Genomic DNA, 72089 nt, shown 5'->3' with positions numbered 1-72089 from the left:
AATCAGATTCTACTTCTCATTTATCTGCAGTAGCACCTTTTAGAAGATAAAGTAATACCTGGAATCTGATTGGTTGCTATGGGCAACATCACTTCTTAATAGAACTCCCATCTTAGTACATTTACCCCCTAATATATAAAATGTACTAAGTTTAGTAAGGGTTGGATAACAATACTGAACAAAAGTAGCGAAGTCTTTAAAAAAAAAAAAACGCTACATGGGTATACTGTAGATCAGGTCATGCGCCTGAGATACGATGATGTACAGTATTGTAGGAAACACTGAAGCCAGGTGCAACCTTGGTATTGCAGGCGGCTGTAGTGTAATGGTAAATAATCAAACCAATACATTATGCTGCCTGTACAACCCTTTTGCGGGTTCAAAACTTGAAAGGTTACACTTTTTATTTTTTATTATTATTACACAGACAAGGTTACACCTTTTTGTCATAAAGTACTGTGGCATAGAAATACCAGAATTTCTGGATAATGTATTAGTGAAGATTTAAAACAAAATAAAATTACCGTATACAGTATACTGTAAAGGTCTCGAACCAGTGGGACAAGAAAATGGTAGATGCAGTAGGGCTAGGCATTAGCCCCCTAGACTACTGCATCTACTGTACTGTAGTTCCTAGAGTCATGGAATCACTACAATGTCTACCATATTGTACTTTCTATAATACAGACAACTGGGCATGTGCAGTGCTATGAGACTCAATTCGCCACAGTGTAGCGCGCAACTAGCAATGCGGTTTACTATATGGCGTACCGTATGGAGCAACAAACTACAGTACTGTAGCTGGGCACATCTACAGTACAATATATTGATTTTTGTAAGGGTTGGATAACAAGACTGAACTACAGTACTATAGTGAACATTAAAAAAATAAATTAAATTATCAAGGTCTCGAACAGAGAAGTGTAAGCAAGACGGATCACCTAACCCCTTGCTCACAAGTCTCTCCTAGTAAGAATTGCATCTGTCCTCTACAGTACTTTATGTGACATCTACAGTACCATACGATGAAGTACTCAGGCTTCTGTAGCGTAGCGGTAAGAAATCGAACTTCTACATTGCAGACGTCTGTACAACCCGGTTCTGGGTTCGAAACCTGGAAGGTTAATTTTTTTTTTATTATTATTAGACAGTCAAGGTTACACTATTTATTTTTAATATTATTATTACACAGTCAGTGTAATAATAATATTAACACACTTTCACTGTGTGTGAATCATGACCCGCTACTGTACAGTCCGATCTTCCATACTGTACGCCATGGCATAGCGCTACAAGGGTATGGCTATGGCGCAGCACCACTCGCAATGCATTGCAACCCTGCCACTGGGCATGTGCCAGAGATCCTATTTGTACCGTAACCCATCAGAACTGGCTATAAGTCACCACAGCGCCAACTGTGCAGACATTGATGCAATTTTGCGGTTTAAATGCAGAGTCAGTTTGTACTACAGGGACCTCTCTCTTAAACAGAGTCAAATATCAGTTATTGAACACATTACATTTCTAAAGTTTCCAAGTCTGGGACAGCATTGTCATTGACGCAAGTTTGCGCTCTACATCACAGTCAGTATGTAATACACAGCCTTCCCTCCAAACTACTGTAAGTCCACTACTGTAGCACTTTCTGAAGTCATGAATTTACTATTGTGTATACTGTACGGTAAGTCTCGGACACTGCAGAATGGCACAAGTGTGAAAATTCAACAGTACTGTAGCAATACAGACAACTGGGCATGCGCCATGGCATAGCGCTACTTGGTGTATGGCTTGGCTCCACTGGACATGTGGCACACATTCCATTGTGATTGAAACCCGACCACTGGGCATGCACAGACATTGACGCAATTTTGCGGTTTAAACGCGCAGTTTGTTATACAGAGACCAGTCTCTTTAACAGGGCCCATTGCCACTTGATGGTCATAAAAAAATCACTATAATGTCCAAGTCTATGTCAGCGCCGGCATTGACGCAAGTTTGCGTTCTAAGGTACAGTACTGTATGTACAATAATAAAAATCCTATTTTCGCTGTTTGACTCGGAAAGCACTGGGCAGTCATGCGCTCCACATGTACTGTATTGAATACTGAATATTTTAAGTGAAGATTTTAAATATAAATTAAAAAAACATACTGTATTTTCAAGGTCTCGAACCCACGGAACAAGAAGAGGGGTGAAGCAGTGAGACTAGGCATTAGACCGCTAGGCCACACGCTTCACCCATTACTAGAGTATTGTAGTTTGTAAATTCTAATGTCTAAGTCTGGGACAGCGCCGACAGTATTTACATTTGCGCAAACACAGTATGATTTCAACCGCACAGTCAGTGGGTAATACAAAGCTTAATGATTTCAAACTGGATTAGACATTCTTCTACCGCTTTATTATACCGTACATTCCTGATTCCATGTGGAAAACGCTGTAATACTGTATAGTTTACCGAATTACCGCTTCTGTCAAACAATCATCAGGCGGTGATACAGAACATACCGTACGGTACATTGGAAATCACACGTATGCGCTATGTAGTTTAGGAAAAGTGACACCAGGTGGGCAAAATGTTGTATTACACGTAATGAAATCAGACGCATGCTCTATGTAGTTTAGGAAAAGTGACATCTGGTGGGCAAAATGTTGTATTACACGTAATGACTTTTTTCATTACTAAACTTTCTTTGTGGCGCAACTCATGGCGTGGTGTGTGGCGCGCCATGCGTGGCGTGAGAGATAACGCTGTGATGCCATGTTATAGCTGGGCACATCAGTATATAAATAAGGAGACCTTATGAGTCATTTCAGGATGATAAAAACCTTAATAATAACAATAAATATGACAGCAACCCATAATAACACAATGGGAGTAAAATTTGGAACAAAAAAATAAAGAATAAAAAATATAATAAAAACCACTGGAAGAATAAGAAATAATTTTGACAAATTTCTTGAAGATCACCTAGTGAAAGGCTCAATCACTAAGGTGGAAATTTTTTTGGGGAAACTGAGAACCCTTTAACACCCACTGTTTATATTTTGCCAAAAATACACAAAAGTGTAATGAATCCACCAGGATGACCAATTATAGCTGGTTCAGAGAGTCTAACAAGCAATCTCTCAGCATTTGTGGACCATTATTTACAGCCTCTAGTTAAAAATAAACCATTATACCTTAAATACACATCGAATACCTTGCTAAATATAAAGAAGATACCGTAGGAGAAAGAAATGTTTATGGTATCTGCAGATGTCACTTCCTTATATTCAATTATAGAACAAACTAAAAGGAGTTGAAGCCATTACTTGGTACCTTAGTAAAATAAATATGGAAGAAAATAGGAAGGAATTAATTATAGACAGTATAATTTTTTTCTTTTTAAAAACTATTTTTATTTCAATGGGGATTATTTTATACAGTGAGTCGAAACAGCTATGAGTACCAGGTTTGCCCCCAGCTATGCCAACCTCTTCCTGGCAAAATGGGAAAAGGATACGATTTGGTGTCATCCAGCATTGGGGTCAAACATTGATGATTTTCTATTCTTTTGGAGAGGATTAGCAGAAGACCTCAAAACTTTTTGTGATCACCAGAATGATAATTGAATTAATATCAAACTAACATTTAATATTAGTAAGAAGCCACCCATTTTCTCAACCTTACAATCTATCCAGAGGACATTACTCTTAAAACTAAATGCTTCCAGTAACCTACAGATACAGTGTCATGACCCTGTCTAGTTGTCACCTTTTTGCCTTGAGACTTACCCGTGTCAGCTGCCCCATGGATCTGTGTGTGTAATTTGCCTGGAGGATTTGCTCTGATTATTGCACCTGGCCTCTCCTCTGTCTGTGAGCACTGCTAGCCCTGATTGGAATCGCAGGTGTGGTTCTGATTCTCAGAGCTGCAGAGATGAATACTCCCTCTGCATGTTGTGCCTTCCACCACTAAGAATGCTACTACCAGACCACCTGTCCGTATCCACCAATTGGTGCCAGACCCATGGTATATATATCTTCTCCTGATAGCATTCTGGGCCTGAACATCTCGTCTTCCCGTGGTGTATGGTTCACGCTGTTTCTGCATTCAAGTGTATCCCTGAAACCTGCTACAGCAACCCCTTGTGCAATCCAGAAAACCTGTTACAGCTATACCTGGCAATTCAGTAAACCTGCTGCCAGCAACCCCCGGTGCATCCAGAAAACCTGTTACCGCTAAACCTGGCAATCCAGTAAGCCTGCTAACAGCAACCCCTGGTGCATCCCAAAAACCTGCTACAGTAATACCTGGCATTCAGACGTCCTGTTATAGCAATACCTGGCAAGTGCTCTGCTGCTAGTCCTACTCCCAGTTGGTCCCTGGCACTCTGTAAACCTGCATCGTGTCACCCTGCCTTGCTTTCTGCTGTGGATCAACTCCTGCCCCTTTTACCTACCTACTCCCTCCCTGAACCTAAAATTCCCAAACCTACCCATTCCTTCCTGAAACCTGTTATTCCCAATTATCCTATCCAGCCTGAACCTGAGTTCCAACCTTGTCACAGCATTTCCGGATCACCCTGTTTAACCCTCATCTCAGCATTACCTGATTTCCCATCAATTCAGTCCACGTTGTTCCAGTCCAGAGTCAAGTTCCAAGCTCATCAGTTCAGTCCACATTGTTTCAGTCAAGAGTCAAGTTCCAAGCTCATCAGTTCAATTCAACAAGTCTTCCTGCCAGTCCCAGTCCGGTCCCTCCAGTTCCTGTCATTTATCATCAAAGGCAGTTTTCACTGCTACACAAGTCTTGTAAATAGAGCTATCTACATTACCCATGGTTCCAGTCATGCTGGCCTCCATTGAAACCCGACCATCACCTGAGACAGGTAACTCGCAGACACCAATCGTGACAGAATGTTCAGGCCCAACGATGGTGGTGGTTCAAGCACCTATTAAGGGACTAGACGCTTTCCGTAACCTGGTCACCTGCTTGGATTCACAGGAGGCCCTACAGCATCAAATGCTACAGCTTTTGAAAATCCTGAATAACCGGCTAGATGTTACCCAAACCATACCTGAACCCCTAACTACCTTCCATCAACTGCTGGAACAGCTTCAGGTTCTAATCAGCAAAATTTTTCAGATCATTCCAGAATTTCTTAGAGCTGCCTCTGTCTCGAATAAAACCTCTGCCTTGGAATCCCTAAGGAACAAGGATTCTTCCGAACCAAGTAATGTCAGACATCATAGTTACCCACGCCCCAAGCTCTCTGTGGCCGAACGCCAGCGGCGCAAAGATTTACAGCTCTGTCTCTATTGTGGGAGTTCTGACCACTTCATCGAAGACTGTTTCCTTTGCAACTCCAGCAGTGGTTCCAAGTGTCAACGTCTCAGTGTCCGTTCCGGCTCCAGCCCGGATTCTGCCCGTTCCGGCTCCAGCCCGGATTCTGCCCGTTCCGGCCCCAGCCCGGATTCTGCCCGTTCCAGTCCCAGCCCGGATTCTGCCTGTTCCGGTCCCAGCCCAGATTCTGCCTGTTCCGGTCCCAGCCCGGATTCTGCTTGTCCCAGCCGGGGACTCCAGTCAGCAGCCCCAGGAGGGGTCTCAAGTCTCGTACCCCAGGAGGGGGTTTCCAGTCTCATACCCCAGGAGGGGCTCTCCAGTCTCTTACCCCAGGAGGGGGTTTCAAGTCTTGTACCCCAGGAGGGGGTTTCAAGTTCCTGTTATCAGGGAGAAGTGTCTTGTACTACAAAATCTGATCATGATTCCTGTTCAGCGTCTCCTGCAAATATCATTTCAGAAGATGATAATCTCTGTAGCCTGTTCTCAGCTTTGATTGTTGATGCTACTGTCTCTAGCTCCCCAGGACTCCTTCCAGTTCCATCAATTGGACCGAATTCCGAACATTGGTCAGCTTCAGTTATTTCGACTCCTCATGAATCGGAGCAACCTCAAATTTCCTCCTGCCAGGCACCTGAAAGTGCTCCACAACCCTTGAACACACAGGATTTGTCAGATACTTCACCATGCATTTATTTTGATGGGGACTTATCTCAATACTATGCTTTATTGAAACAATTATTTGGTATGATGAATACTTCTTTGCCATGTGGAGTCAAGTCTACTAATATTGTAGAGTTTATTATCTCATCTTTTCAAGGTAAAGCTTGGGACTGGGTTGCCCCTATTTACAACTCCAAAGATCCAATGCTTCAAAATATAAAGAATTTCAGTGAAGCGGTTGTCAAAGAATTTGGTCCTTACCCTGTAAACCAAAATTCTAGTGAAGTTCTCAGTTCCAAAATATTGTCCAAGCACTCTGTTTGTGCTACCAAGAATTCGTCCTCCACTCCAATGAAATCCAAACAAGGTCAAGTTTTCAAGGGCCAGCGTGCCGAATTCCAGGCATCCCAAGAGAGCAGCACTTTTGAATCTGTAACCCAGAACATGAATTGTGCACACACCTCCTTGTCCACTTTCTGCTCCTGTTCCTCCAAAAATTCAGATCCTGTCCTTCCCAGCCACATATTTCCACAGGAGTTACCAAAGATACCTGGTCCGTTGGTTGGCACAATACGTTCTCGCAGCAAAAAGAAGAATCAGCGAAGGTCTTGAACTATATCCTTTTTAGACTTTCCACTCCAAGTACTCCAACAAATTGAGAATTGGGAAGATGTCTGAAGGAAGTTTTTGTTTTGGTGTCCGGAGTCCACCCATAAAGAGGGGGGTACTGTTATGACCCTGTCTAGTTGTCACCTTTTTGCCTTGAGACTTACCCCTGTCAGCTGCCCCAAGGATCTGTGTGTGTAATTTGCCTGGAGGATTTGCTCTGATTATTGCACCTGGCCTGTCCTCTGTCTGTGAACACTGCTAGCCCTGATTGGAACCGCAGGTGTGGTTCTGATTCTCAGAGCTGCAGAGATGAACACTCCCTCTGCATGTTGTGCCTTCCACTACTCAGAATGCTACTACCAGACCACCTGTCCATATCCACCTATTGCTGCCAGATCCATGGTAAATATATCTTCTCCTGATAGCATTCTGGGCCAGAACATCTCGTCTTCCCGTGGTGTATGGTTCATGCTGTTTCTGCATTCAAGTGTATCCCTGAAACCTGCTACAGCAACCCCTGGTGCAATCCAGAAAACCTGTTACAGCTATACCTGGCAATTCAGTAAACCTGCTGGCAGCAACCCCCGATGCATCCCGAAAACCTGCTATAGTAATACCTGGCATCCAGACGTCCTGTTACAGCAATACCTAGCCTGTGCTCTGCTGCTAGTCCTACTCCCGATTGTTCCCTGGCACTCTGTAAACCTGCATCGTGTCACCCTGCCTTGCTTCCTGCTGTGGATCAACTCCTGCCCCTTTTACCTACCTACTCCCTTCCTGAACCTAAAATTCCCAAACCTACCCATTCCTTCCTGAAACCTGTTATTCCCAATTATCCTATCCAGCATGAACCTGAGTTCCAACCTTGTCACAGCATTTCCAGATCACCCTGTTTAACCCTCGTCTCAGCATTACCTGATTTCCCATCAGTTCAGTCCACGTTGTTCCAGTCCAGAGTCAAGTTCCAAGCTCATCAGTTCAGTCCACATTGTTCCAGTCAAGAGTCAAGTTCCAAGCTCATCAGTTCAATTCAACAAGTCTTCCTGCCGGTCCCAGTCCAGTCCCTCCAGTTCCTGTCATTTATCATCGAAGGCAGTTTTCACTGCTACACAAGTCTTGTAAATAGAGCTATCTACATTACCCATGGTTCCAGTCATGCCAGCCTCCATTGAAACCCGACCATCACCTGAGATAGGTAACTCGCAGGAACCAATTGTAACATACAGTTTCATACACCGAAACAGTGAACACCTTGATTGATGGTTAGTAGGAGTGCCTAAGAGTCAGTTTCTTAGGGTCAAGAAGAACTGTACTGAAAAAGAAACTTGCAAAGAACAAATGAAAATGATGGAGATATTCCTATATAGAGGATATAACAAAGAAAAAATCTTGAGAACAAAAGAAGAAATCTTAAACATGGATAGAGATACCCTCCTAATACCCAAGTATAAAAAGGTCAACAAGTGAAGGAATGGGGTTTTATCACACAATATATATCACACCATTTGCTCTTAGAAAATATTTTTTAAAACACTGACTCAGTTTTTCTACAATTCTTTCACCAAAACCCATATTTATTTTTAAAAAGGTGGACAACCTGAAAACCAAACTTGTCAAAAGTGCCCTTGTACAAGATAATGGTAACCCAATAAGAACAACGGGATTCCACTGATGTGGACTATGTGCAAGACAGTGATATGTAAATAAAGTAAATTTAACAGTTTTAAAGACAAAAACTACCCTATAAAGGATTTTATTACATGCCATACTACTAATGTTATTTATGTTATTGAATGTAAATGTGGATCAATATACATAGGCTGCATGTCTAGATCCCTAAAAATCAGAATGGCTGTACACCTGAGGAACATTAAAAAGGGCCTAGATACTCACTCACTGTCCAATCATTTTAAATAGAAACACACTTGTTCTATTAACAACATCAGCAATTTTATGGGTATAGAAAATATAAAGAGAAATTGGAGAGACAGAGACAAGGAGACATGACTTGCAGGCAAAGAAACGGAATGGATCTACAGATTACAAACAATTATCCCAGATGATCTCAACATAGATTTTGAACTCAAATTGTTTCTCTAATATACTTTTTATCAATTTTATTTTTCTATCCTGCATCGCCTTCTTACTGGTTTTTATTATATTATATTTTTTATTCTTTATTTTTTATTCCTAATTTTACCCCCATTGTTTTATTATGAGTTGCTGTCATATTGATCGTTATTAATAACGTTTTTATCAACATAAAATGACTCATTATATTATATACTTCCTAATTTATTCAATTTGGGTCTCTCATATGACCCTATATATATATATACCCCTAATTGTAGATACTTATTTTCTATCTACCATTCCCCAATGTTTGGAAATCCATGACAATAACCATCATATTCCTTTTTCCTTTTCCATTTTTCCCCTATGTAATTAACATTATGAGGGACACTCTTAAACATAATGGCTGACTAACCACTTCCTGTGGCTAGAGGACAATAGAAATCCAGAAGCCCCGAATACTTGAAGCCAGCAGCCATGCACTTATTGTTTCAGAAAGAACAGCATTCTTCCTATAAACTACTTCCCTGGCCATCTATATACGCTCCCCATAGCGAGAGAGCATCAGAATAGACAAGGGGATTGCCAAACCGGAAGTGATGATGTGACCGCTTCTGGTGACGTGATGTACACTGCCTTTAAAAAGAGGACAAGCTTACTTACACAGCCTTTAAAAAAAGCTATTTAGCTCGAAACGCATCGGTGTTGTGTGCAGTATCCACTATTGACTATCCACACCTAAGCCTGTGAGTGTCCTAAACAGGGTGGTGTCCGGAATCCCCATTTTCTACCCAGAGTGACACTCACCATCAGCACATGGTATGGATGACTAATTTCCACTTTTATTTACTACACCTTATCTGGGGAGGGATTTGGACTGCTCATTTACAGATGTGGGTCTCATTGTATTTCTATTTTATATTTTTTATATATATTTATATCTAGTGCACTTTATATGTTTTTTTTCCTTGATACCTGGAGGTACATGATACATCATTTATGCTGTCATTCTCATATGCACTATAAGCACTTTGGATATAAGTATCATACTGTATGTTCTAAGTATTTGCATTATTTATACCCAGTGCATCTGTGGGAATGGGACTGAAATGCTGAAGGCTTTTTAGCCGCTGGTTGAAATCCCGACAGCGGTTGCCTGACAGGATGAAAATACAGACAGAGGAGGTAAGTATGCTAACCTCCCCTGTACCCCCCTAACCCTAAACCTCCCCTAGTGGTGCCTAACCCTAACCTCCCCCTATTGCCAAACCCTTAACCCCCTTACTGCTCCCTAAACCTAACCATCCCTGGGGGGTGCCTAACCCTTACCTCTCCCTGGGGGTGCCAAACCCTAACCCTTCCCTCTAGGGGTACCTAACCCTATCCAACCCCCCAAAACCTAACACTAACCCTGCTAACTGCCCTAAGCATAACCCTCCCCCCCACGGCTAGCATGACGGGTGCCCCGGACCTACCTCATTTGGGCATGCAATGTCTTGGATTCCGGAATCAGGATTATGATAGGTGTCAGTATTTTGACGCCTATCATAAATCCCTAACCGACATTCTGCTGTTGAGATTGTGACCGGCTGCCATGACTACTTCCCTTTCTGGAGGCTTATGATAAACCATTACATGCTGCTATCTTCGTATGCACTTTATACACTTTGGATATAAAATCATTATATATTTTCTGAAGGTTGTTGCTTGCTATATGCATCCTTGTTGATATGTTATTAATAAATATAGTCTGCCTTTTTTTCTTTATATATATATAAATTTCATTGAGATTTTTTTTTTACCACTAGTGCTACTATGACTACACCACATATTTTTTGCATTCTCTATTTTGGGGTTAGGGATACCCCAAGTTATTGAATATAGGCTTATTTTTGGAGGTGTGCTAAGGGATCCATCACTATTGTTTATTATCTCTTTATATTTGCCTGTGTATATTTTTAATATACATCCCCCCAGCCAAAAGATACCCCATTACCCCCTCTTCCCAGTGCCATAGCCCCACCCTATCACCTTATTGCAGGGTGCAGTAGAGCATGTGCAAGGGGGACTAATCATCAGTACCCCCTGCTGCAATTAATCTCTGCACATACAGAGATCAGCATATTTGTGCTCAAAGGGAAGTATGTTCCCCTCCTTGCACTTTTATTATGGCACAAGTACCCCAGAGTGCCGATCACACGCCATTCTGGGGTGCAATTTCAGCAGTGATGATGGAGGTCACAGACCATGACATCACACCTGGGGGGCAGGGCAGGAGGAGGAGATCCATTCTGCATATGTGCAGAACAGATTTCCTCCTTAACAGATGGGGGATTCAGCAAACAGCATGGATGCATGGGATGCTACCTTGTCAGGTAAAGCCCTGCTGACTGCACTCAGATCCCATGCATTAGTGCCAGCTAAGTGTTTAAGCATAATAAGGGCTATCTGCAGCAGGTTAAAGGCAGAAAAAGGAAATGTTCATGCTTTATGGTTTGCTTTATTTTATGTGCATATATTTTAGAATACAAGGGACTTATAACTGCTAGTCTGGTAATTGGCCTCAACAGTGTACATGGTCAGTTGACACAGTAGAGTGGAGTCTGAATTGGAGTAAAGCAAGTAAAAAGAGCATGTAACTTTGCACTAAAGCCATATTGCACTGAAGGTGGGGAAAATGAAAAATGTGCAGAAAGATTTAGATGTGAGAGGGGTGTGTTCAAACTCAAATCTAATTTGCAGTGTAAATATAAAGCTGTCCAGCATTTGTGAGCTATATGCAACAGCAGCCATTATTTACCATGCATGTAAAAAGATAAATAAATAAATGTATTTGCAACCCTATCGTTACAACATGGTTTGTCCAGGTACACAGTTACTTGCTTTTTTTCTTTGTTCCCAACTCATAGTCAGGCAAAGTATCTCTAACCCAGGGCCGTAACTAGGGTAGTGTGACCAGTGCCATGGCACAGGGTAGGGGGCATTGTTTGGGCCTGTCAATTTTCTGTTTATAATCATTATCACTTGTAGCTTCCTCTTCTTTTATCCCCAGTAGCTCCTGGCCACCCCTCTCTCTTCCCTGGCCCTTCCCCATGATGTCATGGCCCTTTTCAGATGCAGTATCTTATGTCCATATTTGAAAAATAATTGGGGGGTGCCAACGCTCTTTTAGTGGTATGCAGTCAGGAAGCCAGTGGTCAAAATGCCAACCACCAGGTTCCCGATTGTCAAATCCCGACATGTGACTAATGATAGGCGCCAAAATCCTGACGCCTAACATTATCCATCTGCCTAAATCCTGATGCCTGGCATACCGAATGAAGTTAAGCCGGGCGTCAGGAAGTGTACAGTCATGGAGGGGTTAGGTTTAGAGGCTCCCAGGGAGACTTAGGGCTAGGCACCCACCCAGGAGGGTTAGGGTTAGGCTAAGGGAAGGGGTGGTTAGGGTTAGGCACCCCCGGGGGAGTTTAGGGTTAGGCACCCACACAGGAGGGTTAGGTTTAGGGAGCAGGGAGGGGGGTTAAGTTTAGACACCGCTGGGGGGAGGTTAGGGTTAGGCACTAAGGGGGAGGTTAGGACTAGGCACCCCTAAGGGAGGGTTAGGATTAGGGGGAGAGACGGTTAGGGATAGTATAGTGACTTACCTTGTCAGATCTTCACTCTTCTGCCTTCCAGCATGGTATTACATCTGCCAGGCCCACATCCAGTGGAATGTCATACCGATTCCCTTTCAGGCACAGGCTACCAAAAGGTCTAGTTACGGCTCTGCTCTAACCTTGTATTTCAGTTCAATTCCACACACACTTAGGGGTATATTTACTAAAGTGCGGGTTTTTAGAAGTGGAGTTGTTGCCCATAGCAACCAATCATATTCTACTTATAATTTATCTAGCACCTTCTAGAAGATAATAGCTAGACAATGCCACTTCTAAAAACCCACACTTTAGTAAATATACTCATTAGTTTGTTGACCTAAAAGTATCTTCTATTCTATTTAAGGATTTCACACTTTTCAACTGTATAAAATAAGGATATTATTAACCTTCAGCATCCTCCAAAGGACATACTGTACATAACTTTCTGTAACCTTAAAATATTATAATTAACAGGAACATACCCTAAATCTAGCAGATAGATATACATACTATTTTGCATGGTTTGGTACATAATACTAAAGGTGCGTACACACATAACGATGTTAGTAACCAACGATTTTTCATTAATGATTTCCGTTCAGATTTTCAATTGAAAATCGTTTACAAAAATTGTTGGGGCAAAATACAACATTTGTGTCGTACAAAGCCACTCTTTAGAAAACCTATGCCCTGACCATTCCTAAACTAATTAGCAGGAAGAATGCATGCAATATCTTATCATTCTTATGTTTCCCACAATGCAGCAAAATAAAGTGTAAACACATAACAAGATTCCCTTTACTTAGATGCATTTTAGAATTACTTTAACCCAGAGGTTCCAAAACTAGGTCCTCAAGGCACTCTATTAGTCCAGGTTTTAAAGATATCCATGCTTGACCACAGGTGACTTAATTAGTGCCTCAGTCAATTTAATTTTACCACCTTTGCTCAACCATGGATAACTTCAAAACCTTGACTGTTGGGATGCCTTGAGGGCCACATTTGGGATCCTCTGCTTAAACCCAAGCATAAAGCTGGGTACACACTATGCGATCCTTTGCACAATATATTGTTCTGACGCGAATTGGAATGATATGTTGTGCATATTTCATAGTGTGTACACCCAATTCCACTTGCCTGTGGGTCAGTCATTGCATCATCCCATTTGCTGTGCAGATGGAACAATGTGATGAACAGGGCTGGATTAACTATTGTGGGGGCCCTGGGGCAAGTAAGTTATGGGGGCCCCCACCAAGCCACACGGAGCCTACCTCCCCTCCCCCGCCAAGCGGAGCCTACCTTCACCCTCCCTGATTACTTATATTCTGGCTCTGTGTTGTGAATGCAGTAGCACAGTCAGCACTGCTGCATAGAGCACAGAGTGGCTCCTGAAGCCCGACATCAGTGATCAGCGTCATGGACATGATGTGTCACGTGATGCTGATGAGGGGACTCGGGAGCCACTCTGCGCTCTATGCAGCAGCACTGACTGTGCTGCTACAGCAGCAGCTCAGCCCCCATCTGGGAGCAGGGTCCAAATACACATACTGTATATACACATAAACACAAACACATATACTGTATACACAACATATATACACATATACACATATACACATAAACGCAATATATATACACAAAAACACATATACACAACATATATACACATATACACATAAAAACATACATACATACACATACAGTGCATAAACAATAAAACAGTACACATATACTTACATTTTATGCAGCTGCTGTTTCCTTCATTAGGCTCCCCTCACGCCGTAATCCTGTGATTCCCGGGTCATATGGGGGCGGGGCTTACTGTATTGGCCCCGCCCCAACTTTGGCCACGATAGCTGCAGGAGAAGTTTCTCTGGCAGCGCGCACTAGTGGTGGGGGCCCCTCTGTGTGTGGGGCCCTGGACGGCCACCCCTGTCGCCCCCCCTTAATCCAGCCCTGGCGATGAATGATGGCATGCTGCTAAATGGAGTATGGAATGATACATTGTGCCATTGTACACTGCATTGTGCAGTAAGTATGATTAGCACAATGTATTGTTACATTGTGTCATCCCATCGGTTTGGTACACATTCATGTAGTGTGTACCCAGCTTAAGTGTTTTCACACTTAACTTTCTAGATGCTTAAATAATACAGAAACAAACTCTAAAATAGAAACTATAATGTACTCTAAATCAAACACAGATTACGTGATGCAATTTATCACCTGCTAATTTAAATTAAGAAAATTCACAGACATCATTGGTTATTTAGTGAACAAGTATATAATATTGTGGATTATTTATGATGTGTGAGAAGAACACAAAAAATGGCCAATATAAATATACCCATTGTGTAGCACAACATTTTTTGCAGATGGTGTAAACTACCAGGCCAAAACTTTGCCTTTTGGGGTTTGGTACACAGGGGTCAGCTCATAGTCCTCATTGATAATAATAGGGACTGCAATATGCAGTGCTAATTAGTACTGTGATGAAGATTTCTGTGAAATCTCCTGCATTGTGCTATTAGTGCATAGCTATAAGACATACAATTATGAAGAAACTGCAGTTTCTACATAATTTTATGTAACAAAAAAAAAACTTTATACATAGGCCCCATTATATTTATTGTATAGTTCTTTTTTCACCTAGGAAAATATACGAGTATATGTTTTGAATGGCAATCACTAGTTGATTTAATAAATATTATGTACGTTTTATTTTTCGGAACTAATATTGTATACTAGCTGGGATACCCGGCATTGCCCAGGTTGAGGAATGGACCTTGAAGTACAATTGCTGCCTTCATTGTTTACATTGCAGACCAACATTGAAGACCATGGCATATAAAAATGTGCTTGGAGGAAATTAGTAACTGTCAATGCAGGTGCAGTGTGACAGTTGTTCCTCCGACTCAATGCTCTTCCGTTACAGCTCTGCCTGTCCCCCTGCCTGTACATATCAGGCTGTGCCATTAGATAATCGCAGCTCTAGGCACTGGAAAATATCCTGTGCCAACTTGCTTTCACAAAAATTTTTAATTAGAGACTCCACAACCTACTTGAGGAGCACCATGTAGACCTCCATGGCCCTGACAAACTTCAAACATAGCCAAAAACCTAATCCTGGTCAAACTCACCACTTTGCTAAATTTGGTTGAGCTAGGTAAAAGACTGGCCGTGCATAAAGGACAAACACACACACATACACACAGTTTCTCACTTATTATATAGATGTAATTTTTTTTTATTTGTGAATGTTTAAAAATATTTTTGGCCCTTACAAGCTTTTTGTGGTGCAGTGGATCAACCCAAAATATTCTCAAACAAACAATGTCATATTGAAAGGTAAGCCAAACACTATTGAATATTTTCAAGATTTTCTGGTGTTTATTAAATACACTTGATCTCTGTATCTGCTTATATTCCTCTGCATCTAGCACCTTCCCTGTTTACTGTATGCACTGTATCTGAATTGAGTTTCAACAGCTTGGTAAAAAGGTTATGAAAAACTCTGATCTTATATTCTTCTATCTTGGATGGTGCAATGAATGATTTTGTTGATGGACTATAATCCTGATTGTTTCATCATCTATATAATGAACAAGAAAGTGTATGTGTGTGTGTCTGTCTGTTTGTCCTTGATGCACAGCCAGAGTTTTGTACCAAGCTCCACCAAATTTGGTATGGTGGTGTAGCTTGACCAGGATTAGTTTTTGCCTAGGTTGAACTTCGCCCGGGCTACATACTGTCACACAATCCCATAAAAAGGGAACACTCTTAAATTACACAAATTCTGGGGCCAAAGGGCTGGCTTCATATACACACACTGTCGTCTCTTCCAAAGTGCTGTGTTTTATCACTTTTCCAACAGCCGCATACATAAAATACGGAGTTTGTCAGCCCTCTGTGTTTGCATGCTAAACTTTAACATTAAACAAAGAGCATCATTAGCATTTCACTCACTGTCTAATCTTACAGCATCCACCCTGTGGGTCTTAACAGAGTGCCTAGCAGGCTCATGAGCAGCTCAGCATTCGATACATTTGAGTATCAGACAGCATAATCAAATCACAATCTATGATCCTGGCAAAGCTTAGCATACAGTGGAGTGGAGAGGCAAGGCCAGAATCTCCATCAGCTGACATAGATTTTTTGGCCTCTTTTACTTATCTGCAGTGACTGCCTTCCATGACCCCATTGTCACTCCAAAGGGATGTGCAGTGATTTCTGAAACTCAAGTGATTTTGGAAGCTATACTGATTTTAGTTCTGTAAGTCAGTCTGCTCCTGATATGCCCCATTCCAAATGGTATACACCTGCTGCACTGTCATTTACTCCTAATTTGCAAAGTTATTCAGGTTATATCCCAGCTAGTTTGATTTATTTCTGGGTCTTATCCATTTTATATTTCTATATTGTATTTGTGTTTGAGCTAGTAATTGTATTTTTTGTTTCCTGTACTTTGTATGTAAGATGTAAATATTAAGTTGAAATGAGATTAAAGGAAAATGTTTGATAAAAACTTACCACCAACTAATTTGTTTTCTGATGTCTCCAGTGCTTACATGATAGATAGAAAATACATCCAAATTAAGTTGCATTTGTATCTTGCCTTGTCACTTGTTTTTCAGTTCTTTATTATCAGATATAATCTTCCTGTAGTATTCATCATTACTCACTTCAACTCTGAAAGCAAACAGACAAAACCTTTCTGGGGACATAAATATTTTTTCATCTTTCTTCTTTAGTTTGGTGTATTACTGTTTTCCGGGTCATAAAAATTAAAGTCACAGTTTTGAAAGGATTAATGTGATCAGTTTGTAATCTGTTTATTTCCCTTTTGATGTATCCTCGTTAACCTGTGTCAATAATAAATGTTATCTTATTTCCTGTCTAAAGCACCTTGTTTAAAATATTCTTCCCCATGCAAGGTCAGGAAGCATATTTTTGAACTGATATTAGCTTTTTTTTTTTTGCTTTTTTAAAGTAAAAAGTATATTTAACAGTAAAAACAATATTTTCAAAGCATTAATGGACTTTTCTTCTGCAGCTAGGAAAAAAAGAATAAAACATTGTTTTCAGTTTATTTGCTTAAAGCATGCTAAATTTGTAAACATGCATGTTCTTATTAGGGGTGAGCGGGTTCGGATTTCTGAAATCCGAACCCCCCGAGCCCCCCCGATCCGAGGCCGATCCGAGTCAGGCACGACTTTTCCCGCCTGACTCGGATCTGAAATCGAGGCAAAACGTCATCATCCCGCCTTCCGGGTCTCACGGGTTTTGGATCCTATATAAGGTACCCGCGTCGGCGCCATTTTCTCACTCGGCTGTGGACAGTGAAGAGGGAGGGTGGGAGTTAGGGCTGGCTGGGCTGCGTAGTGTAGTGTAGTGTTGTAGTGTAGTGTAGTGCAGTGTAGTGTTGTGCTGAGCTGCGCTGTGCTGCTGTTGTCCATAGGGGCTGTGTCCACTACTTCAAAGTCCATAGGGGCTGGCTGTACTGTGTTGTTCAGTCAGTTGTCCATAGGGGCTGTGTCCACTCCAAAGTCCTGTGCAGTGTCCCAGTCCTAAAGGGGTGCTCTAGTGTTGTCCAGGAGGTGCACTGTCCTTCAGGGGTGCTCCCCCCAAGTGCAAAAAAATATATATTTTTTTTGTGTTTGTGAATTGTGTGCACTGTGGCTGCACGTGCATCAACAAAGGAGCAGCGCCAAGCGTGCGCCTGTGTCCCATAAGTAAAAGGCTGGCTGGCTTGTCCAATAAAGGGTGCTGTAACCCCCAAAGGGCACTCCAAACAATATAAAAAAATATATTTTTTTGTGTTTGTGAATTGTGTGTGCAGTAGCCGCACGTGCATCAACAAAGTAGTGCCAAGCGAGCGCCTGTGTCCCAAAAATAAAGGGCCAGCTGGATTGACCGCTAAAGGGTGCTGTAACCCCCAAAGTACACTCCAAACAAAATAAAAATATATTTTCTGTGTTTGTGAATTGTGTGCGCAGTAGCCACACGTGCATCAACAAAGTAGTGCCAAGCGTGCGGCTGTGTCAAAAGTAAAGGGTTGGCTGGCTTGTCCGTTGAAGGGTGCTGTAACCCAAAAAAGTACACTCCTAACAAAATAAAAAAATATTTTCTGTGTTTGTGAATTGTGTGCGCAGTAGCCGCACGTGCATCAACAAAGTAGTGCCAAGCGTGCGCCTGTGTCCCATAAATAAGGGGCAGCTGGATTGACCACTAAAGGGTGCTGTAACCCCCAAAGTACACTCCAAACAATATAAAAAAATATTTTCTGTGTTTGTGAATTGTGTGCGCAGTAGCCGCACGTGCATCAACAAAGTAGTGCCAAGCGTGCGCCTATGTCCCATAAATAAAGGGCCGGCTGGAATGACTGCTAAAGGGTGCTGTAACCCCCAAAGGGCACTCCAAACAAAATAAAAAAATATATTTTTTTGTTTTTGTGAATAGAGTGCGCAGTAGCAACACGTGCATCAACAAAGTAGTGCCAAGCGTGCGCCTGTGTCATAAGTAAAGGGCCAGCTGGCTTGTCCATTAAAGGGTGCTGTAACCCCCAAAGTACACTCCAAACAAAATAAAAATATATTTTCTGTGTTTGTGAATTGTGTGCGCAGTAGCCACACGTGCATCAACAAAGTAGTGCCAAGCGTGCGGCTGTGTCAAAAGTAAAGGGTTGGCTGGCTTGTCCGTTGAAGGGTGCTGTAACCCAAAAAAGTACACTCCTAACAAAATAAAAAAATATTTTCTGTGTTAGTGAATTGTATGCACAGTAGCCGCACGTGCATCTACAAAGTAGTTCCAACCGTGCACCTGTGTCCCATAAATAAAGGGCCGGCTGGATTGACCAGTAAAGGGTGCTGTAGCCCCCAAAGTACACTCCAAACAAAATAAAAAACAATTTTCTGTGTTTGTGAATTTTGTGCACTGTGGCTGCCCGTGCATCAACAAAGGAGCAGTGCCAAGCGTGCGCCTGTGTCCCATAAGTAAAGGGCCGGCTGGCTCATTTCTTAAAGGGTGGTGTAACCCACAAAGTGTGCTAGTCTCCAACAAAAATAAAAAATGATTTTCTGTGTCTGTGTGCGCCTTAGCCGCACGTATATATCAGTATAACATAAATGGAGGACCAAACTTTCTCTGATAAAAATAAAATAGGGAAAGATCAAGAACCACTTCCTCCTAGTGCTGAAGCTGGTGCCACTAGTCATGACATAGACGATAATATGCCATCAACGTCGTCTGCCAAGGCCGATGCCCAATGTCATAGAAGAGGGCACATACAATCCCAAATGACAAAGTTCAGGAAAATGACCTTGAAAAAAACATTTAAATCATCTGAAGAGAAACGTAAACTTGCCAATATGCCATTTACGACACGGAGTGGCAAGGAATGGCTAAGATCTTTCCCTATGTTCATGACTAGTGGTTCAGCTTCACATGACGATGGAAGCCCTCCTCCCACTAAAAAAATCCAACGAGGAAAGCTGGCCAAAGCACAGCGAAGGAGAGTCCAAGTGTGGTGGTGGTTGCGATGCCTGACCTTCCCAGCACTGGACGGGAAGAGGTGGCTCTTTCCACCATTTGCACGCCCCCTGCAAGTGCTGAAAGGAGCACCCACAGTCCACTTGCTGATATGCAAATTGAAGATTTCACTGTTGAAGTACAACAGGATGAGGATACTGGTGTAGCTGGCGCTGAGGAGGAAGTTGGTGAGGAGGATTCTGATGGTGATGTGGTTTGTTTAAATCAGGCTCGGGGGGAGACAGTTGTTGTCCGTTGGATGAAAAAGCCCATCACGGTCATGCCTGGGCAGAAGACCAAACATTCCACCTCTTTGGTCTGGCAATATTTCTGTCCAAATCCGGACAACAACTGTCTTGCCATATGTACCATATGTAAAGGTGGAATAAGTAGGGGTAGGGACATTAACCACCTAGGAACATCCTCCCTTATACGGCACCTGCAGCGCATTCATAAAAAGTTACTGTAAAGTTCAGAAACTTTGGCTAAGACCATAAGCAGTCCAGGGACACCTAAATCCTGTTGTCCTGTTGTATCCAAGCGCCTGCAAACCACACCATCATCTCCCTCCTCGTCAATTTCCTCCTTAGTCAGGATCGGAAGTAGTCCTGCAGGCCATGTCAATGGCATGACTGACTCTCCTATCCGGGATTCCTACGGAGGATCCTGCATTGCTATGCCTACTGGTGCCGCTGCTGCAGTTGCTGCTGCTGGGAGTCGTTCATCATCCCAGAGAGGAAGTAGGAACACCACTACTTTTACTAAACAATTGACCCTCCAACAGTCCTTAGCGAGGAGGATGAAGTACAACAGCAGTCATCCTGAAGCAAAACGTATAACTGAGGCCTTGACTGCTATGTTGGTGTTAGACGTGCGTCCGGTATCCGCCATTAGTGCAGTGGGATTTAGACAATTGATGGAGGTAGTGTGTCCCCGGTTCCAAATCCCATCTAGATTCCACTTCACTAGGCAGGCGATACCGAGACTGTACAGAAACGTCAGAAGAAGTGTCCTCAGAGTCCTGAAAAATGCCGTCGTACCCAATGTCCACTTAACCACGGACATGTGGACAAGTGGAACAGGGCAGACTAAGGCCTATATTACTGTGACAGCCCACTGGGTAGATGTATCACCTTACGCAGCATCAGCAGCAGCATCACCAGTAGCAGCATCTCAGAAACGCCAGCTCATTCCAAGGCAGGCTACGCTGAGTATCACCGGTTTCAGTAAGAGGCACACCGCCGACAACCTCTTAGAGAAACTGAGGGAAATCATCGCCCAGTGGCTTACCCCACTTAGACTCTCCTGGGGATTTGTGATATCTGACAACGCCACCAATATTGTGTGGGCATTACATCTGGGCAAATTCCAGCACGTCCCATTTTTTCCTCACACAATAAACTTGGTGGTGCAGAATTTTCTGAAAAGTAACAGGGGCGTGCAGGAGACGCTTTGGGTGGCCCGAAAAATTTCTGGCCACTTTCACCATTCAGCGACTGCATGCCGAAGACTGGAGCACCAGCAAACACTCTTGAACCTGCCCCGCCATCACCTGAAGCAAGAGGTTGTGACACGGTGGAACTCAACCCTCTATATGCTTCAGAGGATGGAGGAGCAGCAAAAGGCCATTCAAGCCTATACATCCACCTATGACATAGGCAAAGGAGGGGGTATGCACCTGACTCAAGCGTAGTGGAGAATGATTTCCGTGTTGTGCAAGGTTCTCCAGCCCTTCGGACTTGCTACACGTGAAGTCAGTTCAGACACTGCCAGCTTGAGTCAGATCATTCCCCTCATCAGGCTTTTGCAGAAGCAGCTGGAGAAAGTGAAGGAGGAGCTAAGATGGAGCAATTCCGCTCGGCATGTGGGACTTGTGGATGAAGCCATTGATTCGCTTTGCCAGGATTCCAGGGTGGTCAATCTGTTGAAATCAGACCACTACATTTTGGCCACCGTGCTCGATCCTAGGTTTAAAGCCTATGTGGTGTCTCTCTTTCTGGCTGACACAAGCCTGCAGAGGTGCAAAGACCTGCTGGTGAACACACTGTCAGCTGAAGCGGAACGTGACACGTCAACAGCTCATTCTTCATTTTCTCCCGCAACTGGGGCTGCCAGGAAAAAACTTAGCTATCCTAAGCAACCCGCTGGCGGTGATGCAGAGCAGGCAGGACCAAGTTTGGACATCTGGTCCGGACTGAAGGACCTGGCCACAATTTCTGACATGCCTGCTGTCACTACATATGATACTGTCACCATTGACAGAATGGTGGAGGATTACATCGGTGACAGCATCCAAGTAGTCATGTCAGACAGTCTGTACCTGTACTGGCAGGAAAAAGAGGCAATTTGGAGGCCCCTGTACAAATTGGCTCTATTTTACCTGAGTTGCCCCCCCTCCAGTGTGTACTCCGAAAGAGTGTTTAGTGCAGCCGGGAACCTTGTCAGCGAAAGGCGTAGGAGGTTGCTTCCACAGAATGTGGAGAAGATGATGTTCATAAAAATGAGGGAGACCAGCCTCCAGAAGGTACAGAGGGACCTGTGGTGGTGGATTCCAGTGGGGACGAGTTAATACTCTGTGAGGATGAGGATGTACACAACACTGAAGAGGGTGAGGAATCGGTGGATGAGGAGGATGAGGACAACATCTTGCCTCCGTAGAGCCAGTTTGTGCAGGGACAGATTAATTGCCAGCTTGTTTTGTGGGGGCCCAAACTAACCAATCATTTCAGCCACAGTTGTGTGGCAGACCCTGGCGCTGAAATGATTGCTTTGTTAAAGTGTGCATGTCCTGTTTATACAACATAAGGGTGGGTGGGAGGGCCCAAGGACAATTCCATCTTGCACCTCTTTTTTTTCTTTGCATTATGTACTGTTTGGGGCCTAGTTTTTCAAACTGCCATCCTGTCTGCCACTGCAGTATCACTCCTAGATGGGTCACGTGTTTGTGCTGCCCACTCGTGTCACTTAGCATAGTCATCCAGCTAACTTGGTGCAACCTTTTGGACATAAAAACACTATTGTGAGGTGTGAGGTGTTCAGAATAGACTGGAAATTAGTGTAAATTAAGGTTATTGAGGTTAATAATAGCATAGGAGCAGAAAAATCAACACATTCTGTGATTTTAGCTGTTTTTATGCTTTTTAAAAAAAAAATACAGATCCAAAACACAAAACCCAGAACCCAAAACACGGAAGGGTGGTTTTGGCAAAACCAATCCAGATCCAAAACATGAAGAAAGACCCAGATCCAAAACCAAAACACAAAACACGAAGAAAGATCCAGATCCAAAACCAAAACACAAAACACGAAAAGTGGCCGGTGCACACCCCTAGTTCTTATTCATTTTATTTCTCTAAAGGAGAAATACTGTAAGTCTTCTATTAGTAAGCTAGAAAAAAATCAAGTTTAAGCTCTGAAAGTTCTGGGATTTTGCCTTTAATTATTTTTTATGGAGCTGCTTCTTTTATTAACACTTCTACTCATGTTAGAGAATCAATGCTCACCACATTTCACACTGGGTGTGGATAGTACCCCTTCAGTAGATGTACCCTGACAACATCAGTTACTATCCACGTGGACAGAGTGGGAATATAAACCTGTGATGAGTGAAGCAAGCCACCATGGCCAAAGTGTGGTGAGCATACAAATTTCTACTATTGGTGGGCAGATACTACAGCTGAGACAAAATAACAGTGCTGTCAGGGCATGGAACCACACTTTCGCACTCACTTCATATCACACATTCGGTACATTCAATGAAGGGGATCTATACACAACCATTTAACACTCATTACCAATTTACTAAACAGAAATATATTTTATGTCTGGCCACATACCTACTATGATAAACTAGAGTGAGTGAAGAAGCTGTCTTCATTAAATAGAAAACTCTGAAAAGATGATTTTCTAAACACTGCATTACTGTATGCTGGTTCATCTACAGTATGATTGCAGTAAAAGCTTTAGCTAATATAGCAACAATACACATAGCTATTTAGAACCCCACAAAAGATACTGTGAATATCCTCTAGATATAGTAATGAGGAACTGTAACATATATTTCAGATATCTGTCACAGTGCCCCCATTTCTGACCATAAAAGCAGCTCCCATAGGTATCTATTGAAGCTGCTAAATGGTTAGATTTACCAACCTCCAGAATACAAAGCATTCCAGATCATGGCCCCAGCAGCTAATGCCACCTTTATCATGCTACAATTATTTTCAGAGGGGGATCCTCCATGTCCCTCTCCATTGGTCCCCACTGACACATGAGTAGGCCGATGGTCGCACATACTCAGTTTGTGCTGGGTCCAAACCCAGAAGCTCTCTCCATTTTTCCAAAATTAAGTGAGTTCCATTCCTTCTGCTATCCATTGAACCATCTGCCCTAATATGAAGCTGTTTTTCCTCCTGATGTAAAGGGTAATTAAATGTTATTAACATCTCTAAAGTCGAACATCACTTATAAGTTCAGATCTAGAGTTAAAAAAGTGAAATGTAAAGTAGCGGAAACGTGAGTATGTTCGTATTATCTGGAAGGCAGTTTTATTTTCTCCTAACAATCCAACTTCAGATTATGATCCACTCCAAGAGGAACTTTCTGCTATTAAATGCAAAATCATGGATTTTGAGGATAGTTCTAGACATAATACTGTTAAAATCAGAAGCGTCCCTGATATGTTATCCGGTGCAAATTTTCAATATATGGCTGTATTCCTAAACATTTTTTCTATCCACATTTTATCTATATGATGTATAAAGCATATTAGAGATGAGCGGTTAGGATTTGCAGAAACCTGAACACCAAGTTTAGATCTGAAAATGAGGCAAAATGTAATTTTCACAGAAATCTTGGATCTCAGGTGTTTTGGATTGCATATAGGAGTGTTGTGTTAGGTAGATGGAGTAGGTGGGAAGGGTGACTGCAGGCATCTTTATCACTGTGTATGTGTGTTTGTTTGTCAGACACTGTTGCTAGTAACTGCAATCCAGTGCACTGGAAAGTGCAAACAGGATACTGTGTGTTTGTTTGTCAGATATAGAAGCACCTGCAATCCAAAGCTGCAAACAAGCTGTTGTACAGTATGTTTGTTAAAGTTAACTTCTTGCACTTGTTTTTCACAAGGATATCTAATCTAGCTACACAGCAGTATATCATTTATATTGTCAATTGTGTATGAGTGTAGAGAGACAAAGTGATTTCAAGATTATTTGTCCAAAAAATAGTATACTGTCTGGGCTGTGTCTGAGTTCACTGCACCCCAAAGAAGACCACTTTTCCTGTTCTAAAACAATATTTGCAAAGAAATAATTTTTTATATGCAGTCATTTATAATTAATTAAACTTAAATAGTATTTCAAGAGTGTGTCATGGAAAGGCAGCATGTATTACTGTACTTACTCTGGGTTTTGTCATGTTCCTGTTAGCTGTACCTCAAAATAATAATTAATGAGAAAAAAAAGTAATTTTTAATTTCTAGTGTAAAAAATATATTGCATTTTAATAAAACTGCATGGTAAAGATAACAGTCCCTCATTTCCCTATATCATTGTATGTTCACTTGGTGTGGTGGAAGATACTGTAAGTCAGGGGTCTTCAACCTTGGCACTCCAGCTGCTGTGGAACTACACATCCCAGCATGCACTGCCATAGTTTTAGCATGCTGTTATATCAAAAAGGTGGCAGTGCATGCTGGGATGTGTAGTTCCACAGCTGCTGGAGGGCCAAGGTAGAAGATCCCTGCTGTAAGTTCATCTACAGTAACTAGCTTTACTCCTCTCCTAATGTAAAAGAAAAAAATCAATCATGGATCAGTTGATAGAAGAGGAGCAACCCAGTACAAGTACTGGCTGTCATAGTACTTCGACATTTACTTTTTAGAAGGTCAAAGGGAAAATCAAGTGTAAGAGAAAGCACCTCATATATAAAAGTATTTCACAATCTTAAAAATCACATCACCTTTAACCACGAAGGTAAAAATTACTACCAAAAAAAGTAAAATTGGCCAACATGCCATACACCACACACAGTGGCAAGAAAAGGCTCAGAGCATGGTCTTTCTTTGTTAGTGGTGGTCCTGTTACTGATCTTTCATTAAAATGCCTTTTGCAACAGCTAGGGCCAAACACAGTCAGGCATCATCTGTAACCTTGCATGCACCACCTTCTTCTAGATGTGTTACCTTTTAAATAGGCAAATCAATGCACAAAAATATCACTAAGGTGAAGAACAAACTGTGTGTACACAAATTTCACAGATTCCTGAGGAATGCCGAATGGTTTCCTCGAGTGCTATGTGTAATGAAATTCTGATTTTATAATTAAAGAGAAGCTTCCTTTCACCAATTCTGAACCCTCTTCATATGTGAAGATGAGTAGCACAAATAGTAATGATAATGGTGATTTAGGCATAGAAATTGAGGCTGATACTGTAGAATTTACGTGGAAGTGCAACAGGATGAAGGGGAAACTTGTATATCTGACACTAATGAGGATGTTGATGATGAATTTGTAGTAATTCATCCACCAGTGGTAGAATTCTTGCCAGTGATAGAAAACACTTTGTAGTGCCTGCAAAAGACACCTCTTTGAAATAATTTATACCCACATCTTGATATTTGTCAAGGCATCTATACCATGTGAGGCCAAAGAAGAGGAAGGAATGTTAACCATCTAGGCACCTCTTCCCTGTTACATCATTTGCAGTGAGTTCATGCTACTTATTTAATCAAAATCTGGACAATCATGTAAAATAATAATAAACAGTTTAGCGTCAGCTACCAGCAGCATAAATAGATCCCAGCATATGCAATCTCCACCACCAAAACCTTCAGCATCAATTTCCTCATTAATTATTTGAGGTTGTCCAAACTGACTTCTCCGCTATCCAGGATTTTCAAGAAGAATCCTTGCACACTAAGACTGCTGCTGTTGGGGGTTGAATCTTCATTACATAAGGTGACCAAGAAGACTAGCAATTTAAAACAAAAATGAACTGTGAAACAATCATTTGCAAGAGGAACCAAGGATGTCTGTTTGCACAGTGGATCACTGAAGCCATGACAACCATTAACATCTTGGTTTAACCAAGCCACCAAAATGTTTTCTTTTGTGGAGGCCCAAGCAAACCAAGCACTTCAGACACAAAAGTGGAATTCCCTATCACTGAACTGCGTGGTTTGTTAAACTGTGTAAGTCCTTTTTAATATAATGGTGGGTGGAAGGGCACCACTTCTCATTATGGGCTTTGCTGACCTTGTTGCATTTGTGTAAGGACTACTAGCCTGTTTAACTCATCTCCATTTACCTGTATTGGCCTTATACCTGTGATTTGCTTTTTGGAGAAGTGAGCTGGAAATATATTATATTTTCCTCTAAGCTATTAGTTGTTGATTATTGAAAACATTCTATAGGATTGTATAGTTTATTAAACTGCCATAATGTTTGTCACTGCTGTGCCAATATGTTTCATAAATGTGCTATATTCTTTTAAACTGCCATGTATTTGTGATGCTGCTCTGTCGCCGCAGCCTTTGGCCAATATTGGTGAAAATAATATTGTCAGCTGTGAGATGGTCAAAATTGACTAAAAATGACTGGAAATGAGTGATATTGATGTTAATAATATTGTAGATGTGAAAACAGGTCCAATTGACATGATTTTAGCTGTTTTTATGAAGTTTACAGAAATCCAGATCCCAAAAAAAAGACTACAGAGAGTTGTTTTGCTAAAGCCAAAACATGATGCAGATTTAGAAACAAAAATCAAAACCAAAGCACAGAGTTTGTGCATATCTCTAATATATAAATATATATGTACAGTATATAATTATATAATATAATAGCTGTTATAATATAACAGCTATTCAGAAAACTAATATTTTAATTCCCTTCTATCCCATATTATTGATCACAGACCTATTTGTTACATTGACAGGGATCCTTAAGCAAAATGGTCTTGCCATTATAATCTGTCGATCATCATGCCCCTTTAAACTTGAGTAAGTATATATAAGAAAAATTGTCATTTCTTTATCTTGAATGAAATATTAGGTTAACAATATATTACTAGTGGGGGTGGGACAATAAGAAAATGTAAAAGCATTGTGACATATTGATCTACTGGTACCATCAATCCTTGACCATTTTTAAGTGGTTGGGTATGCTGACACTTGTAGTACTGTACCATGGCTGCCAAGGAATGCTGGAAATTATTAGAACAACATTTCACAAACATAACTGTCAACCAGGATGGCTTGACCTGTGGTGCACCATATACCAGATGCTGAAAAAATATTGTCATGATGTAAATGGAAAGTGGAGATATTAAGTAGAACATTTCTGCCATGAGGAATATTATTAGCTCACATCAAAGACTGAGATTAAGGTTGTGTGAGGACAACAAAGATGGAAAAGTAGAATCAGTTATTAATATGGGTAATCCCAGGTGATAAATAGAGTATAGGTTAAGTTGGCTATCATTCAAATGTAGATGATACTGAAGTCCAATGTATTTGGATATAACCAAAGCATGTCACGTTTAGTTTCCTAGAGTCTCTACTGAGGGGCTGGAAGTTGTGGTCCCGGGTCAATGAAGGAGTCAGGAGTGAGGGGCCTGGATGTTCAGTCTCCTCATCCACAAGCATTGGATGTTGGCAAGACCTAACTAGGGTGCGGAGTCTAACCTTCCGGGAGGTGTTCACCAGTGACCTCTCCAAGTGGGATATGGGTTTCAGCTGCACCTGGCAAGCAGATCGCAGTCCCCAGGTCAGGGATCCAATATGAGTGGGAATACAGAAAGAGGCACTGCTTTGACCCACTGGAAATATAATACAGTATCTGTACCACTAGTACAGAGAAGCACATTAGAGATGTTTCCTGAAGATGTGCTGTGGCAGACCAGAGGGAGAGATTCCACTGGGGAGTAGGTTGTGCAGCTAGCACTGGAGGGAGATGAGGATATGCTGAAGTCACTGAAGGAGAGTGGTGATTGCACCAATTTAGATGACGTGATGTCTGAACACTAAATGAGGATATGACACTGGTAAATATCACACAGGCAAAGGCATATGAGTTAGCACACACAGGCAAAGTGTACTGTAGCACTTCTGTACAAGGATAAGGCTCTTATAAATAGCAAACAGGAGAAAGGTGTTCTATCACACTGCTGCACAAGGATATAGCACTTTGTAAATAATACACTGGCAAAGGCACTGGAATCAGCACACGCAGGCAAGATGTTCTATCACACTGCTGCACAAGGATATGACACTTTGTAAATAATATACTGGCAAATGCACTTTGTAAATAATACTCTGGACTCAGTACATAGCAGATGTACAGAGCATATACTGGAAATACCACTATGAAGAGTCTCTGGAAGATTGCTGTGAAGCCTGGACAAGGCAAACAGCAACCACCTGGGAATAACAAAGTTGATCAGGCAATTACCTGTTCACCTGGAGTCCTGTTTATACCCCCAGGGAGCCGTCCATTGGTTTGAGCAAGTCAGCTGAAAACTGACACAGCTACCACTAGATAAGGATCTAACAGGTAATTCAGCCCAGAATCCTGAGAAAGCACACATCTTGCAGGGGTATTCAATATCGGAGCGAAAAGTCTGTGCTGGACTTTTCACTCCACATCAGAGCTTTCCCTGGGATATAGTATGGGGCGCGCGCCCGCTTTATCCCCATATTCAATTAAAAAGCTACGAGAGCTGGGAGCCGGCGAAATAGGATTGGCGAAAAAAAACGGGATTTACCTGGAATAAATTGAAGGACCCACTAAAGCTGTCATAACATGGGGGATCACTATGGGCACCCCCGTTTAGCCTGCAAATGAAAGTCGGGGTTTTAAATAGCCGTGGCAGGTGTTTTTTTCCCGACATTGAAGAAGTGATGCAGACGAGCACTTAGATTATTTTTTTCATTTTTTTAAGTGGTCCCATCAAATTTGGGGTTCATGAAAATGGGTACTGGCATATTTTTAAGTCCCTAAAGTGTTTTTTTTTTAATTCTGCAAAAATCCACCTGTTGCTAATAATCTATTTTAGAAAACACTTGCAGCATATTTGCAGAATAGCCCTGAACCTATTTCCCTATTTTTAAACACTTTTTTCCTTTTTTTTTTTCACCAAAAGTTTTAAATTAATTTTTTGGGGTGTCCCTACTTTTTTTTTAAACTTTTTTTGACACAGTTATTTTTTAAATTTTATTCCCAGGGTGCAGGCTATTTTTTTAAGCCTGCACCCCTAAACAAAAATTCTGCACTTTTTATCGCCACCTCTTCAGTGGTGAAAAGTTATCCCCATTTTTTTTCAAAGACTTTTCGAACCTGCGAAAAGTCTTTGAAATTGAATATGGGGATAATTGAAATCGGCGAAAATAAAGTCATCAGCAATAATTTATCGCCGATTCCGAAATTCTCGCTCCAAATTGAATACCCCTGTTGGTCTCTATCAGTCTTTATGGGTGGAAACAATTTATTACTATTTAATGTATGATTTAATTAAAATGTATTGTAAAAGTATAATAATATTGGGCATGCATGCATAAATCAATGAATAATACACATGAACATAAAAATTCATGTAAACTAGAGATGTGTGTGGACCTCCATGTTTTGGTTTTGGTTTTGGCAAAACCACCCTAAAGTGTTTATTTTTGGTTCTGGATTTCTTTAAAAAATTATAAAAACAGCTAAAATCATATAACTTGGACCTGTTTTTGTTCCTGAGGTATTATTAACATCAATATAATTTACACTCAATTTTGACCACTTCACAGCACCTGAAATCATAAAGGAAGGAATTAAATGCAATCCAAAATGCGTGAGAGCCAGTTTTTCGAACTTGTTGAGAAGACTAAAGTATGGACTCAATTCTACTCGGAACCTCAAAGTTATCTGAGCTGGGACTGTTCAATTTGGAACCACAAAGATTTAGATGATATAATAAAAGAAAATAATAATTGTAAATGTCTGTATAAAATATGGTACAATGCACATACAGATATGTCCTCGCACATCTTTGCTGCAGTCATGCCAAACAGCCCCTCTCGGCACCACTTACTGTGAGATTCTTCTTCCGCCAGACATCTATTTCATGTCTTTTTTGCTGAAAATGCATCTAAATCGCAATGTGATGTGGCTAGGATGCACCAGGAGACTATGCTGAGTAATTTGATATCAACACTTGTATATCTGTGAGCGACTGTGTCTCTGATTCAGCACAAAAAGTGTTATAATGCAACGGACACAGCTTTTTTTCCACTAAATTCTGTCCAAAGACTCAGTCACACACAGATATACAAGTGCCATATATAAAATTAATGAGCACAGTCTCCAGGTGTGTCCTACTGTAATTGCATTGCGATTGCAGCTCACTCACTACAGGCATGTTGCACTGCATGGTGGTATATTGAGGATATATTGAGAATATAGATGTAGGAGGACACATCTGTATGTCCTGTGTCTGATATATGCATTAAAAGCAAAAGTCCATACAAAGGCTCTTGGTTCTGAATGATAAAGTTTGGGATTGAATGTCTTCATGTTTAAAGGCAATAAGGTGTGTGAAGGGTCTCATCTGGGGTGGTGTTCATCTCTATCTGATATTAAAGTGGAGTGTTTGTAGATGCAGTAATCCTGCTCCCACTTAGTCTTCCCAGGGGTTGAAGGTAGCATTACTCCTGAAAATGGGTGGGATGTGGCAAGCCAGCTCCTGCTGGTAGAGCTCCTTAGCTGCAGGTGTGGCTGATTGTCAGTCTAGGTGGGCTGTTCTATGCATTTTATATACCATACAGACTTTGTCAGGAACTGGATAAAGTCCAAAAGATTTTATCAGTTTTCCATGATATTTAATATAGATAGTAAAGAGAATAAGATCTACTACTGATCTTAGTGGCACTCCATCTGATAGAGGGAGCAGATATGAGGTGGATCTAGAAAAGCAAACTCTAAAATAGTGATATGATAAGTAAGAAAACAAGAAAGGACAGTGGGTCTGATTCACTACGGATTGCAATATAGCGTACACAAACATTTCAGTGCGATAGTATGCTAATCCCTATTGATCACAATGCCGCCACAGCACTACATAAGAATGCCCACTTTACATGCACATCTGTAATGGTTAACAAGACTGCAAAAAATTGGTACAATTGAGTACCATCAGACCCATAAACACAGTTAAGGCAGGTCAGACCTTACTAAGGAATTACTTACTTCAGCACACACTATGAGGCCTCAGGCTGCATATAGTATAGCAGTGTATAATTTATACATGACCATGCAATGGCATTCAAATGCACTGGCATGCCGACCACCCCCCATTGCCACCCACAAACGGCACTTCCTGTCAATCACTCTGCGATGGGTCTGCGATGGGTCTGCTAGGTCCTGCGATCACAGTCCCGATCGTAATGACTGGTTCGCACACTGCGACTCATATGTATGTGCAGAACGTATACAATTGTCCGATTGTATATGTATAAGCAACTGCGTTCCTTGCTGAATCAGTCCCAGTATCTGATCACCTATGGAATCTAGCATTTGTTTAAGAAGTGAGTGGTCAACATTATCAAAAAGCAGTAGAGAGGCCCAGGAGAATTATATCTGTGTAGAGTCCTTTAGATTTAGATATTTGGATATGAGACAGTAATCTGAGAAATACTTATTTTTTATAAATGTGTTAGTAAGTTAGTTAAATGTAAATCAAGAACCTTAATATTAAAAAAAAACTTCAATAACACATTCTTTATTTTTGGTTTAACTAAAACAATTAAACAAAAGATGATATGATATGTTGTAGAACATTTAACTTTTAGCACCCGTAATAGTTATAATTGTACTTTTTAGAATAATTAGCATCAAGTAAGTGGGTTAAGCTACATGTTGATAGTTATTTATTGCATCTATGTCATACCATTGCCATTTCTTTTATCTTGCTTCAAAGTCACAGCTTCTTATATCAGGAATGGACATAATACTCAATAAAGAATTAGTAACTGCATTTTCTTTAGTGCACAACACACTATTAAAATACTGAACTCCTTAGGGTACACTTGGTTTTAAATGTTACACATCTTAGACTATATTATTATTGCTTCATTTTTTTCCTGAGCCAATTGGGAAATTAAAAGGCCCATGATAACCATGAAAAAACATGTTGAATCACTTTATGCTGATAAGTAAGTTTAGCATGAAGAATTTTGCTTATTAGAAAACTTTACAATACATTGACTATATTTTAAGATGTTACTGCATACTTAGCTGTTTTAATAGTGGTTCTACTCCATACACATATTTAGACTTTAGCTGATTTTACATATACTGTCACATCTATTAAACAAGAAGTAGAAGTAGAAGAAAGGATGAGCGTGTTGATCGTTTCACTAGGACACTCAGATATGCACTGTACTGTATGAAACAATATGTAAACAATTCTTCTCTCCATATTACATAAAAAAAAATAATGGACACAGTGGTGTAATTTTCTTTTGTTACTGCGAGAGATGTGCATACTGGGTTTTCCGAAAACCGAGCCCACCCAAACTTCCACAATCTGAGGTGTTCCAGCCTTTCCCAGATTCCAAATCGAGGCAAACATTAACATCCCAGAGTTGGATTCTCACGGGTTTTTGATTCTTTATAAATCCCTCCTGCAGTGATTCAGGCACCATTTCACAATAAATCCAGTGGTTGCTGCTGTGTTCATCCACTCCCTGTATCCAGTATCTGCTGTGCTGCTGTGTCCATCCTCTCCACCTACAGTAGCTGCTGCTGTACTTTCTCCACTCCTGTACCTGCATCTAGATTCTGCTGTGTCCATTCCACTCCCTGTGTCCAGTGACTGCTGTGTCCAGCCTCTCCACCTCCAGTGGCTGCTACTGTGCTGTGTCCAGTCCAGTCCCCTTAGTGTTAAACACTGACTGTAGTTAATGTTAGCCGAGCTAGATTTACAATACAGGCAGATAGCAAATCATTGTTTATTATTTGTATAGTGCATAAATATATATATATATATATATATATATATATTTATACAATCTTTGTGCTGTCCCCAGTGCATTTTTATGGATACCTAACTAAAACCTCTATGCAATCCTGTCTATACCTTCTAAAATCCTGCCTATACCTTCTAAAATTGTCGATATTTAGCGTAATGAGTCACACAGTAAATAAATGCTTTCTGACTTTGAATGTGGTTCCAAAGCACAAAAAGTTATTATTCAATATAAACACAGATGGTTACACGCTGTGATCTAAAGACAATTAGCACAAATAAATCATACAGACCCAAGGTACAGTTGTTGTGCTCTGGGAACAGATACCGGCATCAGCATTAGAAACCTCCGTCAACAGCACAGCAAGAAGACTCAAGACTGGGGTCAGAGAGCGCACATATATACTCTTACAGGGATAGGCAATACAATAGACAAGTTTGGCATGATTCCTTTGGTTCTTCTTAAAGGTGCTTCTGTTACAGGATAGTTCATAGGTCAATTTGAATGAACACAAACAGCCTCTAACAACCCTTTGTGTCCTTTTTCCCGCTGCATGCTAATCTAAGCTGCTAACATTACAGAGTACATTATAATGTTTTAAATCTCTATAGTCCATAGTTTGCAGATGCATGTTGCGATCTTCTCACCGATGATACCGGAAATCTGTGGAGACACAGTGGATCAGTACAACACCAAACACGGTCTGCTTACCATGTACTAAACCTTAGATATCAAATAACCTTTATTACACAACATTAATAATTACTGCATAAACCTTGGATATTACACTTTAATGCTCGGGAACCTGTTATGTAAGTGTGCAGTGCGTAAGTATTGGGGAATTGGGAAAAGAAGCTAGTTAGTGTTGTGCGACTATGTGTTTTGTGGAGTACACCATGGTACGTGTTTTGCAGGGATAATCATTTTATATGTTTCAATGACTGTCTGTATTTGTATGGTGAGGACCTTTAACTTCTTTCTATTGCGTGGGAATCGCACGACGCTAAATAATAGCATCACCGTATTTACTTATAATGGCGAGTTTCACTAAAATGGCGCTGAGCGGCCAGTCATAAAATGGCGTCTCATTGCCATTCGCATTTTACACTGATTGTGTCTCAGCCAATTATCCGGCTTCGACATTTTGTTCATGTACATATAAGCGCTGTGAGTGCACACAGCGTCAGCCGAGTTGTGCATTTAAAAAAGTTGAAACAAATAATTTATTCTATTGTTGTTTGTACTACATCAGTGTGCTGTCCCCAAGTGCATTTTGTTCATGTACATATAACGTTGTGAATGCACGCAGTGTCAACTGAGCTGCGCATTTAAAAAAGTGAAAAAAAAAATTATTTCTATTATTGTTTGTACTATGTCTGTGCGCTGTCCCCCAGTGTGTTTTGTTAATGTACATATAAGCGCTGTGAATGCACGCAGTGTCAACTGAGCTGCACATTTAAAAAAGTGGAAAAAAAAGAATTATTTCTATTATTGTATGTACTACAACTGTGTGCTGTCCCCCAGTGTGTTTTGTTAATGTACATATAAGTGCTGTGAATGCATGCAGTGTCAACTGAGCTGCGCATTTCAAAAAGTGGAAAAAAAAATATTTCTCTTGTTATTTGTACTACATTTATGCACCGTTCCTCAGTGAATTCTGTTTACATACATATAATTGCTGTGACTACACACAGTGTCTGTCAACTGAGCTGCAACATTTAGACATCTGGTCAGGTCTAAAAGAATTGCCTAAAATGTATGACATGGTCACCTCTACCAGGACTCCATCTGATATGGTGCCCATTCAAAGAATGGTTGAAGATTATTTTAATGAGAGCATTGAAATAGGCATGTCAGATAGACCATATGTCTACTGGCAGGAATAAAGGCAATTTGGAGGCCCTTTCACAAATTGGCTTTGCTTTACTTAAACTGCCCACCCTCCAGTCTGTACTCAGAAAGCATTTACAGCACAGCCGGGAACCATGTTAGTGATCAGTGTAAGACGCTACTTCCTCAAAATGTGGAAAAGATGATGCTCATCAAAATGAACTACAAATTCCGTGAGGTAGTCCTTTACCAGCAATTATGTCAAAGTCCAGAGGCACCTGTAATGGTGGATTCCAGCTGGGACAAATTAATATTGTGTGAAAAAGATGATGTACACACTGATGAGGGTGATAATGGAAATTATATCTTGCCTCTGTAGAGCCAGTTTGTAGTTGTACATAGAGATAATTGCCAGCAATGTCAGCTGCCCATTGGTAGCTTGTTTTGTGGAGGCCCAAGTACAACAATCACTTCAGCCACAAGTGGCAGTCCCTGTCGCTGAAGTGATTGGTTTGTTAAACTGTACATGTCCTGTTTAATATATACAACATATAGGTGGGTGGAAGGGCCAAAGGAAAATTCCAACTTGCACCTCTTTTCTTTGCACTATGCGCTGTTTGGGGCACGACTGACTAAATTTTTATAGGTTTATTAAACTGTCATCCTGTCTTCCACTGCTGGGTGGAAATGTTTCATAAATGTCATATATTTTTTTAAACTGCCATGCGTTTGTGCTGCTGCTCTGTTGCTTACTTTTTTATAGTTTCATACTATTTATTTCAACTAAAATCACAAATAGAGATACTTGCAAAATACTCTTATGCCTTTTTCAACCTTAATTTGTAGCCAACCTGGTTGACTTTTTCTTAAACTTTTATTCCAATATGTAACAATAGATGAACTTGGCTTTCCTTGATCATAACAGCCATGTTAGGTCAGATGCAACTCAAGCACCAAATGGAGAGGATATTCTGTGATGGTATCTAGAGATGTCCCCCCCCTCTCAGCTTTCCCATACATAATCCCAGAAGCAAGGGGAGAGCGTTTTAGTATTAGACTTTAACTGTCCCTCTGCCCCATTGCTGTTCAGAGCTTCAGTTTTGTGTGCTGCCACATTAGTAGTTATTCCACCCATTCAAGAATCAAAATGGGCAGGTGCAACACTAGCATTACTCCCGTCTAATGTCAGCTTTGTCTGAAAATCTCAGGTAGGTCTGAGGCCTGTGTATATGTCATCGGAGAAGACTTGTTTAGATTTATTTTTTATTCACATTTCAGACAAATGCTGATAAAGTTACTCATATTACATAAACTGCTTGCTCCAGACACATGACTTTCTCCATTCACCACTGTCACTCTCTGAACTCAGTGGCCAATATGGGCTAGATGAGTCTGGCAATTCCAAGCTGCTGTCCCAAAATGGGTCTATTGTTGTGGAAACACCATGGCACCAGGGCCGGATTAACAATGGGGCAGATGGAGCTTCAGCTCCATGTCCCCCAATGAAAATAGGCCCACACTACAAGGATCCACTGGGAGACAGTGCTGGCAGGGGGAAAAAAAAATTCTGGTCACCACCAGCGGCCATGTGAGACTCTGTTCATTCCAACTCTTGTGCCCCACCCCCCATTTGGACCCCTCCATCCTTCGGTCATTTCAGATGCCGGTAGAAGATTCACATGCCCCTCTTGCACTGCATACTGTCACAGCCCCGGCACGTCCTCTGCACTGGGACGTTGAGTGACATCACTTAAGGGGCGGAACTATCTCCATTTCACCAGATACTGGAATTGAATATGCGCCGCCCACAATAAGCGATGTGTGATCCAGGTGACTGGCTCAAGAAGCATATGGGTCCCTGCTCATCGACAACACCTGACCTCATCTCTGCTCTGATGAGGTCCAACACTGCTGCTGCCTATTGACTGAGCCTTTTCATTGAGGAGAGAAGACAATACAGTGTAAGGTAAGCTACATACTGGAATTCTGTGGAACCATAGATAGAGGAGGAGGAGAGGAGGGGAAGAGCTACCTTATGGAGTTCTGTGGGACCATACTAGATAGATAGAGGAGGGGAGGGGAAGGGGGTGGGTATAAACAGCACAGTAGGGAATATACATACACAGGGGCACAATACATTACATATGGGTGGCTCAGAGTCACTAAATTATTTAAAGATGGGGATGCAGAGCACTGTAAGGGAATAAAGAGCTCAAAAAGGAACATTCAAGGGGAGATAAGGAGTGCATTTAAAAAAATAGAGAGGGGGAACAATGAGGAACACAGAAAATGGAAGCACAATACAGAACATGGAACAGAAGGAAGCAAAATAAAGACCATATAGGTGCTGGAGGGGGTGGTATGGGATGCAATACAGGACATACTGTAAAGGGTCACATGCAGACATAGAGGCAATTACAGACATACAGGTCACATCTGGACATATAGGGTCTTCTGGACATAGAGGGACACATCTGGACATAGAGGAGCACAACCTGGACATAGAGGGGCACATACAGACATAGAGGACCATATACAGAAACAGAGGAGCACATACAGACAGAGGAGCACATACAGACATAGAGGAGAATATACAGACATAGAGGGGCATATACAGACATAGAGGAGAGGAGCACATACAGACATAGCATATACAGACATAGAGGAGCACATACAGACATAGAGGAGCACATACAGACATATAGGGGCACATACAGACATAGATGAGCACATACAGACATAGAGGAGCACATACAGACATAGCATATACAGACATAGAGGAGCATATATAGACATAGAGGAGCACATACAGACATATAGGAGCACATACAGACATAGAGGAGCACATACAGACATATAGGGGCACATACAGACATAGATGGGCACACACAGACATAGAGGAGCACATACAGACATAGAGGGGCACATACAGACATAGAGGGGCACATACAGACATAGAGGAGCATGTACAGACATAGCACATACAGACATAGAGGAGCACATACAGACATAGATGGGCACATACAGACATAGAGGAGCACATACTGACATAGAGGAGCACATACAGACATAGAGGGGCATATACAGACATACAGGGGCACATACAGAAATAGAGGTGCATATACAGACATAGCATATACAGACATAGCACATGCAGACATAGAGGAGCACATACAGACATAGAGGGGCACATACAGACATAGAGGAGCACATACAGACATAGAGGAGCACATACAGACATAGCACATACAGACATAGAGGGGCACATACAAAAAATAGAGGAGCACATATAGACATAGAGGAGCACATACAGACATAGAGGGGCACATACAGACATAGAGGAGCACATAAAGACATAGAGGGGCACATACAGACATAGATGGGCACATACAGATATAGAGTAGCACATACTGACATAGAGGGGCACATACAGACATATAGGGGCACATACAGACATAGAGGGGCACATACAGACATAGAGGGGCACATACAGATATAGAGGAGCACATACTGAAATAGAGGGGCACATACAGACAAAGAGGGGCACATACAGACATAGAGGAGCACATACTGACATAGAGGGGCACATATAGACATAGAGGGGCACATACAGACATAGAGGAACACATACAGACATAGCATATACAGACATAGCACATACAGACATAGAGGAGCACATACAGACATAGAGGGGCACATACAGACATAGATGGGCACATACAGACATAGAGGGGCACATACAGATATAGAGGAGCACATACTGACATAGAGGGGCACATACAGACATAGAGGGGCACATACAGATATAGAGGAGCACATACTGACATAGAGGGGCACATACTGACATAAAGGGGCACATACAGACATAGAGGAGCACATACAGATATAGAGGGGCATATACAGACATAGAGGATACAGACAGACATAGAGGAGCTTTTACAGACATAGCATATACAGACATAGCACATACAGACATAGAGGGACACATACAGACAAATAGGGGCACATACAGACATAGAGGGGCACATACAGATATAGAGGAGCACATACTGACATAGAGGGGCACATACTGACATAGAGGGGCACATACAGACATAAAGGAGCACATACAGATATAAAGGGGCATATATAGACATAGAGGGGCACATACAGACATAGAGTAGCTTATACAGACATAGCATATACAGACATAGCACATACAGACATAGAGGGGCATATACAGACAAATAGGGGCACATACAGACATAGATGGGCACATACAGATAAAGAGGAGCACATACAGACATAGAGGAGCACATACAGACATAGAGGGGCACATACAGACATAGAGGAGCATATACAGACATAGCACATACAGACATAGAGGAGCACATACAGACATAGAGGAGCACATACAGACATAGAGGGGCACATACAGACATAGAGGGGCACATACAGACATAGAGGAGCAAATACAGACATAGCATATATAGACATAGCACATACAGACATAGAGGAGCACATACAGACATAGAGGAGCACATACAGACATAGAGGGGCACATACAGACATAGAGGGGCACATGCAGACATAGAGGAGCCTATACAGACATAGCACATACAGACATAGAGGAGCACATACAGACATAGAGGGGCACATACAGACACAGAGGAGCACATACAGACATATAGGGGCACATACAGACATAGAGGTGCACATACAGACATAGAAGGGCACATACAGACATAGAGGAGCTCATACAGACATAGTGGAGCACATACAGACATAGAGGGGCATATACAGTCATAGAGGAGCACATACAGACATAGAGGGGCACATACAGACAAAGAGCGGCACATACAGATATAGAGGAGCACATACTGACATAGAGGGGCACATACAGACATAGAGGGGCACATACAGATATAGAGGAGCACATACTGACATAGAGGGGCACATACTGACATAGAGGGGCATATACAAACATAGAGGAGCATATACAGACATAAGCCCGTATTCAATTTGAATCAAAATGTCCAGAATTTTCATCTGCTGGACTTTTCGCCTCTTTCGCCTGTTTTCCAGGTGGAAAAGTATCGCGCGCATGCCCGATTATCCCCTTATTCAATTCCTATGGACGCCAAAATGTTACCCGGCGAAACTTGAAGCATCGAAAAAACCTGTACATTTTTTGGGAAATTATCCTTGGCTCCCCTAAAGATGTCCAGACCTGAGGGATCACTATGGGTACTTACGTTTTTACCTGCTGAAGGGAATTTTTGTTTTTAAATAGCCGCGGCAGGTGCATAAATGTGCCTGTGAAGAAGTGATGAAGAATAGCATTAAGATTTTTTTGGGGAAAAATAACTATGCCCATCAAATTTGGGGTACATGAAAATGGGTGCAAGCATATTTTTAAGTCCCTAAAATGATTTTTAAAAATTCTTCAAAAATGCACCTGCCGCTACTACCAGCAATTAAGAAAACATCTGCCACATACTTTGGAACCCCTCTGGAATCTATTTAGCTACTTTAGGATTTGGCCCCCATTTTTTTTTAACCCCAAAATTCAAGGTAATTTTTTGGGGTGTCCCGATTTCTTTTTTACTTTTTTTTACACACATTGTTTTTAGGGGACATTCCCAGGGGTGCAGGCTATTTTGTTAAAGCCTGCACCCCTAAACCCCAATTCTGCACTTTTTTTCGCCAGCTAAAGGAAGGAGAAAACTTATCCCCATTTTTTTTCAAAGACATTTTTGCAGTTGCGAAAAGTCTTTGTAATTGAATATGGGGATAATTACAATAGGCAAAAATGATTGCACGGGTTTTCACCTGTAATTGAATACGGGCCATAGAGGGGCACATACAGACATAGAGAGGCATATACAGAGGGGCACAAATACAGAAATGTTTTTATTTTTTTCCATTAAATTTCCTTCCTCCTAATGGAACTTACTGCTGTCTATTCCATATCCCGTGTTCATTTCTCTGAGGCTATTGTTCTATCCAGAACCGGCCATAGAGGGGCACATACAGACATAGTGGGGCATATACAGATATATGGAAGGTGAAGGCAATCTATATTGTAAAATAAAAAGAATAATTCAAACAGAATATATATTATGATTACATTACTAATGTTAGTATAAAATAGTGGCTACCTACTGAAATATATAAACATCAAATAATCTTATTAAAAGGTTAACAGGGTCTATATATAGAATAGATAATGTAGATTGCAATTACTATTGTAAAATATCCCAACTACAGAACTAATTTACCTTCTCTATAAGATGTTTAGATACTAATATTGTATATTAGACAGATAACCATTATGCAATCATTCTATATATTAAATTTATGTGTATATATGTAAAATATATATATAATCCATAGACAAAAAACCTTACGGTTTCATATGTCCCATTAAGGCTGCTTAGACATGATCTGAAAATTCACAAAACCTATTGAGGTTCTGCCACTCAAACACCAAAAAGCAATGAAATTACGATAATTAAGGCTGACGCCTTAATGAACGTGTTCCTTGCACAATACAGATATGGTATGCCATCACACCCTGTGGTTAACTGCAGATTCAGCACTCTCACAATGAGATTGCTGTCACTCACAAAATGGTGGAGCTGCTAATTCACAAAATTGTGTGCTCATTGAAATACACACATGCAGTCTATGCAACTGAGGTTTGAGCAGTTATGTGGCTCCCACATCCCACTTAGTGCCCACAATCCTCCCATTTGATCACAAAAACAATCTCACTGGCTTCCAACATCCTTCTCACTGCATACATTTATCTCATTTAGAATACACCTTCAGGTCCCTTATTTTTAAAAATATCATACTCAGTCTATGTATGTACACTTTCTTCCCCTATTTGCCTCCATGCTGCTATATATTCCCCAATCCCTACTTCTGTGGGTCTCCCAACTGTGATAGTCTGTGTACCCTCATCTACACCAATATGTTTTTCCCCAGCCGCACCGCTCGGCATCCGTGCCTTCTCCACAGCCACGTTGCTGTCTTTCTCTCACCTGTGGCACTCTTTCTTCCTCCATCTGCACTACTCTGGTCCCCCAACTGTGCAACTCTGTCTCCCCCCCAGCACCCGCACCACTCTGTCTTCCTCCCCATCCACACCAATCTGTGTTCACCAATCCTTACTGCTGTGTGGTCTCCGAACTATGGTAGTCTTGTATTCTCTCATCCACACCAATGTGTCTTTCTCCATCTGCACTGCCCTACATCTGTGCCACTCTGTTTCCTTCTGCACAACTGCCTTCTCCTAAGCCACGCCACTTTCTTCCTTTCCTCTGTGGCAATCTTTCTTCCTCCATCTGCACCACTATGTTCCCCCCAACTGTGCAACTCATGTCTCCTCCCCCCACCCGCACTATTCTATCTTCCTACCCATCCATACTAATCTGTCTTCCACAATCCCTACTGTTGTATGTTCTCCTATTTGTGCTAGTCTGTATTCCCTTATCCACACCAATCTGTCTTTACCCATCTGCACTGCTCTGTCTTCCCATGTCTGTGCCACTCTCTTCCCCCCATCCACGTCGCCATCTCCCCAAATCATGCCACTCTGTTTCCCCCCATCTGCACCACTGTTTTCCACCCGTCTCCATTTGTGTATTCCAATGAGCACGCAATTTTATGAATTAGCAACTCCACCATTTTGTGAGTGACAACAATCTCATTCTGTGAGACTGCTGAATCTGCCGTTTACCACAGGGTGTGATGGCATACCATATCTGTATTGCACAAGGAACACGTCCATTAAGGCGTCAACCTTAATGATCGTAATTTCATTGCTTTTTGGAGTTTGAGTGGCAGAAAATCAATAGGTTTTGTGAATTTTCAGATCATGTCTAAGCAGCCTTAATGGGACATATGAATCCATAAGGTTTTTTGTCTATGGAATTTCATAGCTTTTTAAAAATGTATTAACTATCAGGGTTTGGATGAGCAAACCGTGCTACCTGCAGAGGAGAAGGGCAACAAAATGGTACTCTAACGCAGGTGGAAGAGGAGACAGCAAACAGGAGGTTGGTTTGGTAGGTGCAGAGTGCGAGATGGCTGTAGGCATGTGGGGTAGCGGCAGCAGCAGTTGTGCAGAGCAGTGGCAGCGGTGCAGTGCAAAGGGGGCATCAGTGGGTGACAGAGGGTGGAAGAGGGGGCCGCACACAGGAGGTTGGTTTGCATACTTCCCAACTGTCCCGCTTCCAGTTGGACAGTCTCGTTTTTCTGGGACTGTCCCACCTGCGTGCTGCAGTGTCTTGCGGTGGGGAGGAAGTTGCGGGGAGCACAAACCGCTGCTCTGCACAAGTGCAGGAGGAGAACATGCCGTGCTCATCTGTTCTCTTGTGTAGGGAGAGCCTGGGGGCTGCCCAGCGTCTCGGAGAGTGCTGGGCACGCCCACAAAGTGATGAAAATGGGGGAAGCCGCAAAGATCCACCCCTTTTAGAGCAAGCCACGCCCACTTTTCAGGCATGCGACCTGTTCCTCCTAAACATCTTTAAATGTTGGGATATATGGTTTTGGGAGGTGTAGAGTATGAGATGGCTGTAGGCGTGTGGGGTAACGGCAGCAGCAGTGGTGCCGAGCAGTGGCAGCGGTGCAGTGCAAAAGGGGCATCAGTGGATGAGCAAACCGTGCTACCTGCAGAGGAGAAGGGCAACAAAATGGTACTCTAACGCAGGTGGAAGATAGGACAGCACACAGGAGGTTGGTTTGGTAGGTGCAGAGTGCGAGATGGCTATATGCATGTGTGGTAGCGGCAGCAGTAGTTGTGCAGAGCAGTGGCAGCGGTGCAGTGCAAAAGGGGCATCAGTGGGCGACAGAGGGTGGAAGAGGGGACCGCACACAGGAGGTTGGATTGCATACTTCCCAACTGTCCCGCTTCCAGCTGGACAGTCTCGTTTTTCTGGGACTGTCCCACCTGCGTGTCGCAGTGTCTTGCGGTGGGGAGGAAGTTGGGGGGAGCACAAACCGCTGCTCTGCATAACAGAGCAGCGGGTGTGCAGGGGGAGAAAATGCCGTGCTCATCTGTTCTCTTGTGTAGAGAGAGCCTGGGGGCTGCCCAGCATCTCGGAGAGTGCTGGGCACGCCCACAAAGTGACGAAAATGGGGGAAGCCGCAAGGATCCACCCCTTTTACAGCAAGCCACGCCCACTTTTCAGGCATGCGACCTGTTCCTCCTAAACATCTTTAAATGTTGGAATATATGGTTTTGGGTGGTGTAGAGTACTAGATGGCTGTAGGCGTGTGGGGTAGCGGCAGCAGCAGTGGTGCAGAGCAGTGGCAATGGTGCAGTGCAAAATGGGCATCAGTGGGTGACAGAGGGTTCACTGGTAGTGAGTATACACCTGAGAAAATCAAATCAAAGTCACAGATGGATGAATGCAGCAGTGAGATCTACGCATTTATGTTAAAAATTGAATGTGTAAAAAAAAAAAGCATAGCCACCCTCCCCAGAAAACAACCAGCCCCGGTTTTTGGAACCCCTGTACTGGTTGTGCTAAATACAGGGGACAAACGACATAGGGGTCCCCTGTATTAAGTACAACCAGCACCCCAGGGCTCTGAGCCAGTCCTGGTTCTGCAAATAAAGGGGGAAAAAATGCATAGGGCTCCCCCTGTATTTCCAAGAACCAGCACCGGACTCCGTCTAGCAGGGGGGTGATGCCACAGCCAGGGGAGCCCTTTCACTGGGCCCCCCAGCCGCAGCATCACCCCTGATCACTTGTCAGCCTCGGGCTGGGGATCCCTGGGAAGTTGGGGACCCCCCCCAATAAAGGGGTCCCCCTCCTCAGGGCAACCCAGGCCCAGGCTGATAGCCTTGGGCTATCCCCGGCACCCCTGGCCGGTGGGTGCCGGGGCAGTTATGTATAGTGTGGTGCATAAGTAAATATAAATATTGTCTTTTGCAATAGTACTACAGGTCCCAGCAGGTATCCTCTGCATGCTGGTACATGGAGAACCATAAGTACCAGCAGGTGGGGTATTAAGGGCCTGCTGGAACCTATAGTACCCCTGCAAAAAGAAATTTTAAAATAAAACAAACAAACACCGTTTTTAATAGTATTTTATTATGCCGCACCTTCACCTGGAATGCAACGTCCTTTAAGCTCTTTTACATGGCCGTTGCCCATCCAGGACTTCTACAGTGCTTAAAGCTTAAAGCACTTTTGCATGGTGGCCACCCACTAGGACTTCCGGTGTCTTCACCCAGTAGGGTCCCCCTGTATTCTCCAGGACCAGAACCAGACTATTTCTAATGGGGGGCTGATGCCACAGCCTGGGGAGCCCTTTCACTGGGCCCCCCAGCTGCAGCATCAACCCTGATCACTAGTCAGTCCAGGCCGGGGATCCCTGAGGATCCCAATAAAGGGGTCCCCCTCCTCAGGGCACCCCTGGCTCAGGCTGATAGCCCATGGCTATCCCCAGCACCCCTGGGTGGTGGGTGTTGGGTTGATTGTGTTGGGTTGTGCATTTTAAAGAATATTTTCTTTTGAATGTGAACTATAGGTCAGTTCTTTTGCATGGTGGCCACCCACTAGGACTTCCGGTGTCTTCACCCAGTAGGCACCAACCCACCAGGGCTTCGGTGTCTTCACCTGGCAGGCACCCACCTGCCAGGGCTTCTGGCGTCTTCACCTAGTGGCTGGCAGCCTGTGTCAGCTCTTTTGTAGGGGTGAGCGGGTTCAGATTTCTGAAATCCGAACCCCCCTGAGCCCCCCCCCGATCCGAGTCAGATCCGAGTCAGGCTCGACTTTTCCCGCCTGACTCGGATCTGAAATCGAGGCAAAACATCCTCATCCCGCCTTTCGGGTCTCGCGGGTTTTGGATCCTATATAAGGTACCCGCGTCGGTGCCATTTTCTCACTCGGCTGTGGACAGTGAAGAGGGAGGGTGGGAGTTAGGGCTGGCTGGGCTGTGTAGTGTAGTGTAGTGTAGTGCAGAGTAGTGTTGTGCTGTGCTGTGCTGCTGTTGTCCACTACTTCAAAGTCCATAGGGGCTGGCTGTGTTGTGCTGTGCTGCTGTTGATAATAGGGGCTGTGTCCACTACTTCAAAGTCCATAAGGGCTGGCTGGACTGTGTTGTGCAGTCAGTTCTCCATAGGGGCTGTGTCCACTCCAAAGTCCTGTGCAGTGTCCCAGTCCTAAAGGGGTGCTGTAGTGTTGTCCAGGGGGTGCTCTGTCCATCAGGGGTGCTCCCCCCAAGTGCTAAAAAAATAATATTTTTTGTGTGTTTGTGAATTGTGTGCGCAGTAGCCGCACGTGCATCAACAAAGTAGTGCCAAGCGTGCGCCTGTGTCATAAGTAAAGGGCCGGCTGGCTTGACCGTTAAAGGGTGCTGTAACACCCAAAGTACACTCCAGTCCAAACCAAAAAAAAAATTATTTTCTGTGTTTGTGAATTGTGTGCGCAGTAGCCGCAAGTGCATCAACAAAGTAGTGCCAAGCGTGCGCCTGTGTCATAAGTAAAGGGCCGGCTGGCTTGACCGTTAAAGGGTGCTGTAACCCCCAAAGTACACTCCAGTCCAAACCACAAAAAAAAATATTTTCTGTGTTTGTGAATTGTGTGCGCAGTAGCCGCACGTGCATCAACAAAGGAGCAGCGACAAGCGGGCGCCTGTGTCCCATAAGTAAAGAGCCGGCTGACTCATTTCTTAAAGGGTGGTGTAACCCACAAAGTGCACTACTCTCCAGCAAAAATAAAAAAATATTTTCTGTGTTTGTGTGCGCCTTAGCCGCACGTATATATCAAATCGAAATAACATAAATGGATGACCAAACTTTCTCCGATAAAAATAAAATAGAGAAAGATCAAGAACCACTTCCTCTTAGTGCTGAAGCTGCTGCCACTAGTCATGACATAGACGATAACATGCCATCAACGTCGTCTGCCAAGGCCGATGCCCAATGTCATAGTAGAAGCCACATACAATCCCAAATGACAAAGTTCAGGAAAATGACCTTAAAAAAACATTTAAATCATCTGAAGAGAAACGTAAACTTGCCAATATGCCATTTATGACACGGAGTTGCAAGGAACGGCTAAGGTCTTTCCCTATGTTCATGACTAGTGGTTCAGCTTCACATGACGATGGAAGCCCTCCTCCCACTAAAAAAATCAAACGAGTTAAGCTGGCAAAAGCACAGCGAAGAACTGTGCGTTCTAAGAAGATATCACAAATCCCAAAGGAGAGTCCAAGTGTGGTGGCGGTTGCGATGCCTGACCTTCCCAGCACTGGACGGGAAGAGGTGGCTCTTTCCACCATTTGCATGCCCCCTGCAAGTGCTGAAAGGAGCACCCACAGTCCACTTGCTGATATGCAAATTGAAGATGTCACTGTTGAAGTACAACAGGATGAGGATACTGGTGTAGCTGGCGCTGAGGAGGAAGTTGGCGAGGAGGATTCTGATGGTGATGTGGTTTGTTTAAATCAGGCTCTGGGGGAGACAGTTGTTGTCCATGGGATGAAAAAGCCCATCACGGTCATGCCTGGGCAGAAGACCAAACATTCCACCTCTTTTGTCTGGCAATATTTCTATCCAAATCCGGACAACAACTGTCTTGCCATATGTACCTTATGTAAAGGTGGAATAAGTAGGGGTAGGGACGTTAACCACCTAGGAACATCCTCCCTTATACTGTCAAGTTCAGAAACTTTGGCTAAGACCGTAAGCAGTCCAGGGACACCTAAATCCCGTTGTCCTGTTGTATCCAAGCGCCTGCAAACCACACCGTCAACTCCCTCCTCGTCAATTTCCTCCTTAGTCAGGATCGGAAGTAGTCCTGCAGGCCATGTCACTGGCATGACTGACTCTCCTATCCGGGATTCCTACGGAGGATCCTGCATTGCTACGCCTCCTGCTGCCACTGCTGCTGTTGCTGCTGTGGGGAGTCATTCATCATCCCAGAGAGGAAGTAGGAACACCACTACTTTTACTAAACAATTGACCCTCCAACAGTCCTTAGCGAGGAGGATGAAGTACGACAGCAGTCATCCTGAAGCAAAATGTATAACTGAGGCCTTGACTGCTATGTTGGTGTTAGACGTGCGTCCGGTATCCGCCATTAGTGCAGTGGGATTTAGACAATTGATGGAGGTAGTGTGCCCCCGGTTCCAAATCCCGTCTAGATTCCACTTCACTAGGCAGGCGATACCGAGACTGTACAGAAACGTCAGAAAAAGTGTCCTCAGTGTCCTGAAAAATGCCATTGTACCCAATGTCCACTTAACCACGGACATGTGGACAAGTGGAACAGGGCAGACTAAGGACTATATGACTGTGACAACCCACTAGGTAGATGTATCACCTTACGCAGCAACAGCAGCAGCGTCACCAGTCACAGCATCTCAGAAACACCAGCTCATTCCAAGGCAGGCTATGCTGTGTATCACCGGTTTCAGTAAGAGGCACACCGCCGACAACCTCTTAGAGAAACTGAGGGAAATCATCGCCCAGTGGTTTACCCCACTTAGACTCTCCTGGCGATTTGTGATATCTGACAACGTCACCAATATTGTGCGGGCATTACATCTGGGCAAATTCCAGCACGTCCCATGTTTTGCTCACACAATAAACTTGGTGGTGCAGAATTTTCTGAAAAGCGACAGGGGCGTGCAGGAGACGCTTTGGGTGGCCCGAAAAATTTCTGGCCACTTTTGCCATTCAGCGACTGCGTGCAGAAGACTGGAGCGCCAGCAAACACTCTTGAACCTGCCCTGCCATCACCTGAAGCAAGAGGTTGTGACGCGGTGGAACTCAACCCTCTATATGTTTCAGAGGATGGAGGAGCAGCAAAAGGCCATTCAAGCCTATACATCCACCTATGACATAGGCAAGGGAGGGGGTATGCACCTGACTCAAGCGCAGTGGAGAATGATTTCCGTGTTGTGCAAGGTTCTCCAGCCCTTTGAACTTGCGACACGTGAAGTCAGTTCAGACACTGCCAGCTTGAGTCAGGTCATTCCCCTCATCAGGCTTTTGCAGAAGCAGCTGGAGAAAGTGAAGGAGGAGCTAAGACGGAGCGATTCCGCTTGGCATGTGGGACTTGTGGATGAAACCCTTCATTCGCTTTGCCAGGATTCCAGGGTGGTCAATCTGTTGAAATCAGGCCACTACATTTTGGCCACCGTGCTCGATCCTAGGTTTAAAGCCTATGTGGTGTCTCTCTTTCCGGCCGTCACAAGCCTGCAGAGGTGCAAAGACCTGCTGGTGAACACACTGTCAGCTGAAGCGGAACGTGACACGTCAACAGCTCCTTCTTCATTTTCTCCCGCAACTGGGGCTGCCAGGAAAAAACTTAAGTATCCTAAGCAACCCGCTGGCAGTGATGCAGGGCTGGCAGGACCAAGTTTGGACATCTGGTCCGGACTGAAGGACCTGGCAACAATTTCTGACATGTCTATTGTCACTGCATATGATACTGTCACCATTGACAGAATGGTGGAGGATTACATCGGTGACAGCATCCAAGTAGGCATGTAATACAGTCCATACCTGTACTGGCAGGAAAAAGAGGCAATTTGGAGGCCCCTGTACAAACTGGCTCTATTTTACCTGAGTTGCCCCCCCTCCAGTGTGTACTCCGAAAGAGTGTTTAGTGCAGCCGGGAACCTTGTCAGCGAAAGGCGTAGGAGGTTGTTTCCACAGAATGTGGAGAAGATGATGTTCATCAAAATGAATTATCAGCTCTTCCAGGGAGACCAGCCTCCAGAACGTACAGAGGGACCTGTGGTGGTGGATTCAAGTGGGGACGAGTTAATACTTTGTGAGGATGAGGATGTACACACTGAAGAGGGTGAGGAATCGGTGGATGAGGAGGATGAGGATGACATCTTGCCTCCGTAGAGCCAGTTTGTGCAGGGACAGATTAATTGCCAGCTTGTTTTGTGGGGGCCCAAACGAACCAATCATTTCAGCCACAGTTGTGTGGCAGACCCTGGCGCTGAAATGATTGCTTTGTTAAAGTGTGCATGTCCTGTTTATACAACATAAGGGTGGGTGGGAAGGCCCAAGGACAATTCCATCTTGCACCTCTTTTTTTTCTTTGCATTATGTACTGTTTGGGGCCTAGTTTTTCAAACTGCCATCCTGTCTGCCACTGCAGTATCATGCCTAGATGTGTCACGTGTTTGTGCCGCCCACTCGTGTCGCTTAGCATAGTCATCCAGATACCTCGGTGCAACCTTTTGGACATAAAAACACTATTGTGAGGTGTGAGGTGTTCAGAATAGACTGGACATGAGTGGAAATTAAGGTTATTGAGGTTAATAATAGCATAGGAGCAGAAAAACCAACACATTCTGTGATTTTAGCTGTTTTTATGCTTTTTTTAAAAAAAATACAGATCCAAAACACAAAACCCAGAACCCAAAACACGGAAGGGTGGTTTTGGCAAAACCAATCCAGATCCAAAACAAGAAGAAAGATCCAGATCCAAAACCAAAACACAAAACACGAAAAGTGGCCGGTGCACACCCCTACTCTTTTGCATGGCCTCCACCCACTAAGACTTACGGTGTCTTCACCCGGCGGGTGCCAACCCGCCAGGGCTTTGGCGTATTCGCCTCAGGCGCCAACCCCCCAGGGCTTTGGCCTCTTCACCTAGTGGGCGGTAGCCTGTGTCAGCTCTTTTGTATGGCCCCCACCCGGGCGTCAACCTGCCAGGGCTTCAGCGTCTTTGCATGGCAGGCACCCACCTGCAAAGGCTTCTGGCGTCTTCACCTTGGGGGTAGCTGCCATCTTCCCAGGGCTTGTATTGTCCTCTCCAGGTGCCACCACCTCCAATGATGTCAAGAGTTGTGATTGGCACGTGGTGGCCATCTTTGATGTCATCGGCGCTGGCAGCTGCGGGTCCGGCGCCTGTTCGGGTGTTGGCGGCGGGCCTGGATCTGAGCAGATCTTGTCCCCGCCAGCCATTCTGCCGAGTACGGCAGCGGCGCTCATTTTAAAATTCAAAGATGGCCGCCGCGAGCCGTGATTGGCTAGCAGCGGCCATCTTTGAAATTCAAAAATAGTGCTGAGGTGCCATTTTTGAAATGGGCGCCACTGCCATATTCGGCATAATGGCTGTAGGGGTCATAATCCTCTCTGGTCCAGGCCCACCGCCAATGCCCTCACCGCCGCTGGACCCTCCGCTGCTGCCGGACCCTCTGCTGCCGCCACCGCCCCGGACCCTCCATCGCCAACACCCACGACCCCACCGACACCCACGTCCCCCGTCAACAACCATGACCCGCCGCCCACCGCCGCCGCTAAGGTGTCCACCACCGCATCCGTGTCCCTGCCACTGCTTTGCCCGCTACTGCCCACAAATGATGGCCATCTTGCTGCACCCAAGTGAAGCCACTATGACTACATCTACTGGAAGCTCCTACTGTGGCTGCGCAACAAGTTGAAAAGTCCTATCTTTATATTGGCGCATTCTTGAGGTAATAGTTTAAAAACTGTCACTTCCTAATTTACCTGAACCCCAAAAGCACGTACCCTGGCACAATAGCTGCCTAATAAAACAAACCCCAAGTCTAAATTCAACCCCTACCCTGAGTTATGCCTTCCCAAAAATCCCCCATAGGCTACAGCAGAGAAAAGTGACAGTTGGAGTTTTAGATTACCCCCAAATCCTAATTTTTTATGTTTTTGCCCTGAAATTTGGCATGTAGCACCCAGTGACAGTTCTACCCGGCCATGCCAAATTTCAGATCCATACCTCCTATAGCTTTTGAGGTGTAGCCCCTTGAACACCCTGCCTCCCTTCGGAATTCTCTATGGAGAAATCCGTTTGCTTGATGCAGCCTTAATACAACTGTGCCCTTATAATATATATATATATATATATATATATATATATATATGCGCCACATTTTATTTTTTCATCATTCTTTTTTGAAACCCTCCTCTAGGACTATCTACCCGTGTTTTTTCCAAGGCCGGCTCTGGATAGAACACCAGCCTCAGAGAAATGAACACAGGATATGGAATAGACAGCAGTAAGTTCTATTAGGAGGAAGGACAGAAATAAAAACATTTTATGTAAGTTTTATCCCCCGTGGAATTGTGTGTGTGTGTGTGTGTGTGGGGGGGGTGTGGGGAGCAGCTTTATGAAGGTGACATCCTTGTGACTGGGTATGTATTTCATCATGGTAATTCCTGGGATCTATGGGTAATGTATTACATTAGGGCTATCAGACGACTCTCTCAGGTCCTGAGGAAATCAGGAGATAGTCCTAATGTAATACATGCAGCGCTCATAATAGGCCATTTATACATTTCAGCTCCAGGCCTATGTGGACCTTAATCTGGTACTGCATTGGAACACTTGAAAGGTTATGTCAGACTGGAGACCTCTGGTGAATAATTGGTCTATAATGCAGTTACAGTGGTTCCGATTGTTGGCATTTTTTCCATTCTCATTACCTCATCATCATGCAATATCTGTGCTGTATGTTTAACACAGCAATTAGAAACTTGTGTGCATACTGTTGCTCGTACCCTGCTCAATGCTAAAGGTGCAGTAGCCTATATGGAATGTGCGGAGATTGGTGCCCAGAGTAGAACTCCTGAAAAATCATAGACAATTTAAAAACCAAGAATGAGTTTGGGCTTTGCATTTCACATTTGTGATGGTCAGAAAGGAAGAAATCTCAAAGCAGAGGAGTGTGGGAAAGTGCCTGAACAATGCAGTTCATAAAACGTGTTCTCGTAACAGTTCTAGTTCCCTCTTTGTTGACTCCTATAGGAATACTTTTCTCCAACACCTGTCATTGCATACTGGTAAGGAGAAACCAAGGATGGAGAAAATGCGTGCAATTTCCAAGCTTGTCTTTGATTTTCTTTGGTAACTTGCTCCATGTCTTTGTCATTTACTGTATATAATATTAAAACATAAAATAGTATATACAGGTTGAGTCTCCCATACCCTAATATTCTGAAATACCGAATATTCCGAAATACAGAATTTTTTTTTAGCATGACTGAGATAGTGAAACCTTTGATTTTTGATAGTTCAATGTACACAAACTTTGTTTAAGGCACAAAATTATTAAACATATTGTATACAATTATATTCAGGCATGTATAAGGTGTATATGAAACATAAATGAATTTCATGTATGTACACAAACTTTGTTTCAGCCACAAATTTATTGAAAAAATTGTATAAAATGACATGCAGGCTGTGTGTATAAGGTATATTTAATACTTAAATGCATTCTGTGTTGAGATTTGGGTCCCATTCAGAAGATACCTCATTATGGTATGCAAATAATCCAAAATAAAGAATATTCCGATATAGAAAATACCCCTGGTCCCAAGCATTTTGGATCTGGGAGACTCAAACTGTTCCCCCAAATAAAAAATCTTTGGCTAGATTATGTCTCTTAACCTTTGTTCATGAAAATGTTTCTTAGCGAAACAGCCAAAGACTCAGTATAGGCAAGAGTGGAGCCTGCTCAGGTGGGCTACACGACTTAGGGCCTGATTCAGAGCCAGACGCAATTTGCGGATGGTCGTTCAGGAAAAGGGGGTGGCTATTCAAATGAACCGTTCGCTCTTTGCGGTCTGTTCACGCCTATATGTCTGAACGAGCGAACAAAACTTGTGGTCGTTTTTTGGATAACTACGCCCCCTGGCCGCTCGCATCCTATGTCATGTCCGCTATTTATTAGATTAATCGAGTACATCGACCAGCGTATGAACTGCTCGCTATTCTTGTGGTTGGTTTTTCCTACCACAATCTTGCGAGCAGTTCTGACTATAAAATAACCCAGTGACGTGGTCAATGATGCTGCTGTATTAATTATGCACACCCATAAAACGCCCGTTTTGACCTTTAAGCACGCCTGCGTTCGGATCTCCACTCCCCGTTTTCAAGCACCTTCCCCTGTTACCACCCACATACGCCTCCTCCTGTCACTCATATTAGCAGGCATTTGCTATTTAGCGAACAAACGATTTTCGGCCGCACTGACTGGTTCGCGCATGCGTATTACGATCCGTACGCATGCGCAGTTGGGCAAACATCGCTCGGAAAGAACGAGTGGCCGCTTACGAGCGGCTCTGAATCAGGCCCTTAGCCTTTTTATTCCAGGTTTCAGGTGTCCTGCTCCACACAAAGCACTGGTAAATAGCTTGCAGGCTCTGCTTCCAATTCCCCACTTTACAGCTGCTCACATGGGAGGAGCTAGCCGGACTCATAAATAGAGATGTGTGCCAACCCCCGTGTTTTGGTTTTGGATCTGGATCTACCCTGGTTTTGGATCTGGATTGCTTTTGCTAAAACCTCACCTCCGTGTTTTGTTTTCGTGTTTTGGTTTTGGATCTGGATTTTTTCTTAAAAAATCATAAAAAACTGCTAAAATCATATAAAATGGGTCTGCTTTTGTTCCTACAGTATAATTAAACTCAATAACATTTATTTCCAGTAATTTCCAATCAATTTTGACCACCGCACAATATTATTTGATTTGTCTAGTTAAGGCCAAAAGATTGCAACCAGCTAGCTGGCTGACTAAGCTAAGTGACACAGTGGGCAGCACTAACATGTGGCAGTTCAGTTTCTAATTTCCAACACGGATACAGTCTGGTCAGGGGCGCATCTATAATGGGTGCAGGGTGTTTTGGGAACATGGGCCCCTGCATCCAGGGGGGCCCTGCACCACACACCCTGCACCCATAATATAACTTACCCTTCCCTGGAGTCCTAAATCGGCGCGGGCATCCGGCGCTGTAAAATGACTGGAAAATGGCCGCGGTACAGGGAAATGGCCACCGTGGCCATTTTCCTGGTGACCTGTGCAGACACTATAGACTCTGGGCACACTCTATTGCCCAGAGTCTATAACTCTGGCGCTGGCTGCGCACAGCTCAATGCACTGCAGACCATTGGATGGAGAGGAGGGGGCCTGTGTTAGAGACTGCACATGGGCCCCCTCCTCTCTAGAAATGCCCCTGAGTGTGTTATACAATGTGGGTTTTATACACCAATAGTGCACTTACTGTGACAGCAGTGTCGGCAGAGCAGGGTTGCTGACAGTGTCCTCAATACATGGAATGGCAGTGCTGTGGTGCTGGCAGTGTCCTCAGTGAAGGGTTTTGGTGATGTCGGCAGTGTGGAGGTGCCAACGCTGTCTTTAGTGGAGGTTTGCTGGCTGTGTTGGCAGTGTGGGGTGCGAGCACTGTCCTCATTGCAGGTTTGCTGACTGTGTCGGCAGTGCGGAGGTTGCTCGCGGTGTCCTCAATACATGGAATTGCAGTGCTGGCAGTGTTCTCAGTGAAGAGTACCGGCGGTGTCAGCAGAGCGGGGCGTCAGTGGTGTTCTTATTTAAGGTTTGCTGACTGTGTCAGCAGTGCAGGGGAGCTGGTGGTGTCCTCAGTGTGGTAGTGTCGGCAGTGTCGGCAGTGTGGGGTTTGCTGATGGAGTCCTTAGTACATTGGGCAGCAGTGCAGGAGTGTCAGCAGTGGTGGCGGTGTTGGCAGTGGGGGATGGTGCCAGTGGGGTTGCTGGCGGTGTCAGCAGCGGGGGGTGCCAGCGTTGTCAGGCGGCAGGGATGGCAGGCACATCTTATTTTCCTCACGAGGTTTTGCCTCAGGTCAGGGATCCGGGGCAGGCAGGGAGATCCGAGCTGCGCTCGGATCACCCCAGATCCCCAAAATTTGGGTGGGTTTGGATATTTGAGATCTGAACCCACTCATCTCTACTCATAACAATCCCACATTCACTCTTGTACTAGATGGACAATAGCCTGCTTATATAATAGATATTATAACACCCAAGTACCAATGGCCAACTGAAATACAATCCCACCCATCTGTAAAAGGCAAAGGAACCAGAATATTAATCATTTGAGTGGATAATAGTATATTAAACAATTTCTATATTACTGTCATGACTTTTGTGTAGGATACCTTCCTTTGTGTAACTGTTACATCTATGTATCCGAGTTGAATGAAATCTATCTAAATCTGGGTACACACTATATGATGTATCATACGGTATACAATATATCAATAACATCATATAGTGGTCATTCATCTAATTACCCCATCTACTGTTCTGCAAATCTTATGGGATGATGTAATGAATTTCACATTGCTGTTACATGCAGCATGTAAAGATACATTGCGCCATTGTACACCGGATCATGCAGTGTGTGTGGCACAAGTGAATCATTAAGTCAGTCCTTTATTGATACTGCTTCCCAGAGATGCAGAGTCTATAAAGGCACTTTTCTTTGCCAGGGTCATCCCCAAGAAGGTTTGGACTCCTATGAAATTACCCAGCAGGTTGTGGCATCCTGGCAAACACCACACATGACTTTATGGAGATTGGAAAGACATGAGATATATATATATATTTAACCCTCTCTACACATGGTTAATAGATTTCAATGCCTCCACCCACGCTTTGCTAGATTTATATATATATATAAATATATATATATATTTATTTCTGAAGTCCAAGAAGCCCGGCTCTCCTGAGTCCAACATATAATCATGTAGAGACATACAACAAGCTAGAGACATGGCAGCAACCACCTTGGAATCATATGATTCCAAGGTGGTTGCTGCTATGTCTCTAGCTTGTTGGTCTTGACAAAGGTCCAAATGGACCGAAACGTCGACATGATTGTAAGTTGAATACCTTTTTCTTCATGTATGTTTTATTAAAATTTTACTTTCACGGTGTATGTTTGTTTATTTACGTATTTCTTTAGTTGTGGAACTGCAAGTGCCAGCGGGCCCGTAATGCCCCGCATGCTGGTATTTGTGGTTCTCCAAATACCAGCATGCAGGAGAGGCTTGCTGGTACTTGTGGTTCTACAACTAAAGACAATATGGAAACTATATTTTTACACTTTACACTAACACTATCAACCCGGCACCCATGGCCATAGGGTGGCTGGGATAGCTCCGGGCTATCAGTCTAGGCCTGGGGTGCCCTGGAGAGGGGGGCCCCTTTATTGGGTTGGTCCCCAACTCCCCAGGGACCCCCGGCCTGGCCTGGACTTACTAGCGGTCAGGGATAATGCTTTGGCCGGGGAAACCGGTGAAAGGTTTTCCCTGGCTGTGGCATTATCCCCCCACTAGAAAGAGTTCGGTGTTGGTTCTGGATTTTTCAGGGGACCCCTACTTGTTTTGTCCCCTGATTTTCCAGAACCAGGACCAGCTCAACAAAGCCCTGTGCTGGTTCTTAATATACAGGGACCCTACGCATTTTGGCCCCTGTATTTTTAGAACCAGAACAGGCTTTTTAAAGCCCGGGGCTGGTTATGCTTTTGGGGAGGGGGTGCACGTAATATTTTTTAAATTTAAAAACATTTTACATAAGTTCACACAGAAACATATACATATCTCATGGATATGTGCATGTTTCTGTGCTAAACTGACCTGCTCAGGATATACTCGCTAGCCTGAAGCAGGTCTAATATTTGGGGACTTTTGGTAATCTTTTTTTTGCGAGTCTGAAACAGACACTCTATTACATTGGGCGAGTTGATTGTTTTCAATGTGAAAACATCTGGATGCGAGTTTGAGAATGGGGAGTTTTAGTAACTCTGAAAAATGTGAGTTTAGTGAACAGACACCCTATTACATTGGAGAGTTGTGAAAAATTGCGAGTTTAGCGCCAAACTTGCAATTTACCAAAACAGACTACCTATTACATTTGGCCCTATATATCTCTAATGGAGCACCCTCTGTTGGACACTGCTGGGCATAGAATGCAGTCTGCTATGTGAAGTATATATATATATATATACACAGTATATATACTGTATATATATATATATATATATATATATATTAAGTATATCAGCGGTGCGGCACTCAGGTCTTAAATATAGAAAATTTGATGTGGACAGGAATAAGTAACGTTTGAGTGCTCAACAGGCACCATCATCAAGCTAAACAAGAATAACAAACAAAGTCATAAATTAATAAATTATACAAGTTCACAGCACCCTTTGGACGCCATCTCTGGGGGTTGGATTGCACACCCTGCTTGGTGGCGCTATGATGATGTCATCACTGCATGTGATGTGTCATCAGTGAAAGTCTGTCACCATGGCAATAAGAAACAACTGTGGAAACATGTAAATATCATAAAAATGTACATAACAATACACAAGCAAGGTAACAGAAATATAGACTAAGAAATAGCATATATATGATATTTTTCCACTTGCTAATTCAAGGAAAGTTTGTCCATTACCAATATTACATATACAGGCAATAAATCAAAGGGGCTAGTGCAACCACTTAATACTCCTGGTATGTTTAAAAGATACAACAATGGCTACTCCAATCTTACATATATAAGCAAGAGTATTTAAACTACAACTACAACCTACATTGACCTAGTAAAATCAATATTATAAAGGCATGACACTAATCAACTAGAACAAACAGTTATCAATACACAGGGGACCTAAGATACAAGTCAAAAGAAGAACAGCTTAAAGAAAATGATTTAAACCTAAGTGCTCATTAAGCCCCTTGGGAACAAGGGTATCCAATTGATATATCCATTTTGCCTCAAGCAGTAATAATCTTAAGCCCCTATTACCACCCCTAGGGGAGAACGGGACATTGTCTATCATTCTGTATCGGAGAGTACTCAGCAGGTGTGGGGGACACTGCAAAAATAAAGTGCGACAGGTTGGTCACTATTGCCAGTTGCTAATGTGGCACGAATAGGAGATCGATGTGCCACCATGCGTTCTTTGAAAGGACTTTCAGTTTTGCCTATGTAAGACAATCCACAAGGGCAAATAATTTGATACACAGAAAATTTAGTGTTACAAGTAAGTTGATATTTAATGTTATATTGTTTACCTGAAAGGGGGTGGAAAACATGGTCACCTGTCAACATAAAGCTATAGGTGTAGCAAAAGCATTTGACACATCCCTTCTTAGCCAATAGGCATTTGCCACCATAACACCTGTTATAATCGGTAATATCTGTTTTTACAAGGTGGTGTCTGAGGTTACAACCATGTTTATAGCTATGTAATAACATGACATCACTCATTTTAAAATCATGATCACTTTGGATCATTGGCCATAGTTTTTTGCCAATATGGTTAATGTTGCAGCTGGCTGGGTTAAAGTGGGTCACCCACGATAATGCCCCATTAAGACTATTCCTACTTCTATTAGTAAGTGTTGTGGTACGTTCCACATTTAGGGCTTTAGTCTTAGCGATTTTAAGATGTTTTAAATCATACCCTAAATCCAAGACTTTTTGTGACATATTATCAATTTGTTTTTCTGCTATAGCCTGATCAGAATTAATCCTAAGTATACACCTAAACTGCGAGTACGGGAGACACATCTTTAAGGGTTAGGGGTGGAAACTGGGCATATGCAGTAGATTATTTAGATCAGTCGGTTTAGTGTACATAGTAGTTATGAGACGTCCCTCACTCAACTTTATTTGTACATCTAAGAAACTAACTACTTCATTGCTGATGCTATATGTCAATTTAACAGGGTGCTTCTTATTATTATGACCCTCAATTATCTCCTCAAATGACTGTTTACTCCCACACCAAATGATGAATATGTCATCAATTTAGCGTTTGAAGTAAGCAATGTTTTTGACAATATGATAATCCATGAAAAATATATCCCTTTCCACATCAAACATATAGATGTTGGCATTTGATGGGGCCACACTGGACCCCATCACACAGCCGACACATTGCAAATAATATTGCCCATTGAATATGAAGTAGTTATTAGTGAGGGTAATGGAGAGCAGCTCTACAATAAATTCAATGTTAGGGCCATCATATATGGGATGATCAACTAGGAATCTCCTGACTGCTTGCAATCCCAATTCATGCGGGATCACAGTTTCAAAGTCAAATGATTGGATACGATCGCTGTACAATTATTATCTGATGATATAGTCGTCTATGGCCAGATGACGTGTTTCTAGGGCACTACTTTGCATCGGTGCAATCCAATGCGCACAAATGCAAATCCACAATACACATACACTGACGCACATAATGCACACATATTCATATATACACATAGACGTTAATATGTATATTCACATAAGTACACATAGTCCTCATATGCATATTTTCATATACATACAGACAAATATTTGCTATTTCAATTCACAGACGCACATATGCAAACGCATACATATAGAATGGTTCCCACACATTATAGTTAATAACCAGAGTTATTAAAGGTATTTGTTAGCTAATAATTTTAAAGTAATATGTACTTACAAGAGATCTAAGGTTCAGAATACAGTGGACATGTCATGTTTGGTATCATAATAAATCCTTGTTTATTTGCAGACATCTGTTTCTATCGGCAAAGAAATCGCATCATGCATCTGCTAGTTGTGGATGATAGGGAGTTATTGAATAGAGTGTTTTTACTTGTATGCAGTGTTGTAGCCAGTATTAACCAGTTCTTTGGTGGGAAGCTACACAATGTGACTGTAGGAAGATTGAGCCATACCCCTGATGACACCGTATGAACTGACCAATGACCAGATTGACCAGAAGCAAGAACCAATGAGAACCTGTCAATTTGTCCCATTGTTAACTCTGAAATCTGTGAGGTATATAGGCTGTGTCCTGACCTCAGTGTAGAGACATCTTCTTGTGACCACAGACTTCTGGATTGATGACTGTATACTGGGACCAGTGCACACACGTATGTATCGGGCTGTACTATTTTTATTGCTTTTTACTCTAATTGTTAATTCTTACATCATGTTACTTTGTTACATAAATAACTTTTTGTGCTTTGGAACCACACGACTGGACTGAAAAGCAATTCTTTCTTAAGAAACTTGCAGCACTAAATAGCAACTGTTAGGAATCAATAGATGGGAGCTCAGCCTTGAGGTCACGCTACCGGAAATTACTCAAAGTGACCGGATTTCGGTTCCTCAACAAAGGGTGGACGTGTGTCACATACTGGTAAGAACGCAATCTTTTTAAAACCTGTTTTGTACTCTGTGTTGTGAAACCGAATATCCATTTTTGGGTGATCTAAGGAGCACTGATTAGAATCCAGGGACAAGAGAGAAAAGTCTGTCTTTTATTGTCACTTTTGCGCTGCAATAGGCGATTCGCAAATAGCGTATGCGTCTTCCCTGTATTACTGCCACATGTTTAAACAATCATTTTGATAGATAGTCTTGTATCACTTGTTAAAACCTCTGAATAGGTATTGCCATGAGGTAAAGCATTTTTCTGGCCAGAAAACAAAGGTATATGAATGTGAATGTATGCCTATGATGTGATAAGGGAAAAGAAAAATGGAAAATATTTTTCTTCACTGTCAGAGCAAGACAGGAGATACCCGGAATGTGTCTGATGAGACACAATGGCTACCGAGTAGGTATACACAGCAGGTATACTGGCAGCTAGCACAGGGCTTTCTGTTTTTGATGAAAACTAAGGGGTTTTCAACAGACATGCCCAATAGTAATCGCAAAGCTTATTGATAAGTTAGTATCTATAGGCAATGCAATTGGACTGCACAGTTGCATACACACCGCATGGTAGCATATAAAAACTGTGATTGTGACTTGGTGATGTGTGGGAGTGAACCATTGGTAAGTGTAAAAGCTACCAGTTGAGAGGAACTCAAAGTAGGAAGCTGTCAGGCAAAGCTTGTGAATTTGTCTGGTGAGAAGGGTATTAGCATAGGCTAAAGTCTGTTTCCTCATTGTGTAAAACTGATAAAACATGCTTAGTGGTTGGTTGTGTACAGTGGGAGGAAGTGAGTGGACGCAGCTTGTTTAATTCATCCACCGGTTGAAATCTCTAGCGAAAGTAGCAAAAGCGTTGTCCCAGATGGGTGCTTTGCAGTCGCTAGGGATGGCTGAGGAGATGTTGCTTATGGAAGGGACAGCTGGTTTGGCAAGGAATATAATGAATGTGAAATATGGCACACATGCTACAGTGTACTGCAACATATGGGTCAAGATGACCAAAGGATGTATGAAACCCTGTCCAAAAGTTGACAGTTTTGATTCAGAGGTACTAAGTAATGTTAGACATAACATATGTTTAGTGAAATCTTTGAAGAAAAAAGTAAAGTATAATGATTGTTTGAAGTTGTGGCAGCACAAGGGGGAACACGTGGAAAGGTGGTGTATGCACACCACATGGCAGCATGCACATGCTGCAAAGTAACGTGTTCATGCCACAAAGTAGCGTACACACATGGCAAAGTAGCTTGCCGCAAAACAGCGTACTCATGCCACAAAGCAGAACGCCGCCAGGTAGTGTACCCACGCTGCACGGTAGCAGTACCGCGCATAAAGAAGATAGCGTATGCGCACCTCAGCCACCATATGCAGCCGCAGGTGAAAGTACAGCCAATACAAAAATTTTTAACAAGTAACTTATACCTTGTTTTAAGTCACCTTCAGGAAAATGTTATTGTAGAAGATGATGAACCCACTGTAATTTCAGCCATTGCTCAAGATGTTCATTTGCTAGATGTTCCATAGAGACAGGAAAGGCAGTGGCTGAAATTAGTGAGATTAAGTATATCATTGCCATAAAGGGGCAATTGTTAGCATTTTAGATATTTAGGTAATAATTCATAATTTTGGAATGTTAGCATTAAAAGGTGATTCTGACCATAGTGGATGTTTTATATACATAATTTGAATGTACTGTATGTGTTAAGTGTATGCAGTTTTAGTCATTGTGCATTTTGGTAAGATCAGGTGTCCTTGTTTACAGTAAATATTGAGATTGAGATCTGAAGTCAGAATAGTTAATATATATGTTACTAAGAACAGGTTTTTTTTTCTTTAATCTACTTGGAAGTCTAGATGACAGATCCATTCGTTGTTTATTTCACACTGAACAGCAGGAATAATCACTGCAGCATATCTGTAGTGAAACTTATGCATTAAGGTACACATTGGCACATGTATAGTGCATGTTTTAAAGTACTGGAGAATTCATAATTAATCACAGTAAATGCAAATATGAAAGCTCTCTTTGTATAGTTTGTATGTGCTGCATATGAGAATTTTCTGTGTGGATTTTTTATGTGTTCATCTGTGTAGAGTTTGTATGTACTTCTGAGAAAATCCTTGCAATACAGCAGCTAAGGAATTCACTTCTGAGTAAGTTATAACATGTGGTGTGTTATACTGTATTATCTTTGTATTAGATCACATGTGAACCACATATAATATTGCAGTTATAACTATAGGTTTGCTGAATATGCATAATACATTGTTTAAGACAATTTTTTGTTGTGCTCTGAATCATTTATGTCATGTTTAAATTATACTAAACTGTTGTTGCTTCATCTGTCACAAACAGGGCACAAGGTTGCAAAGGACATATTATAGCCGTGTCAGACTAAAGTTAAATACTTGGGACACTGTCTAACCCAGTGGCTAAGACACTGGACAACAGACAGAATTCAGGCCATACAGACTATGACACTGCCGCAAAACCAGCAGCAAATCCGTTCCTTCTTGGGCATGTGTGGATACTGCAGGACGTGGATCCCAGGTTTTTCTATTTTGGCATTTCCATTGCAGGACTTAGTTTCATCCTCAAAACCTGAGGAGACAAAGCAGGATTTCCTTAACTGTAAGGATAGTCTGAGAAGAGCACCTGCCTTGGGAATACCAGCTTATGAAAAACCATTTGAATTATATTGTACAGAAGCTGATAGCTGTGCAGCAGGTGTCCTCACACAGAAACATGGTGATGCTAGCAGACCTGTAGCATACTACAGTGCAGAATTGGACACTGTAGCAAGATCATTCCCAACATGTTTAAGAAGTGTAGCTGCAACTGCTCTTTTGGTAAATAAGAGCAAGGATGTAGTATTAGGGCATGATACAAATGTTTATACAGTGCATGCAGTATCTGCTTTGTTAAATTCTGCCGAAACCAGACATGTCTCATCAGCAAGGTTAACGAAATGGGAACTATCTCTAATGGCAGCTGCAAATATTACCATTAAATGGTGCAATATGTTAAATCCAGCAACGTACTTACCATATGTGACTCGAGATGTACAAAGGGTGGAGGAAGGTGAGTCTCCCATTCAAGGTGAGTTTTGCAGGTATACTGATACACATGATTGCATGGAGTATTTGAATTAGACCTTTACTGCAAGACCAGACATATGTGACACACCATTTGAAGATGTAGGTTGATGTTTTACATGGATGGGAGTTGTCATAGACAGACAGACACAGGAGAATTATGCACAGGTTATGCTGTTGTAAATTAACGAGGATGTTGTAGAAGCTTAGAGTGTATGAGTTGGCAGAAGGTAAATCAGCTAACATATACACTAACTCTAGGTATGCCTTTGGGGTAGTACATGATTTTGGGACTCTTTGGCATCTTAGGAACTTTATGATAGCAGCAGGCATACCAGTAACACATTCACAACACATAAAAGGACTTCTGACAGCAATCCAGCTACCAAAGGCAGTAGCTGTTATCAAATGCAAAGCCCACACATGCGAAGAAGACCTGGTGCCAATGGGCAATAACAGAGCAGATGAAGCTGCCAAATGGGCAGCAGGGTTACGTATAAACATAACAACTAACAAAGTAATGGTCTTCCAGACAATAGACACACATAAATTAATTGAAATGCAAGATTTGTGTTCCCTACCAGAAAAGGCGGTCTGGAGATCAAAGGGATGTGGTCAGGAGTCCTCAGGACTCTGGAGAGATGGACAAGGTAGGCCTGTTGCTCCCAGGGCATACTACCCAAGCTTGGCTGAGGCAGCGCATGATCTGACTCACCTGGGAAAAGAAGGTATGTGCGAGTTGGTCAGAGCATATTGGTTTGCACCAGGCTTTTCTTCTCAAGCTGGAAAGAAAGCAATGTCCTGTCTGACTTGTTTGAGGAAAAATGTCGGGAAGACAATACTAACTGAGCCATTCCATATCCCTCTGACAGATGGTCCTTTTCAGGTAATACAAATTGACTTCATTCAATTACCTTGCAGGAATCTCAAGTATGTATTAGTTTGTACTGATGCATTTCCTAATTGGGTAGAGGCATATCCAGCTGCCACTAATACTGCTGTTCTTACTGCTAAAAAAAATGTTTAGGAGTTTGTATGCAGATACGGTATCCCTAGAATCATAGAAAGTGATAGGGGTATTCATTTCACTGGTGATGTTTTCCAGAACATGTGTAAGCTTATGGGTATCAATAGTAGATGTCACACCCCCTACCAACCGCAAGCCAGTGTGAAGGTGGAGAGAGTGAATGGTACTATTAAGAATAAACTGAGTAAGATCATGGCTGAAACTGGATTAGGATGGCCAGAAGTCTTACTGCTCATCCTCCATAGCATCAGAACCACTCCCAGATCTCCTCTTAATTTGTCCCCCTTTGAGATACTGTTTGGGAGGCAACCTCATTTGATTATAAGTCCACAGGTTGATTTGAAGAGTAATAATGAGGTTACTGTGCGATATCTTATAAAAATGAGTAAACAGCTGAAACAACAGCAACAGAAACTGAAAATGTTGTTACCTGATATGCCAGAAATAAACTGTCATGATGTTGAACCTGGAGAATATGTTATGATCCAAAATTTCTTACACTCAAGTTGTTTGACAGACCGGTGGGAAGGTCCCTACCAGGTGTTGATGACAAGTTGCACATCTTTGAAAGTAGCAGAAAGAGATACCTGGGTCCATTCCACTCACTGCAGAAAGGTCAACCACCCGAAGGGGGTACAAGGCGGAGTCAAGACAGACAACATGGACCTGTCGATTGCAAGCTTGTTCCGGGAGAACTAAAGACTGCAGTGAAAATACCTGAACCGGAGACGCGTGCAGATTACTATTCCAGCACTGGAGTGGTGATCTGTTTTTGTTTCTTTATCTCTTTCCAGGGTTCTCATTCTTATTTGTTTCAGGATTTCCTATTTTTGTGACAGAGGACAGATGATAGAGAGGGAGGCCGATAGTGATGTCGATAGAGTGGAGTCAGAGGAGAAAGCAATAGAACAATCAGGGCAACCTATGGTCAAACTCAGTTCAGGGATTACTAAGAGATCTGTTAGCCATGAAACTTGGAGATGGCGTGACAGTTTATTGTCTGAGGAATATTGTATTTGTGAGTACTGTGGGTCCCTAGTTGATGAGAAATGCATCCAACGATGCCAGTCCAAGAGTAATATGTATTTGGGCGAGCATCCTTTAGAGGATTACTATTCCTTAGTGGGTAAGGTCTTAAACCAGACTGAATGTTGGGTGTGCTCACAAGTACCTCAATGACAGCATAATTCGGGATTAGTACCATTCCCATTAAATTTCTCTGAGGTCCTTGAATTACGGGGACCTTTATGCATCTTTTAGACCATGAAGTTGATACAACACTTAAATCATCACCACCAATAAGGAGTAACTTTGCCAAACAAGAATGGAGTGCATTGAAACAATTATCTAACAACAGAGAACTTATATTCAGACCCGCGTATAAAGGTGGTGCCTTGGTTATTCAGAATTTATCTGATTATACCAAGGAAATTGAACAGCAACTTCTTGATCTGACTACATATCGCAAACTGGATCATGATCCTACATAGCTCTTTATGAACTCACTCAAGAATACTTTACAATGTGCGGTATCTGGTGGCTTTATTAATGACCAATTGATGGCAGCTCTTTTGCCATCTTATCCAGTAGTTCATGTGCTATATACTACACCAAAAATCACTAATTGATCCACCTGGCCGCCCTATCATCACTGCCACAAAATCATTGTTTCAACCCATAGCTGTTTATGTTGATTGCTTATTGCAACCTTGCATTCAGAGTTATGCAAATTTTCTCCTTGATACCTCTACATTGCTGAGACATCTTCAGGATTTACCTGTGTTGAAAGGTGAAGTGTAGCTTGTAGTGTTGATGTAGCAAGTCTATACACTGTGATCCCGCATGATTTGGGAGTGCATGCAGTCAGAAGATTCCTAGTTGATCATCCCATATATGATGGCCCTAACATTGAATTTATTGTAGAGCTGCTCTCCATTATCCTCACTAATAACTACTTCATATTCACTGGGCAATATTATTTGCAATGTGTTGGCTGTGCGATGGGGTCCAGTGTTGCCCCATCGTACGCCAACATCTACATGTTTGATATGGAAAGGGATATATTTTTCATGGATTATCATATTTCCAAAAACATTGTTTATTTCAAATGCTATATTGATGATTTATTCATCATTTGGTTTGGGAGTAACAGTAATTTGAGGAGCTAATTGAGGGTCATAATAATAGGAACCACCCTGTTATATTGACATATAGCATCAGTAATGAAATAGTTAATTTCCTAAATGTACAAATAAAGTTGAGTGAGTGACATCTCATAACTACTATGTATACTAAACCGACGGATCAAAATAACCTACTGCATATGTCCGGTTTCCACCCCAAACCCTTAGAGATGGGACTAGGATTAATTCTGATCAGACTATAGCAGAAAAACAAATGGATAATATGTTACAAAAATTCTTGGATAGGGGGAATGATTTAAAACATCTTAAAATCACTAACACTAAAGCCCTAAATGTGGAACACACCACAGCACTTACTAATAGAAGTAGGAATAGCCTTAATGGGGCATTACCGTGGGTGACCCACTTTAACCCAGCCAGCAGCAACATTAACCATATTGGCAAAACGCTATGGCCAATGATCCAGAGTGATCGTGATTTAAAAATGAGCGATGTCGGGCTATTACCTAGCTATAAACATGGTCGTAACCTCAGAGACCACCTGTTTAAAACAGATTTTTACTGATTATAACAGGTGTTCTGGTGGCAATTTCCTATTTTCTTTGAAAGGATGTGTCAAATGCTCTTGCACCACCAGTAGCTTTATGTTGAGAGGTTACCATTTTTTCCACCCCCTTTCAGGTAATCAATATAACATTAATTATCGACTTACTTGTAACGCTAAAAATACTGTGTATCAAGTTATTTGCCCTTGTGGATTGTCTTACATAGGCAAAACTTAGCAGTCCCTTAAAATAATGCATGGTGGCACATCGATCTGTTATTTGTGCCGCATTAGCAACTGGCAGTAGTGACCAACCCGTCGCACATCATTTTTGCAGTGTCCTCCACCTGCTGACAACTCTCCAATACAGAATGATAGACCATGTCCCATTCACCCCTAGGTGTGGTAATAGGGGTTTAAGATTATTACATTTTGAGATTAAATGGATATATCAACTGGGTACCCTTGTTCCCAAGGGGCTTAATGAACACTTAGGATTAAATCATTTTCTTTAAGCTGTTCTTCTTTTGACTTGTATCTTAGGTCCCCTGTGTATTGTTAACTGTTTGTTCTAGTTGATTAGTGTCATGCCTTTATAATATTGATTTTACTAGGTCAATGTAGTTGTAGTTGTAGTTTAAATACTCTTGCTTATATATGTAAGATTGGAGTAGCCATCGCTGTATATGTTACACATACCAGGAGTTTTAAATGGTTAAACTAGCCCCTTTAATTTATTGCCTGTATATGTTATATGGAAAAATAGACAAACTTTGCTTGAAGTAGCAAGTGGCCAAATATCCTATATATGCTATTTCTTAGTCTATATTTCTGTTACCTTGCTTGTGTATAGTTATGTCCATTTTTATGATATTTATATGTTTCCACAGTTGTTTGTTATTGCCATGGTGACGGTCTTTCACTGATGACACATAGCAAGCAGGGATGATATCATCATAGCACCGCCGGGCAGGGTGTGTGGTCCCACCCCCGGAGATGGCCTCCACGTGGTGCTGTGAACTTGTATAAGGTATGACATCATTTGTTATTCTTTTTTAGCCTGATGACGGAGCCTGCTGAGCACTGAAACATTGTATATCCCTGTCCACATACAATTTTCTATTCTTAAGGCCTGAGTGCCGCACCGCTGATCTATATATATATATATATATATATATATATATATCTACTGTATATATATATATAAATATATATTAGGGGTGAGCGGGTTAGGATTTCTGAAATCCGAACCCCCCGAGCCCCCCGGATCCGAGGCTGATCCGAGTCAGGCTCGATTTTTCCCGCCTGACTCGGATCTGAAATCGAGGCAAAACGTCATCATCCTGCCTTCCGGGTCTCGCGGGTTTTGGATCCTATATAAGGTACCCACGTCCGCGCCATTTTCTCACTCGGCTGTGGACAGTGAAGAGGGAGGGTGGGAGTTAGGGCTGGCTGGGCTGTGTAGTGTAGTGTAGTGTAGTGCAGAGTAGTGTTGTGCTGTGCTGTGCTGCGCTGTGCTGCTGTTGTCCATAAGGGCTGTGTCCACTACTTCAAAGTCCATAGGGGCTGGCTGTATTGTGCTGTGCTGCTGTTGTCCATAGGGGCTGTGTCCACTACTTCAAAGTCCATAGGGGCTGGCTGAACTGTGTTGTGCAGTCAGTTGTCCATAGGGGTTGTGTCCACTCCAAAGTCCTGTGCAGTGTCCCAGTCCTAAAGGGGTGCTGTAGTGTTGTCCAGGTGGTGCTCTGTCCGTCAGGGGTGCTCCCCCCAAGTGCTAAAAAAATATATATTTTTTCTGTGTTTGTGAATTGTGCGCGCAGTAGCTGCACATACATCAACAAAGTAGGGCCAAGCGTGCGCCTGTGTCATAAGTAAAGGGCCGGCTGGCTTGACCGTTAAAGGGTGCTGTAACCCCCAAAGTACACTTCAAACCAAATAAAAAAATATATTCTGTGTTTGTGAATTGTGTGCGCAGTAGCCGCACATACATCAACAAAGTAGTGCCAAGCGTGCGAATGTGTCATAAGTAAAGGGCTAGCTGGCTTGACCGTTAAAGGGTGCTGTAACCCCCAAAGTACACTCCAAACCAAATAAAAAAATATTTTCTGTGTTTGTGAATTGTGTGCGCAGTAGCCGCACGTGCATCAACAAAGTAGTGCCAAGCGTGCGCCTGTGTCATAAGTAAAGGGCTGGCTGGCTTGACTGTTAAAGGGTGCTGTAACCCCCAAAGTACACTCCAAACCAAATAAAAAAATATTTTCTGTGTTTGTGAATTGTGCGCACTGTGGCTGCAAGTGCATCAACAAAGTAGCAGGGCCATGCGTGCGCCTGTGTCCCATAAGTAAAGAGCCGGCTGGCTCATTTGTTAAAGGGTGGTGTAACCCACAAAGTTCACTACTCTCTTGTGTGTGCCTTAGCCGCACGTATATATCAATATAACATAAATGGAGGACCAAATTTTCTCCGATAAAAATAAAATAGGGAAAGATCAAGAACCACTTCCTCCTAGTGCTGTTGCTGCTGCTGAGAGTTGTTCATCATCCCAGAGAGGAAGTAGGAACACCACTACTTTTACTAAACAATTGACCCTCCAACACTCCCTAGCGATGAGGATGAAGTATGACAGCAGTCATTCTGAAGCAAAATGTATAACTGAGGCCTTGACTGCTATGTTGGTGTTAGACGTGCATCCGGTATCCGCCATTAGTGCAGTGGGATTTAGACAATTGATGGAGGTAGTGTGTCCCTGGTTCAAAATCCCGTCTAGATTCCACCTGCATCCTCAAAGCAGCAGCGACAAGCGTGCATCTGTCTGTTAAAGGGTGGTGTAACCCTCAAAGTGCGCTCCACAAACAATAAAAAAATTCTTCTTTTTTTTCTCTTTGTGAAATGTGTGGGCTGTAGCCACACCTGCATCCTTAAAGCAGCAGCAACAAGTGTGCGTCTGTCTGTTAAAGGGTGGTGTAACCCTCAAAGTGCGCTCCACAAACAATAAAAATAATCTTCTTTTTTTTTCTCTTTGTGAAATGTGTGGGCTGTAGCCACACCTGCATCCTTAAAGCAGCAGCGACAAGTGTGCGTCTGTCTGTTAAAGGGTGGTGTAACCCTCAAAGTGCGCTCCAAATAATAAAAAAATTCTTCTTTTTTTTCTGTCTTTGTGAAATGTGTGGGCTGTAGCCGCACCTGCATCCTTAAAGCAGCAGCGACAAGCGTGCATCTGTCTGTTAAAGGGTGGTGACACCCGCAAAGTGTGCTCCACAAACAATAAAAATATTCTTCTTTTTTTTTCTGTCTTTGTGAAATGTGTGGGCTGTAGCCACACCTGCATCCTTAAAGCAGCAGCGACAAGCCTGCATCTGTCTGTTAAAGGGTGGTGTAACCCTCAAAGTGCGCTCCACAAACAATAAAAAAATTCTTCTTTTTTTTTCTGTCTTTGTGAAATGTGTGGGCTGTAGCCGCACCTGCATCCTTAAAGCAGCAGCAACAAGCGTGCGTCTGTCTGTTAAAGGGTGGCGTAACCCTCAAAGTGCGCTCCACAAACATTAAACAAATTCTTCTTTTTTTTCCTGTCTTTGTGAATTGTGTGGGCTGTAGCCGCACCTGCATCCTCAAAGCAGCAGCT

The 72089-nt window shown here is 42.6% G+C and overlaps 1 pseudogene; it reads right to left on the bottom strand.

The window, feature by feature from the left end:
• Positions 1-36934: 36934 nt before the first annotated feature.
• Positions 36935-54881, bottom strand: LOC148534555 (ubiquitin carboxyl-terminal hydrolase 22-A-like; annotated as a pseudogene).
• Between the last annotated feature and the right edge of the window lie 17208 nt (positions 54882-72089).

The sequence above is a fragment of the Taudactylus pleione genome, unplaced genomic scaffold, assembly GCF_031769625.1.
Source record: "Taudactylus pleione unplaced genomic scaffold, aTauple2 ptg000066l, whole genome shotgun sequence".
NCBI classification, from domain to species: domain Eukaryota; kingdom Metazoa; phylum Chordata; class Amphibia; order Anura; family Myobatrachidae; genus Taudactylus; species Taudactylus pleione.
The sequence above is the reverse complement of the archived record's forward strand: the minus strand, read 5'-3'. Positions and strand labels throughout refer to the sequence as shown.